At 43.7% G+C, this 54,216-nt stretch overlaps 1 protein-coding gene across 3 annotated transcripts; it reads left to right on the forward strand.

The window, feature by feature from the left end:
- Positions 1–699: 699 nt before the first annotated feature.
- On the forward strand, positions 700–39,453 carry LOC124152088 (toll-like receptor Tollo). Of its 3 annotated transcripts, XM_046524840.2 has the most exons (3): positions 700–933; positions 25,453–25,857; positions 34,862–39,453. In XM_046524840.2, exon 3 carries the CDS (start codon positions 34,863–34,865, stop codon positions 38,667–38,669), a length of 3,807 nt encoding a protein of 1,268 aa, XP_046380796.2. In that variant the 5' UTR covers positions 700–933; positions 25,453–25,857; position 34,862; the 3' UTR covers positions 38,670–39,453. The 3 variants fall into 3 exon arrangements, with proteins under 3 accessions (XP_046380796.2, XP_046380795.2, XP_046380797.2); XM_046524839.2 differs by lacking the exon at positions 700–933 and having other exon boundaries at positions 25,393–25,857; XM_046524841.2 differs by lacking the exons at positions 700–933; positions 25,453–25,857 and adding an exon at positions 26,618–26,770.
- The last annotated feature ends 14,763 nt before the right edge of the window (positions 39,454–54,216 follow it).

The following is a 54,216-nucleotide window of genomic DNA, read 5'->3' on the forward strand; positions in this document are numbered from 1 at the left end:
TCCACCATCCACCACCCTGCGTCCCATTCTAATGCACATCCAGACATTCAAACCTATCACGCGCCCCAATCCCCACCCCTCCCTCTATACGTTCGACCGCCTCCGTGGTCTAGTGGTAGAGCGTCCGCCCGGTTCAATCCCCGTCGCGTCATACCAAAAGACGTTAAAAACATAGTTCTTGTTGTTACCCTGTCTGGCGCTCGGCATTAAGGGGGTAAAAATAGGACTGGTCGGCTTGGAGTCAGTATACTGTGTCTGAGTGGGGTATTCATGTTTAACTGCGGCATGGTATCTTAGTGAGCTAGCACTATAAATCGGCATCAGTCCGGACAAGCACAAGCAGCCACACACACACACACACGTGCATACACGTCACTATAAGGTCCAATATTCTTGGACGCGACGTTAAACCCCTTTCACCTCACCCTCCATACAGTCACATCCATCCCATAAGTACACCCTTCACCATTTCCGGGACAACTATCTCCCGATAATGTCCAAGCAACCTTCATGAGTTGAATGTTTCCCAGTCAGCTAAGTTAACATTGATCACATTGACTAATTGTTGAGATTTGCGGGCTATCAAACGATGGTCATTTAATTCCATTACAGCAACCACATCGACTGCGGCCAATCAATAAGCCCTTGCACGCGCGCGTCTCCGGTTCAAGCAAGAACTTTGGAAGTCTGTGAATTACTGCTGACTTGGAGCTGATGCACTGGGAAAACACTGATTCAATTATATGTATTGAATTAGCTGATAGGCACAATATCGACAGTTCGTGTATAGATCGATATACAGAGGGCATGCGGAAGTGAGAGGTCACGTGGGGTCAGGCAGCGCCGGGAGGACTCGGCGGAGGACAGCGCCTGGGAGACAAGGGGCAAGTCGAGACAGAGGTGGTTGTTCTTCGGCAGCAATATCAGCTTTAGGTAAGTCATTATTTCATTTCTGTGTTTATCACATTTTCAGAGAATTTTACCCTTTACATATATCGCTTTAAGCTTATGATAGACTTGTTATAATGTAAACACCGAATGTTGACACTCTCGATCATACGGGACTTCGTCACATCCTAAATGTCAAAAATAATTGATGCGCATTGTGACGACTGTCAACGTACATTTTTGAATGAAAGTAGTTGTATGTATTGTATTGTATTGTATTGTATTGTATTGGGTTGGACCATCTGTCTAGTGAGACTTGACCAATATCTCCATGCCTTCACGTATGCAGAGACAGTGTATGTTTGAGAAAATATATTAGCCATGTTTAATTTTGTATGGCTAAAACTGCCATAACGAATTCAAGTTCATCACAGGCTGCACGTTCGCTGAGCCAGCTGTAGATATGAAGCTGGCCCGCACGGCAGGGAAATTAAACGCAACCATTCTTTATTAGCTTCTGTAATTTCAATAACAAATATCCTGTTAGATATCACACACACTGCAAATATCATCCACGACGTTGGGCTCGCTGGATTTTAGTTGGACTCAAACTTGTTAAGGATGAATTTCGTTACAAACGTTGCGAGATATTTTCATTATTTTCCAAGACATGACATTGATCGATTGTGTCAGCGTGCAATTATCTGTCAATTATGTAGAATAATTGACAAAACACGTTTGGTCTTTTCATTGTTGTAGCACTCTGAAATGTATCGGAATACTAAACATATTGCAGTGTGGCGCCATGTGTTTTTATTCAAAACCGATGTGATGGCTGTTTCTAGGGTTTCTTAACTCGTAACTGTAACATCCGTCAATACTATTTCCAAATTGTTATTTTAATATGATACTATCCGTTATCTAGTCTTATGCGTCAGCGTATTTTCCTTCGCAGTGTGTCGTTGCTATTACATCCGAATGTATCTTAAACCTGGACAATCCCTTTACGAGGGAGGTTGGGTAGCCTAGTAGTTAAAGCGATCGCTCGTCAGGCCTAAGACCGGGTTCGATTCCTCACGTGTGACGCCCATTTCTGGTGTCCACATGATATTGCTGGAATATTGCTAAAAGCGGCGTAAAATCATACCCACTCACTATCAGTTTACATCTACTGAACCTGGTGTGTCTGTTTACATCCAATCTGCCTCGGTCTCTCTTCTACCCACATGTACTTCGCCATATAAGGGCAATAATGATGAACGCGACGTTAAACACCATTCAAACCACTTACCACTTCTAACGTCTATCGAAACTGTCAGTGAGTGAGGTGTTCCACCACTGTAGGGGACACAAGAAAATGTTTCCCAGAGTGTACCCATTTGGGGAATCGAACCATGGTGTTCAACGGCACGGACCAACGCTTTATCCACAAGGCTACCTTACCGCATCTCGAAAATACAAAAGTTTGAGAAATGCAACTACCGATCTATAACTATACTTAAATTATTTATCAGCTCATCCATAGTGTTCGATAATAGTTTGAGACAAGTGATTATGAAAGATAGACCCACAATACCGCGTGATAGGTAATACTTTTCACATCTTCATTATTAAAGGAAGCGGTGGGGTAGCCTAGTGGTTAAAGCGTTCGCTCGTCACTCCGAAGGCCCGGGTTCGTTTCCCACATGGGTACAATGTTTGAAGCCCATTTCTTGTGATTATTGCTGGAATATGTCCCAAACCGGCTGAAAAACATACTCACCCATTTAATCATTATGAAATACTCTTGACGTCGTCTGCTAAATATCTGTAAAGGACTATCAAGGACACAAACATTTTTAGGATAAGTAAATATGATTACTGAGTCCCGACAGGTTCAATTTAGCCAATGGTTTCCAAGATACATAGGTTGTGTGATAATTAGCAAGTAATTATTATATAATATACAGACCCGAGCTATGATTCATAGGTCATAATTTACAACTGCCAAATGTCACCAGCGAATCCAGTAGTACAACACTGCTTAATGAAATACAGTACAAAAATATATTTGACCGTTGTTTTCTCTGTGAAATATCTTAAAACTAAACAACATCCTCAAGACAGTAAACATGGCCTGTTGGTATGACACTAAGCTGGCCGCACAAATAATCAGCAACCTGAGCACAATCCTTTCACCCCCCGTCTAACGCCAAGATTGGATACTCGCCGATAAGCCAGACACGATTGATCGACCTTTTCAGCATCAGAAAAACAGTTGTCAAGGAACCAGGGGGGCTGCTCAATAGAATCTCCCCGTCTGTCATATAATTTCAAATGTCGTGCACATGACCAGCCATTTGATTCAGCGTGCGGGTGAAACTGGTTGGTCCGCGATACGACAAGGCATTTATGAATCATCAGTTAATTGTGAGAAATAGTAAAGAAAGGAGTAATAGTTACTCTATCTCGTCCAGACCCGCCCTCCGATGCCCCCTTACCCATCCAACTATCTCCGCCTGGCTGCACGTGAAGCAAGCCCATTTCGGGTATCGAATCATCTCCGGGCAACGGGAGTTTGCGTCACGTGGGATTAATTTTTCCGAGTATTGTTTCAAATAGGAATTTAGAGACATCACGTGACTGATCATATCATGAGTATTCTCTTTGTGTCAGTGAGTTTCAAACCAAGTGGAAGACACACAAGGGATGTTTGTTTGTATTGGGACGAGGTTCTTCAATTATTTGCTAAGCTAAAGTGATCACAGGCTGTAGATTCCCCCGTCATCCTTTTAATGTATAGTGTACAGATATAATCTAATATTTTCTACATCGCTTTTACGTTTCAAGTAATAGCCGTATGTCATTAGGCTTCGGTGTAGCGTTACAATGCAATCTTTTCCCGGCTAAAAAGAATTAAATTTCCAAGTGATCAATAATCATTTCTACCAAAGAGAATAGATTTGTTTTAATTTTTCTGGTACGTTAACTTGGTTAAACATGTGGAAGCGCTGGCGGAGAATTATATTTGCGGAGCAGGCTTCAGCAAGGTCTCACCGGAAGTCCAGTCGTGGCATGTCCGCCATCTTGGTCTCATCGCGTGCATGGGTTGTAAACACGTATACATGTTTATGATGTATGGCCAGTACATATTGGTCGCATCCACAGCAGGGTAAACAAAGGTAGATCACATGAAATCATTAACCTGTGTTTTCACCAACAATATAAACACCTCGCGCCATATTGCTCAAATAAAAAAACAGACTGATGTGATTCATCCCTTTGACAAGTCATGCCACCTGGCGGCCGTTGTATAAACTAGGTGTATAGATACAACCTGTTAAAGGCGGACAAGACTACCCGGACTGTATCCATAATATGCCATGCAAATGTTGGTACATGTTATACAAGCAACACGAGAAGCTCGCTGTATAAACCTGGTTATGACGTCACACCTAGGCAGCAAAATCAGGATGGGCAGATTATCATATTGTCTTACTTAGAGTGAGTGAGTTGGGTTTTACGCCGCTTTGAACAGTATTCCAGTTATACCGCGGCCTGCCAGCTTAATGTGGGAGGAAAGCCCGAAGTGATGCAGGTCTCAGACGTTTACCACTTTGGCGAAACCCACGAGCAAGGGGTTGTGTTGACAGACCTAGAAACAAACTCTTGGCGAAACGGGATTCCAAGCCACAATAATAGGTTTCTGGTGTGCCCAAGGGAAGCAACTCTGCACCGCGTATTGCGGTGCCTTAGACGACTGGGCCACCCTCTTAAGAAATATGAATAAACAAATATATTTGTATCAAGGGAAGTTCCATATAATTGAATAATTATTTATAACTGTCTGTCCCTAAACTGAGACCGTAATTGAATATTGTGTACGCAACGTTAAACCCAATTTCACCTCACCTAATTGTAAGTCCTAATGGACTATGTTTAAACACGAGATCTGTATCTGGCTTCAACTCTACATATATAAGTTACAAAGTTGCCATTGTGATAACGTTGACCAGAATTAAATCAAACCGCTATAGGCTTGAAACACTAATTAGTTGGATGCTAGCGTTGTTTCTTGGGAGCAGCGGTAAAAATTGACTCATTTTGACTAACAAGGTCTTATAACAAACCTAAATGGAAACGCCGTTTTCATCCTTACCGCCGTCGTTGTCGTCATTGTCGTCGTTCTCACCATTTTCACAACTATTGTAATTGACAACAGATGGTACCTAGACATATTATCTCTGTGTGTCAGTCTGTCTCTCTCTCTGTGAGTGTGTGTGTGTGTCTGTGTGTGTGTCTGTGTGCGTGTCTTTATCCTGTGACAGTCTTTCTTATATTGAAGCTTTAGCTTTAACTCTAAGCTCAAGCGGCGTCTGGCCATGATATTAGTCTTACAATATCTACACATATCAAAATAACACAACTGAGTATGCAAACAAAAACAATCTGTCAAAACAACATATTTTCCTAAATTTGAATTGGGGGCACGGGTGGCCCAGTCGTCGAAGGCGTTGCGATTCGCTGTGCAGAGTTGCCTCCCTTGGGCACGCCAGACACCTGTGATTGTGGGTTCGAATCCCGATTCGCCCCGATTATGTTTCTAGGTTTGTCAGCACCTTACCCGTGCTTGTTGGTTTCACCAAAGTGGTAAACGTCTGAGACCTGCATCACTGCGGGCTTTCCTCCCACATTAAGCTGACACGCCGTGATATAACTGGAATAATGTTAAAAGCGGCGTTAAACCCAACTCACTCACTTAATTTGAATTTATTTTTCTACTTCCCCTGGCATGTTCTGTAATAGTATTCTATCATATGTATTACCAACGTGGCATGTAAACCAGATGTGTGTCGCATAACGGATCGTGCGTGACGTATAATGAAAATTATCTTTCCATATGTCATATAACGAAACTCTTCAAACATCACTAAATAATCCCAACCTCTGTGACTCAGGTCACGTACAACCGAGTCTTATCATCAACACTGGAATGTGGAGGTATTCATCAGTGTATATCCTGTGTAGATAGATCTTACATCGTCGTCACAGCGTGGATAAGCACATGCGGATATTCTTCTCATATTACCCAGATGACTTTGCGACAATCTCATTTCCGCTTTTGCCAATTGCAATCGTTTTAGAATGGACGTAAACAGGCACCGTGTAGATTGCAGTGCTGAAGTATTCCCTTGATGACATTCTTCCCGTGTCCTGGTTGGGAATCATATTCTGTATTGTTAAAGGAGATGGGAATTTTCTATCCCCGACTGGTTGATGAGGTGTATTTATGTCATTGCACTTTACTCGGCGAAATAGGGCATTTGGCCGCAATATACGAGTCAGGTCACGGGTACCTGTCATAGTCATGGTCACACTACTTCCGGTCTAGTTCTGTTAACCGACACATTATGTAATACTTGGGCACTAGGGTAGCCTAGTGGTTAAAGCGTTTGCTCATCACGCCTTGGGTCCGGGTTCGATTACCCATATGGATACAATATTTTGTGTTTTTTTGGTTGGTTTGTTTGTTTTTGTTTGTTTGTTTGGTTGGTTGGTTTTTGTTTTGTTTGTTTTTTTGTTTGTTGATGTTATTGTTTGTTTTGTTTTTGTTGTTTTTTAATTTTTAATTTTATTTATTTATTTATTTACTTTTTGTTTGGGGGTGGGGTGTGTGTGTGTTTAACGCCGCACTCAGCAATATCCCAGCTATATGACGGTGGTCTGAAATAATCGAGTCTGGACCAGACAATCCATTTGGGATACGATGACATGCATCAACCAAGTCAGCGAGCCTGACCACCCTATCCCGTTAGGCGCCTCTTACGACAAGCATAGTCGCCTTTTAAGGTAAAAATAAGCATTATTTACATGTTTACAATTTTTAACAAATTTTCAAATTCAACCTGTATCAGGGGCCTATGATAAAATTAAATGCATTCCACAGTCGTGGTAGAGGACATGGACCCCAGCTGTGCTGCACATGTGGCTATAGACTCGCCGACCTCCTTGCTTGATGATTCATATTACATGAACAGAGTAACTATACTGACGGGCAAAAGAAAGTAAGCACTGAAAATTGTATTTGAGCAAAACATGACAAAACGTTTTCAAAACGTTAGAAGTCTGAAAACAGTCGCCGAAACACCGCAAACGTAAGGTCCAAACCACAATAATGATACCTGTATCAAATACACCACCATCGAAAATCCATTTCTTGTTTGTTTCATTTTTAGTCACCATCAAACATGGGTGTGAACTTTCTTTTGTATTTCGTTTGTACAAAAAGGCCCTTGGCCTACAGGTACTGAATAAAATGTGTGCGTGCGTGTCCCTGAACGCACCCCTGCCCCCTCGCCGACACACACCCCAAACTGTCTCCACACCGACACACACCCCTCCCCCCTAGCCAACACACACCCCAAGCTGTCCCCACACCGACACACACCACTGTCCCCACACAGACGCACAGCACTGTCCCCTCACCGACACACACCCCAAGCTGTCCCCACATCCACACACAGCACTGTCCCCACACAGACACACACCGACACACACCACTGTCCCCACACCGACACACAGCACTGTCCCCACACAGACACACACCCCTGTCCCCACACCGACACACACCCCAAGCTATCCCCACATCCACACACACCACTGTCCCCACACAGACACACACCCCTGTCCCCACACCGACACACAGCACTGTCCCGACACAGACACACACCCCAAGCTGTCCCCACATCCACACACACCACTGTCCCCACACCCCTGTTCCCACACCGACACACACCCCTGCCCCCACACCGACACACAGCACTGTCCCCACACAGACACACACCCCTGTCCCCACACCCACACACAGCACTGTCCCCACACCGACACACAGCACTGTCCCCACACAGATCACAGCACTGTCCCCACACCGACACACACCCCTGTCCCCACACCGACACACACCACTGTCCCCACACAGACACCCAGCACTGTCCCCACACACAGCACTGTCCCCACACCGACACACAGCACTGTCCCCACACAGATCACACCACTGTCCCCACACCGACACACACCCCTGTCCCCACACCCACACACACCACTGTCCCCACACCGACACACAGCACTGTCCCCACACAGATCACACCACTGTCCCCACACAGACACCAAGCACTGTCCCCACACCCACACACACCACTGTCCCCACACCCACACACACCACTGTCCCCACACCGACACACAGCACTGTCCCCACACAGATCACACCACTGTCCCCACACCGACACACTCCTGTCCCCACACCCACACACAGCACTGTCCCCACACCGACACACAGCACTGTCCCCACACAGATCACAGCACTGTCCCCACACCGACACACACCCCTGTCCCCACACCGACACACACCACTGTCCCCACACAGACACCCAGCACTGTCCCCACACACAGCACTGTCCCCACACCGACACACAGCACTGTCCCCACACAGATCACACCACTGTCCCCACACCGACACACACCCCTGTCCCCACACCCACACACACCACTGTCCCCACACCGACACACAGCACTGTCCCCACACAGATCACACCACTGTCCCCACACAGACACCAAGCACTGTCCCCACACCCACACACACCACTGTCCCCACACCCACACACACCACTGTCCCCACACCGACACACAGCACTGTCCCCACACAGATCACACCACTGTCCCCACACCGACACACACCCCTGTCCCCACACCGACACACACCACTGTCCCCACACAGACACCCAGCACTGTCCCCACACACAGCACTGTCCCCACACAGACACACACCACTGTCCCCACACCGACACACACCACTGTACCCACACAGACGCACACCACTGACCCCACACCCACACACACCACTGTCCCCACACCCACACACACCACTGTCCCCACACCGACACACAGCACTGTCCCCACACACCACTGTCCCCACACCCACACACAGCACTGTCCCCACACAGACACCCAGCACTGTCCCCACACCGACACACACCACTTTCCCCACACAGACACCAAGCACTGTCCCCACACCCACACACACCACTGTCCCCACACAGACACACACAACTGTCCCCACAACCACACAAACCCCTGCCCCCTCACCGACACACACCCCAAGCTGTCCCCACACCGACACACACCACTGTCCCCACATCCACACACAGCACTGTCCCCACACAGACGCACAGCACTGTCCCCACACAGACGCACACCACTGTCCCCACACAGACGCACACCACTGTCCCCACACAGACGCACAGCCCTCCCAAATACCTCCTTTCTGTCCTTTTGGGTATTCTCAGCTGTTAATAACTTCATTAAATCCACCGAAAGGGTCAGGGATGACCTTTGTCCTTGCAACTGTCCAGCCGCCGGCGACGTTACAGGATCTATTCCGGGGATTCCCCTCGGGAGGGCGTGGCTTGTGACTGGACGACCGATCATCCTCATGAGACGGGGGATTATGTCATACCCGCCCCGACTATTCACCCCGGGCGTATGGTCACGTCAGTTTTAGTTACATCAGGTTGTCTTTTGTTTCAAAGCGCTTCTGCTCAAGCAAGACGATATCATATTTCAAGACATCTCTTGATTATTCAAGCGATATCATCTTAATTGTGTAGCGTCCTTTGCTTTTTACAGATGTTTAAGTTAACAGACAGAAAGCTTAATTGTCCTCCTTGGACTCGGCAGCATTGTTTCATCTGGAAGCCAAGTTGATGTAATTAGCCGTCGAGGGATTGCAGCAACCACGGCATACGTTTTACATTCAAACAAATACTCATCACCAACCCGTCGGCTGTGTGAGTCGTTGTGGCTGTGTGTTTTCATCTTATCAGGGGGTGGGCTGAGGGTCTTCTGGGGTTGGCGCACAAGTAGCACATACGACTTAGCGCCGTGTTTGTTAGTTTGTTGCTTGACGCCGCACTCAGCAATATTCCAGCTGTATGACGGCGGGATTTAAATAATCGAGTCTGGACCAGACAATCCAATCGGGATACGATACCATGCATCAACCAAGTCAGCAAGCCTGACCACCCGATCCCGTCAGTCGCCTCTTACGACAAGCATAGTCGCCGTTTGGTAAGCATGGGTTACTGAAGATCTATTCTAACCGGGATCTTCACGGGTCGATACAATGTGTAAAGCCTATTTCGCCGGGATATTCCTGGAATATGCCTAAAAGCGGCGTAAAACCATATGAAAGATTCTGATGGTCCTTAATTTCTTTTGAGTTGTATACATCAACAATGGCAGGATTGATAGCAGATTGTCTTGTCAAGGTGTGAAGTTACATTAGGATCAACTAGCACACAAAGACAGCTAGATATTACTAGTTAATATTTTGTTGTTGTTTTTTAACGCCGCACTCAGCAATATTCCAGCTATATGACGACTGTCTACAAATAATGAAGTCTGAAACGGACAACCCAGTGATTGACATCATGAGCACCGATCCACGCAATAGGGATACGATGACATGCATCAACCAAGTCAGCGAGCCTTACCACCGGATCCCGTTAGTCGCCTCCTACAAGAAGCATGGGTTGCTGAAGACGAATTCTAACCCGGATCTGACAATATTGAAATGATATTATACTGCTGTTCAAAAGAAGTTGTTTTTTTCCATATGTATAGTTAATCTAACAGGGCTGGTGGGTATTGCAACACACAGCCTTCAAACTGTGGGGTTTCTTTAACTTGTTTTGGGTAGTATATATCTGGTATAGTCCTGTTACATTTCCATGCTTTTCTAACCATGTAAAGGTCATACAAGGGTCAAGGACGCGAGCACTGACCACCATACCACTAATATGTGTTGGTATGGAAGGAAAATGCGACTAACAATACAGGAGTTAGTGATGGTCTGTGTGGGACAGTGTCAATAGCAATAGATTAGTGCAAGTAGCACAACCTCGCCAATATAATTATGCAAGTAATTTTCGTGTGAATATGGAACTGATTTTAAATGGCACTTCGAGATCGTTCGACGGTTTTGTTATGGCTCCACCCTGTTATCACCCATGGTGTTATTCCATCCTCCCTGTTATCATCAACGATGTTATTCCACCCTCCCTGTTTTTATCAACGGAGTTAGTCCATCCTCCCTGTTATCATCAACGATGTTATTCCACCCTCCCTGTTATCATCAACGATGTTATTCCACCCTCCCTGTTTTTATCAACGGAGTTAGTCCATCCTCCCTGTTATCATCAACGATGTTATTCCACCCTCCCTGTTTTTATCAACGGAGTTAGTCCATCCTCCCTGTTATCATCAACGATGTTATTCCACCCTCCCTGTTTTTATCAACGGAGTTAGTCCATCCTCCATGTTATCATCAACGATGTTATTCCACCCTCCATGTTTTTATCAACGGAGTTAGTCCATCCTCCCTGTTATCATCAACGATGTTATTCCACTCCAACCTTTTATCGTCAACGGAGTTAGTCCATCCTCCCTGTTATCATCAACGGAGTTAGTCCATCCTCTTTGTTATCATCAGTGGTGTTATTCCACCCTCCCTGTTATCATCAGTGGTGTTATTCCACCCTCCCTGTTATCATCAACGGAGTTAGTCCATTCCCCCTGTTATCATCAACGGATTTAGTCCATCCTCTTTGTTATCATCAACGGAGTTATTCAATCATTCATTTGTTATAATCAATGGTGTTATTCTACCCTCCATGTTATCATCAACGGCGTTATTCAATCATTAATTTGTTATCACCAATGGTGTTTATTCGACATCGATCCGATACCCAACCCCACCCCACCATCCATATTGTGTTAGTTCATTCTTCACATTGTCATCAACGGTGCTAATATCCTTCGTGGTTTGTTTTATATTCATCATAGTCTTTTTTTTCAATTCTGCTATTCCACCGAACATGTCTATCCCTAGTGATCTTATCCAATCTTTCATCTAAATCCTAACGGTGTTACCTCATCTTTCCTTAACTACCCATTGGTGTTATCTAGTCATCCTGGTGCGACTGCTTCATCATCCGACCTCTAAGGTCCGCCAATCAATGGTGTTCTCCGAGAGCCACGGCGATGGAGTGACACGGCCATTCTCATTGAAGTCCCGTAATTCGCGGCAAAGTTTCTCCTGGGCAAGTTACCAAAGATTGAGTTGAGTGTTCCTGGAATCGATGTGCATGGGAGAAACGCACTGTATTGATGGAATGGGTGTCGTGCAGTCATTGATTGCCCGGTGTCCGGGGAGAGCTTCCCCGTGTCAGATTACATAGCCAGGATACAGCACTGAGAAATATGTATTAAATATTTAGATTGGATCTCCTTGAACTCTTACCGTGTAGACCTGAAGTACATACAGGCGGTATTGGGTTTATGATTCATGGGAGCGAAATAATAATGTGGTCGTACACAGTTGCATAAACACAATGAATAATGACAGGCGTTGTGATTGTGTCAAGTTCTGTTCCTCCATCCTGATTCTACGTCAGTCCTTTATGGTATACATAACGTCGGTTCATGATTGTAGCCACACAGAAGGAGCATTCCCACGCAAATATTTTCGTTTCTCTTCTCTTTGAGTGAGTGTTTGTTGTTTAACGCCGTATATTGCAGCTATATGGCGGCGGTCTGTAAATGATCGAGTCTGGACGAGACGCTTCAGTGATTGACATCATGAGCACCGAGCTACGCAATTGGCATACGATGACATGCATCAACCAAGTACTCGAGCCTGACCACCCGATCCCGTTAGTCGCCTCTTCCGGAAAGCATTGGTTGCTGAAGACCTATTTCACCCCTGATCTTCAAGGGTATTCTTCGTTTGAATGGCTGAGTGAGTGAGTTGGTTTAACGCCGCTTTGAACGGTATTTCACTTATGTCACAGCGTGTCTGGTTAATGTGGGAGGAACGCCCGAAGTGATACAGGTTTCAGACTTTTAGCACTTTCGTGCAAGCCACGGGCACTGTTATGGTTCTAACAAACCGGGGAGAAACTGGATTCGAACCCACAACAATAGGATTCCCGCTTGCCTAATGGACACAACTCAGCACAGCGAACTGCGACGCCTCAGACGATCTCCATCTTAGGGGACTGATGAGACAACCACGGACAAGGGGACCTACCTTCCTCGGAATCCCTAAAATGAAATCTGAAATCCTAAAACTTGAACACAGAGGCAGTTGTCGAGATTATGTGCTTAGCGATCTTGAGACAGCATCACAAGAATTGTAGGAATCAGTTCCTTGTTTAATGGTGCCTTGTATAATGAACCCCTTCGTCCCGAAACCGTTATTCTGTAAACACCACTTTCTGGAAAATTATAGTTAGGAACCCAACATGTAATCACAATACAATAACATAACACGTTACTCAACAACAGTTATTCATTTATCCAGTTGTTTTAATCTTGGCAATTTCACTTGCAACGGTGCTGTCTGGTTTAACGTGGTTTCACCTACTCTGGTTACGTTTGTTATCCTTGTTTCGTTAACAGTAATAATTTCACAATCGTTGAATATCCATAATTACATATTCACTTTTCCATATTCATTAATCCTTAACCTCACAATAAATTAAATTATCTTACTGGCCGCTTTTCAAGATGCTCTACACCATGTAAGGGATCCCTGGTGTCGACACTGGGTCAGTCTCATAGCACAAAGTCGTCGCCGTCATCGCCGTTCCTGGAACGTTGGGGAATATGGTGTAGACCTGTGTTTGTCTACGCAGTCTGATACTTGTCTCGAGACCAACATTAAGTATTATGTTGCTGTCTGAATGGGATATGGGTGATGGAGAATTTGTTGACCCAGGGTCAGCCCAAAGGAGGAAGCTGGGGCGCTAGAGTGACGTTAACAGGGAGACTGACGTCCCGGGGGAGCTATTCAGGCTAAAAGGGCCGGACGCGTACGCTCATGATAGTATTGGGATTGCATCTATGCAAATGTATAAACGACAGACGTTCGTCGGCATTCTCCTGGGAGAATTTGGGTTTTGCTGCCTTGGTATAAAAGAGTGCTTATGGAGTAAAATATCCATGGTTAATGGTCGTTTTAATCGGTGCGCCTCACACGTTGCATAATCTATCTACGGCAACGACTGGAACGGCGAAGATTCTTCCACTTCTTCGGCAATGAAACATGACGCAGTCGCACGTTGGCCCTCGCAAGTTTAAATAATTGATTCTATTTGCGACAAAGAGCCATTACACGGGGATTATTGCTTGGCGAAAAAACAGCAAGTGCATCCTCGGTGTTGCTTAAAGGCACACTCTCGCCAGCCACGATGAAGGGGGTGGGTGAATGCAGGAAGCATATCATTGCCTTTACTAATTGATACAAGAAAAATTAATTTTAACGAGGGTTAATGAAGCTTTGAAAGCCAACTACTGGTAATTGAAGTGCGTATTGTCAGAAATGGCAATTAAAATGTGACTAATGCCATATCCGGTTGTTAAACCTGACTTACGAAGATAATTGTCCCCCTTTGTTGTGAGGTCATCCAAGGTCATCGTGCAGACAATGGCATATTTTGACCTGAAACTTTTTAAGATAAGACGAAACACGCTATGGCAGGGTTGTTCTTGTTTAATCCTTTGGCGAGGGTAAGCCTAAAGGTTATTGCATCACGCCGAAGACCCTGGTTCGATTCTTTACTGAAGCCTTTTTTCTGGGTGTCCACATCTGTGATTTGGCGGATTGTTCTGCCTTGTTCATTCGTTAGTATCTGAACTCATTTTAATTTTCTGAAGTGTTTCGCACGACTGCCGCGGACCCAACATGTAGTGTCATGGCGGGTTTCAATGTGGAGACTGGAACCCCGACATTATGTGTGCGAGGTGAGGTGAGGTGAAATGGGGTTTAACGTCGCGTCCAAGATTATTGCACTTTTATAGCGACGAGCATGTACGTGTGTGTGTGGCTGCTTGTACTAGTCCGGACTGATGCCGATTTATAATGCTCGCCCACTGAGATACGATGCCGCAGTTTAACATGAATACCCCACTCAGACACAGTATACTGACTCCGAGCCGACCAGTCCTTGTTTTAGCCCCTTAATGCCGAGCGCCAGACAGGGCAACAACAAGTACCATCGTTTAATGTCTTTAGGTATGACGTGGCCGGGGATCGAACCTCGGACCTTTCCCTCTCCGGGCGGACGCTCTACCACTAGACCACGGAGGCGGTCCTTATGTGTGCGAAAGGCCATTAGTCAGTGGGTTGTGCCACCAACATTAGATACTAACAACTGATCATACTCGTGGCTTCATTGACTTGACCCCCGTGGGTAAGAGGTGTGACATAGTGGACCGTTGCTCATAATATCAATCACTGGCTTGTCGGTCCAGACTCGATTACTTAAAGGCAGTTGTGATATAGATGGATTGTTCCCGAGTGCAGCGTTAAACAACAAACACACACACAAACACACACACACACGTTGACCTGATATTTGACATGAAATGCTGTCAGTGCTAGCATTCATAAGGGTAAATGTCATATTATGACATTTGTCATTTGAAGCCCTGATTATATTATTTTTTTTAAATTCCAGTATCATGCAATATTTATATATATAATGTACATTATGTACATCTACCTTTCATGTTGATAGTTATATTTATTCCATATGTAGATAGTTTGTACCCTGCCTTACAAGGGTGTTCTGTACAATAAAAATTCTTGATTCTTGACCTTTCTCTTGAGTATCAACAAAGTGGTAACCGTCTAAGACCTGCATTATTTCCAACTTAATTTTCTCCCACATCAAACTGACACGCTGTGATCTATAACTGCATAGTTCCAATCGGCGTTAAACCAATCGGCGTTAAACCAATGTCACTCCCTCACTCATTCGTTCGAAATTAATTAGACTCTGTCGCCGCTCTGGTTGGTCATTTCCCTCCATCTTATGACATTCTAGTTGATATTTTGCAGTGAGATTATGTCTAAATACAAATCGGATATACCACCGCGTGTGGCACGCGCTCGCCGCGTGCTGACCTCACGCGCTGACAATCCCCTGGAGAATTGGACGCTGGTAATCCACTAATCCACATGCACTAAGCCGGCTCGTGTAGCGCGCTTCAAAACAACTGTTTCCTCGTGCAAACCACGTAGTTTCGCCATCATGGGGACGGAAACAACGCCTTACGACGTCGCAGATGCCAACTTCACACCGGTACTTGAATACAGACTACATAACGACCATATGTTTAAACAATGAGCAACGGAAGTCATACATTTCGCAAGAACGTCCATAAACTGTGCACGTCTTTTCAATTGCATTAAAGAGTGATGAGATTTGAACATTACGCAATATGCTTGGCTTAAGGCAAGTTTGACATTCAGGGGTAACAGAGAGTTACATTATGATAAATAACTGCAAATGTGTTTATTTAATTGTCTCAGTTGACGGAGCAGGTTATGAGTCACTATCATGATTCAAGGGAAAAGTGTTTTGCTGCGAGGTCTGTGAGCGGAAATACAAGTAATTCATTACAGAAGTCGGTGGCATGGGTAATTACTTGACATGGGGGGGGGGGGGGGGGTTAGAGAATTACTGGACTACGATGGAAGGTCATCATGGGGACGATCTGTCAGGGGGGACTATTTTGGGTCGTGTGGCTGTCTGACAACACGGAGTGACCACGCAGATTGACCTTGGGTCGGGACAGTCATGCTCGGTGTTCAACCGTTTCACTCTGTCCCTGACGTGATCATTTTATCTGTGGAGATTGTTTGAGATGGTTTTGGATTTATTTGCACTTTCATTTCAGCTTATTATCACTCGTAATAATTCCAGAACTGAACAGGTCACTAGAGCCCATTATTGTCACCTGAACAGGTCACAATAGACTAACATTTAGTCTCTGTAATCTTATATTACACAATATCCTTCTTGACTCTTAAAATATAAAATAAACCCCTATGCTGATTTCAGATAGAGCTAGCTTGAGCTGGCTAGACTTGCTTTTGTATGCATTTCTAGATTATTATTTTTTAATAAAATAAATGTATTCCACGGTCATGGTGCAGGACTAAGGTCACAAGAGCCCATGATTGTTACCTGAACAGGTCACGAGAGTGAGTGAGTGAGTGAGTGAGTATGGTTTTACGCCGCTTTTAGCAATATTCCAGCAATATCACGGCGGGGGACACCAGAAATGGGCTTCACAAGGTCACTAGAGCCCATGATTGTTACCTGAACAGGTCACTAGAGCCCATGATTGTTACCTGAACAGGTCACAAGGGCCCATGATTGTTACCTGAACAGGTCACAAGAGCCCATAATTGTTACCTGAACAGGTCACTAGAGCCCATGATTGTTACCTGAACAGGTCACTAGAGCCCATAATTGTTACCTGAACAGGTCACAAGAGCCCATAATTGTTACCTGAACAGGTCACTAGAGCCCATGATTGTTACCTGAACAGGTCACAAGGGCCCATGATTGTTACCCGAACAGGTCACAAGAGCCCATGATTGTTACCTGAACAGGTCACAAGAGCCCATGATTGTTACCCGAACAGGTCACAAGAGCCCATGATTGTTACCTGAACAGGTCACAAGGGCCCATGATTGTTACCTGAACAGGTCACTAGAGTCCATGATTGTCATAAGGCCCTGGGACCCGTTCCACAAAGCGATCTTAGCGCTACGACTGTCGTAAGTGTGTGTTAAAGTATGGGAGTTACGATCGTCTTAGCGCTAAGATCGCTTTGTGGAACGGGGGCCTGAATAGAATGAGTATCGGATGGCCACAATGTGTGACCAGGGCCCAGTTCCACAAAGCGATCGTAGTTTATACGATAGTGACTCCCATACTTTAACAAAGACTCACGATGGTAGTAACACTACGGTCGCTTTGTGGAACGGCTGACTGTGTATCAATGTTGTTCGTGCTATCAACCACTGTTTTAATGTATTATTGTTTTATTTCAATGCGTTTTTGATATTGCTAATAGTTGTTTAAAACAACATTCACTCACGCATTCACTCGCTTGTTATAAATTTGTCTTGCACGCATCATTACGACACTGGTGTTTAATATCACACAATCAGCAGAATATGATTGCGAATTTCGTAGCAACAGCAAATACGTTTCGAATCAAGGCTGTTCAAATAAACAAAGTAATTGTGGACATATTAACAGAACAAATGATAAAGATCAAAGCACTTTATGTCGCTATTTCATTAAAACTCTTATAATTAGGGTTGTCTAGGTTTCAACGGTTTCGATGTAGCGTCAAGTTTCCAGTTATGTTAAAGTGAAATAACATTGAGTGAAAGTGAATTTAACCATGGGGCGGATGTAGATAAGTGTTGTACGGAAATGTGCGCTGTGGTATGTCTGCTATCAGACACGTGCTGCTTCTCATTCCCAACAGCACGGTGAGCGCGGAGATAACACGCTAATGCGTCAACACCAATGACCGAAGCGGTACGGTCAGCGTTATCATTGTAATATCACAGCACATGTCTCCGCGCTGCAACGTCATATTAACAACTGTATGTGCCTCGTTCATGCTATCAATCACTGGTTTGACGGAACCCAGATACATATCATTTACAGGCTGTCGTGAATATTGATCTTAAATATATTGATCGAATATTTCCGCGTGCGGCGTAGAACAACATTCGCAGTCGACAGCTACGTCCCCAGCAACACCATTTCTACCATCGTTGGATGATGTTGAAGATTAATTATCCCTCCAGAACAAGTGTCTTGTATAATTGAAAAGCTTGCAAATAGATTTTCTTACACAGTTTCAAACTAAACTTATCCCTCATGCAAATGTGTCATGAATGCAATATTGACGACGGCGTTCGTGAAAGAAATCGTAGGTTATTAATTACACTGATCAAACTCTTCATCTCAGTTATGATGAGTTATTAAATGACATCTTCGACGTCAGTTTTTTTCGCTCATTAAGGCTAAGGAGCCCTTAACTTCTCAATCAGTCCTTTGACTAATCCGTCTTTCGTTCACCACGTGGAGGAGGGGACGTCTAACGCTGACTTCGGCTGATTGGGTAATAGCGGAACTGTTACACGGCAAATACCAATCAACCCCGCTAACACTTCTTCTGTGTGCAAAAAATAACTGTAATTAAAAGATTGAGAACGATCAAGGACCAGGTCGGTCCTTTGGGTGTAAATGCATCTTCCTGCTCCATCCAGCCTCCGTACCGCCATCACCACTAATGAATCATATTCGCGCTGCAGAACAATAATTAGTCCCTGAGTCATACGCGCATGTGCGTACATTCTACCACTGGACCAAAACAATGTTGTGTTATTTCAAAACCAATCAAAGAAAATTCTTTAGAAGGACAAAGAAGGTGAATACAATTACAGGAATCTGTCACCATGGTGACCCGATCCCAGTGGACGCTGTGACGTGTGCGTTGTGTCCCCGAGCAGAACGCAGCGTTCATGTTATATGCACGTGCATGAAATATCAATTCCTTTGTTTGCTGAGCAGAAAACACATCTGTATAACGGCGGTGGGGACTTGGGGATGGGTGGGGGGTATCGCTAACTGATGTGATATGATACAGACGCGGTTCCACCACGGTGGAATTGAGATGTGGCTTTAAAAAATTAAAACAGCTTAAAAAAGGAAAATATGCTCCAGAGCAAATTATAAATTTGCATCAGCTTTCAAGCAATGTGTATGATATAAATATAAAAACATATACATGAAAATCGGTTTATGATTGTGTAGTATCGTTACCTCGACACCATGCATAAACAATATTTCTTTTTTTAAATATTTTCACTGTTTGTTTTCCGTGTTGTTGATATTTCAATAATGATTTCAAACATGTATTATTACTTGCCCGTGAAGAGATCACCCGTTTAATAAACATACAGCTGTATTACACATTGTGTAATACCAAAACGCGTGCTTATGTACTCTCGGAACACTTTTCACGAACAAATATTGAAAGCTCTCAACATCCCTTGGCTTATTCAAAGACATTGGGTGTGGAGTTGATAGATCACTGAGAGGAGCTTATGCACAGTCGATGACCCCAGCAACCTTGTTGCTAGGCTGACGTCACATGGCATTGTTTCGCCGATGGATCTTGCAACAAAATTCCACAAATTACGTCATCGGGTATTGTGACGTTATTGTAAACTTTGAGGTGCAAGGCCCGTTCCACAAGGCGAGGGCGGTCGGGTAGCCTAGTGGTTAAAGCGTTCGCTCGTCACGCCGAAGACCCGGGTTCGATTCCCGACGTGATATTGCTGGAATATTGCCAAAAGCGGCGTAAAACCATACTCACTCACTCACTCACCCCACAAGGCGATCGTATTGTAGCGCAACGACAGTCGTTAGGGATAAGTTAAAGTATGCGAGTTGCGATAGTCTTAGCCCTACGATAATTTTGTGGAACGGACACCTGAATTCTAAAGGTGGACCGTTGTATAGTATTAAATTCATACGTTTCAACTACGTGTTTGAAGTATTTTTCTGTTAAACTAAATTGGACTTTGCCGTGGATCGTGTAGGTGTCAGCCTGTTCATACTCAAAAGTAAAATTCTAAAAATGTTATAAATGGTAAGTAATAGATAAAATACTAAACTCGCTCCCGTGTAAAACCAATTTTATGAAACTTTCGCTCGTCAGATACCACAACTATTCACTCGTTTCATAAAATTAGTATTACACGGGAGCTCGTTTAGTATTCTATATTTATGATAAATCATCATGAAATATAAGCTTATATAGCCAATGTTTTAGGCACGATTACTATTTTCAGTGCTTCCCTGATTTTCACTTCAATCTTTATTTCTGCATTTAAGAGATCAGAGACCTATAGCACATAAACTGTCGGGCAAAAGAAAGGATTAACATGAAAATTGGATTTAACAAACATTACAAACAAGACCATAAAGTTAATGTCCAAAACACAACTATGATATTCGTATCAAATTCATCACCATTGAATAACTATTTCATGTTAGTTTCATTTTAGCCACCGTCAAACAAGGGTATATACTTTTACCCTGCAGTTTAGATATTTTTTTCTTTGTAGTAGTCAAGAATAGATCAGTCTTCCTATCCATCAACCTTACACAATCATTTTCTTACGTTTCCCAATTTCATTTACTATTTTCGTCCAAATTAACACCATGTTATATTATTGCTTGGGAAATCTATACCAATGGTTTGGCTTCACAAACTGCTGGGTAAGCGGAATCTAAACAAACTCTCTCCCTGACAAGCGAGGGCACCAACCAAGCCCCCATAGCTCTTAATCATGGCTGGATCTATCAGTGTGTATGAAATGAAAACAATATCGTGTAATATCTTCTATTAATTTCCCTTGATTGCCTTGTCTAACATAATTTTGTAAGGCATATCGTTGATTCTTCCGCTCATTTTCTCCAGGAATCTCATACATTGGCGATACCTTCCCAGCAACCCGCTTCCTTAGATTACCATTATTAAACAAAGAAAGTGAAAAGTGGCCATTTCATGTCAATAGTCCAAGATCGATAGCGAAGTGGTACGATTGATTTTCACGCCAATGATTCCGGCAAGCCCATCACACCACGGTAAATTGTTTCTTCGTTGAACATTTAGTAACGATTACTTCACAAGTTTAGATTTCTGACAATTTATTTGCAACCAGTTTTATTGCCTTGCCACTTGGAATGAGTATTTTAACGACATATTTCATTTCTATGGTGATTGAGACTATTATATTGTTTCATAAATTGGAGTATTTCGGTTCCATACAGATTGCCAAAACTTGAAATGACTATAATTGGTTCATATAATCGTATTGACAAATCATTTTTTATACGTTCACGTCCTATTTTAAAGGATAACGCGCTTAATCCAGACTCCGTTACTTCTATTTCAATGTGATAACTCATCGCTCTTAATACGGTGTGTGTTATACTGAGCGTATACATCCAACGCTGCCGACGTCATTATTACTAAGTTCTGAAAGGTGCTGAATTAGCCGTGCAAACTTGTGTCCCTTGTTATTGACAGGATCCGCAGATAATGGGTTCGAATTCTCATGTCACTCCGATTTCGATCCTAATTTTGTCAGCATGGTTACAATGTGTGAAGCCTATTTCTATTTTGCTCGTCGTGATATTGCAAACTGCGGCGTAAAACAATACCCACTCACTTAGTTTGTCGGCATTATACACGTTCACATACATTTCACCATACCCGTCAAGATCCGGGGTAGAATAGGTCTTCAGCAACCCATGTGAAAGGCGTCTATGGCGACTAGGCGACTAACGGGATTGGGTGGTCAGGCTCGCTGACTTGGTTGATACATGTCATCGTATCCAATTGCGTGGATCGATGCTCTTGACGTCAATCACTGGATTGTCTAGTCCAGGCTCGATTATTTACAGACCGCCGTCATATAGCTGGAATATTGCTGAGTACGGCGTTAAACAACAAACAAACAAACGAACGAAGGATCAAAAACACTTCACCACAGTGAAGCTGTACCACCTGGGGTTTTCATCCCAATTAGTTGTTAAGAGTTACCTGCAATTGACTAACCCGTGAAGATCCGGGGTAGAGTAGGTCTTCAGCAACCCATGCTTGTCGTAAAAGGCGAATATGCTTGTCGTAAGAGGCGACTAACGGGATTGGGTAGTCAGGCTCGCTGACTTTGTTGATGCATGTCATCGTATCCCAATTGAGTGGATGGATGCTTATAATGTCAGTCACGGGCTTGTATGGCCCAGTCTCGATTATTTACAAACCGCTGTCACATAGTGGAATATTGCTGAGTGCTGCGTTAAACAACATACAAACAAACAAAGCATTTGACAACAACTCTACACCGTCCCTTACTATTTTATTAACTACGTATAACCTGTATCATACAAAGAGGGTATGACATATGACATGATAATCACAACGAGTCATCTAACAAGTTGATATTTTTACAATGCTGACTTTATCAGGTCACGAGATGCGATAAAGTTGTTAAATGACACGAAAAGCCAAATTTATTTTACAAAATTTCTTAATCATGTTAGTTCTTAAGTCACTGTGCCACTGAATATGACTAAAAGTGGTTCCGACACAGTGAAATATCGACGTTATTTTTATCCCACGATACATAGTAAATTTCACTTTTTATAGGCATGTTAATCTCTTCATATTACAAAAAACGGATTCTCATAATATATCAAGTGTATATTTGAATAGAATGACATTTCTGATTGTCCCTATCAAAAGTTTAATATAATATCAATGTCATATACAGTGTTTATGACGTTAAGTAGCCGCCTAGCGGTACATTCCTAAGGCTGACAGTCAGGACGTGTTCTCGACAGAATAATCTCACAGCATTCAGCGTGTATCAGGACATAGGAAGCTGGTGCTGTGACCCTGCCCGCCCCACACACAGAGTGGCGTTGTTATGGTCACACAGATGGTGAGAACTCACGTGCAACGCGCTGCATGACGTAACGTTCACACACAATTACTAAAACCAACAATATTAGCGTGGCTGAAACCGACTTCCGTGGACAGTCTACCTCCATCAATATTAGTTTTTCATTTCCACGTCAACCAGTGAGTAATAACGCTTTACAAAATCTCAAACCCGATAGGAATTTCCATAGCAACTGGTGATTAAAACCAAAGAAATATGTTCCAATCAGAGAAGGAACACAACCAACAAAAGAACATGATCATGGAACATAAGCTTGACAATACCACGTCTGGAAAACGCCAGGTACGATTGAAACCTGAAAAAAAAAATTGACAACTCGTTCTTGCTGGGGGCGAGATTTTTAGCCGCGGATTCAGGTGGAGGGAAGCATCCTACTTTAGAATTTTAGATATGAGATACGCCATGATTGATTTATATTACGCTGGTGGGTCATCAGGAAGTTGTATCAGTGACTGTTTATCCTTTCGCCACCTTCTTGAGTATGAGATCTGCATCTTATCTTTGGTAATTAACCAAGTGATAGCCCACTCATGTTTCGCAAACATGCCGTCTTGTAATAATATGTAACTGTCCTGGTCAGTTTAATAAAGACATAAAACCGTGTTTTGTTGCGTTGATTATAGGTGCAATTCATCCATCAACTAACGCTGAAATAATCTGTAACGCATTAGGGTATCGGATACATTTATGTTATTGCGAAGGTGTTAAATGCACGGATTTGAAACCCGTGAGTCATAACCCGACCGCGTTGCTTCATGGCTGCCGTAACGGCTTCGGTTTATTGTAATTGGGGTTTTATTAACAAGTCTTAAACTGATATGACAAATTTGATATCCTAGTGAACGTCAACACGTCAAGTAACAAGAAATAAATACCACACGCTAACATCTCATGTTTCTTTCATTAAATCTTCTGCCATATTTTTTTTCAATTTACATAACTTTTTTATAATGTTAAGAAATATAAAACATATTGTTATAGAATAAATAATATTTCAAGTGAAAATAAAATACAGTTTCATAACGCGTCTATATCCTGTTATTGTGTATTTTGTGACGTGCCTGCAATCGTGAAAATATTAACTTTATTAGGTCACTCGAAAGATCCTTTACCTAGTCGATTACCGTTAAAAGAAAACATTTGACCCAGTGGCAATGCGTCCCAAGTGAACATGTCGACTAACACCTGGTCATAATTAGTAGATCAAGATAAACAATTAAGCTGTGAAGTTGAATACGCTAACATATCCTTGTTCACCAAAAACTCTGTTTACTACGGCTTTGTAACACGGAGATATTTACGCGAGGTCGCCAAATCTTACATCAACAGTATTACTTCAATAAAATGTCATGGCGTTATTCATTCTCATAAGTTGTCGTGACGGAGAAGCCGATGGAAGGACATTGCCTTCTGATACAGCTACCGTGACCTAGCGTTCTTCGACATGAGTCGTTTTTAAGATGGATTAAATTGATAACTGGAAAAATAGATCGCCGTCGTGTTAAAAATAAATCAAACTCGAGAAACTAATTATTGGATTGTTGTCGTTAAAATCAATATTACACTTGGGTGTTGTGTTCTTTGCGAAAAGCAATATGTTGCGTTAGGGCAGTGTTTGCGTTGCTGATGGAGAGTCAGTTTGAAGGGGGATTAGCGTTAATGCTGCCCCTGTGTGTCGAGGGGTTGCGGTACAAAGTGGTGCAATGGTGCAGGAAACAAATACATAAACACCCACAGGCTGCGACGCCGCCACCGTACACAAAGACTTCAGCAGACACGTTGGCCATTGTAAACACGACTGTGCCATTATGATATTGGGGGTGGGTCTTGGCTTATTGATATATGTAGTTACTTTTTGTATCATTACACAGGGACAACCTTCTGAAGCTGTTTCCAAAAGTCTATATACTGAACACCTGCATAATTCTGCCAAACAGTTCCATGGTGTTCGAGTCTGTTTAGATAGTGAGATAACCGTCGCCCCTGTGAGGAATCGACTCGTCCATCTGGATGCACGTAATGGGAAAGCCCCGGTAATCTGAGTCACAATAAAGTTATCACAAACATTCGTGTGGCGATCTGCTCTCACATGAGATTTACTTTTTCAGTTTCCTGGAAATAAACCACGACTTGAGATGAAACGTTTGTCGTCATCACTTGACTGCAGCCTGCCGCTGAGTGTTCACTAGCGAGAAAGCTCGGACCGGTCGGCTCGCTATACCGCACAGTCACTTCTACAGCCAAGGCTCGCCGCCCTGCCCATAGGTCCGCCCAGCGCATTATACCGAGGAACCCCCTCGCGGGATTCAGGAGCCGTCAAATGTCAGAAAGTGTCGGTGGGTTCTCTCGGGACGCAATTACTTGTGACTGTGCTACCTAAAGTCAGGACAGAGGACAACTAGCTATGAGAGTTATGCAGTGTTTGTGTGATGCGGCTCTCTACCAAGGAATACCTGACTCAAGCTAGGATGGACGTAACAGAGCGTTGACTGTAGGATTAACAATTATCACAGGTTTGTACGCCGATTACTTCACTGATAGCATATCGTCAATGTATTCTTATACACCAGGCCCGTGTGAGGTGAATGGGGGATGTGATATGAAGTCTCATAGCTAAAACGGTACAAAAACACTCGGAATCAAAACTAGAATATTTTAGATAGAATAAATTCAGGAGAGGGCAACGCCGGATCGGACTCCTCCCCACAAATTACTTTTTTTTATTTTTTATCGAGAACATGTAATCCCGACTTAACATATGTTATGTTTGACATATGTTGTATAAGACCACTTTCTAAAAGACCTTATTCAGGGCAATCGAAGTTGGAAGTTGTCACTTCTTGTGAATGAATATATTTTAACCAAAAACTTCGCATATTTAATATAATATTTACAGTTTAAGATAATATTTTACTGATGAAATGTAAAAAGGAAAGCTAAATATATTCTCCTATGTCGTTTTCTCATTTCCCGCTGGGGTATATTGTATACATATGGATAACCCGCCAGGCGGGCTTGTTTCCTGTTAACCGTACAGTGTTGTAGTACAATACACTCATTTGATGCTATCGGTGGTGCAAGTGTAAGATCGCGCTACACAAACACACTGACAGTATCTCCCTGTAATTACCCTCATCAATACACATGTCAAATCAGCTGGCACCTGCAGAAAGACGACCTGTATGTTTGTATATATGGCGGGCGCATGTGGCTGAAGCTGTCGGCATGCGCCAACACATGTACACAAGAGGGCGGCTACAGTCGCCCACAGCAAATTCTTATGTGCCGAGTAGTCCCGTTGGCCTAGACGGACGTTCGCACGTGTTGGTGGTCTAGGTAATTTAGTCTCGGGTAGACACTGATGAATGTACACTCTTGATAGACGTCTACAAATGAATGAAATATCTTTTTGGTTTCATCTGGCACGTAAGTACACTTTTCTTTAAGGATTCGAGAATACAATGTCGTCTTTTAACTTTGGTTTCAATGATGGGAAATATGCGTATATAACGTACTTTGGTTAACACATTATAATTTCTGAAGATTTTGTAATTGTGTGTCACTGGAATAAATTGAACAAGTATGTAAATAGATGTATCTATTCAAATGTATAAGATATATTGAAGGAGTATGCATGGTTTATGCACCAAGCTCATATTCTCAAATTACAGTGGCTGTAGTTTAATCGAGCTGAAATTTCAAAATGAATTATTTTCAGGTTCATGATGTTTGCTATGTAAAGTAGAAATATATTTAAACTTCCACCTTCTCACGTTTCAATGACCACCACTATGGCCAAATGATCTTAGTGGTACGACTCGGACATATGGACACTTAAATACAATATGTTTGTTGACATGACCCGTGAAGATCCGGGCAGGTCTTCAGCGACCCATGCTTGCCGTAAAAGTCGACTATGCTTGTCGTAAAAGGCGACTAACGGATCGGGTGGTCAGACTCGCTGACTTGGTTGATGCATGTCCTTGTATCCCAATTGCGTGGATTGATACTCATGATGTCAATCACCGGATTGTCTGGTCCACGCTCGATTATTTATATACAGTCCGCCGTCATATAGCCGGAATATTGCTGAGTGCGGCGTTAAACAACAAACAAAACGGAACTATATATTCAAGTTATCTGTGACAACAATCTATCTCTCGTATATTTATATATTTCTCTCTCATACACATACATATATGTTGGGCATATGTTGAAACTCAACAGAATATAACTGCCGATTGAGGTGGAGGGGTTAGGGCCGCCCCGGGACTGCTCTCAGAGTGACCACGGGTTGTTTTGTTGTTTGACCATGTCAGGTCCGATCTTGACCTTTGGTCACTGATATGGTGTTTGTTTATGGCCCAGCTGACTGGACACAAGTTAGTAAACAGATTTCCCCAGATCAAATATCGGCCCGGATACGTCGGCAAACAGCCAAAGTGGTTGGTGTTTATACTTCTCAAGTGTTATCAATTTACTGAACTTTCAATAATGGAGGGTAAATTAAAACCACGTAGCTTCTCAGATCGTTTGCATGCGCAAGATTTTTCCAGGTGATGGGTTCTAATTGCCCCCCATAATAGTAAACAGCGTGTCACCCCTTCCGGACGTAGACCGTTCTTACACCGTGTTGTACACTTGCGATTGTTTAACGAGACGCTTGTGTTCGATCCGCGAAACGAGGAAGACAGGAAGCAATTGATTATTGAAAAGATTACGTGGACGGTGCCGGTAGATCACCTTCGTCACGTGGTGCGGCTGCCGCAGTTGTCGCGAGGGATGACTGTAAAACCATCACACATCCATTTAGGAACCGTAAAGCTGCGCGGTAATCAATTGGTAACTGTAGTTATCTGTGTAGTATGTGTAGTTAACTGCTCCCAACTGGACCCCACGACGGGAATCAATTGAAGATTGCAAGCATAATGCCCCCCTCCTGTCTCCTTTACGACATCAATGACCACCTCTTCCCCCACCCCCACCCCCACCCATCCATGACCCCACCGGTCAACATCCACGCTCGTATTTCTTACATTGATGCCAAGTCGCATCGATAATATCCCGACCCCGATCGATAACGTTACACGGCTTACATGATACATGTTAAAAAAATATGCTTTTTTTTACCCCCACCCTCTAAATCGTCCTACCCCACCTTCTCTACAACTGCAGCCCCACCCCCCGTCTTTCTCACCACGATATAACCACCAACGGTCACAGACTATCATCCCTTTCATCCTCAACACGCGCATAATTGACTTATTATTCGGATGAATGCAACACCGTGACAAAACCTCATGCGGAACCACGGGGGATATACTAGTAGGTACAACCATGTCGACACTCCCCCGGGGCCACCCCGCTTCAAGATGACCGCAACCCATCACCCAGCTCCACTGCACATGGCCCGTCAAGCCTGTCGGATGTGATTAATTACCCTTATTAAGCCATAATGCTGATTGTACTTGCCGTGGCCATCCTATTGATGCAGCCAGTGATCTGATCTCCACACTCGCCAGTCTGGTTTTATTAGCCCTCTTGCCCTCCGTCGGTTACGACATCATCTTTGTCCGTCGCCGTCTCCGAAGTGGGGGCATGTCCAGACGTTGAGGTCATCTGTCAGGTCGTCGATCACGCGTATGCCCTGACGGAGCTGACGACGTTACCATCTGTCGTCTGCTCCGGTCGCCATGACACTCCAATATTAAACGGGGCTTTCTGACCGCTAGAAGGCAGCTCCAATGTTTCTTTGAAAATGGCAAATGAGTAAAAGCGTTTAATTTTACCACAAACGACGAAGGGGTGGCATAGTAGCGTTGCACGTCACACCGAATTCGCTGATTCGATTCCTCAAATGGATACGTCATGTCCTTCGATATTGCTGGAATGTTTCTTAAACAACGCTCACTTCCTTCATCCAATACTCTATACAGTGACACCACGCATAAATCAGGTCATCTTAGATTAAAATTACATAATCAACGAGCTCCTTCAAAATTAAATCCGTCCCTGTAGATATGCACTGGAAATAGATCGAAATAAGTAAACGTAACCAAATGTTTGAAGTATGTTTATCTGATATTATACGGTGAGTTATTTGTGTTTGACTTGACATAAAGTGTTCTACAAGGCTGGATGTGCTGGGGGCACCGGGATGGAGATTTTGTTAGTGACAGTCCTGATTCTGTGCAGAGTTAGCAGCTCTGACAGTAATAACACTCGTGTCCTGGCTTGCGAGGATTATTGTAGTGGCGCAAACTGACAGCTGTAGAATTAACTGGGCAGATTGAACTGCGTTATAAACAGTTTGTGACAAGCTCTCAAAATGATTAGAACTGCGATTGCGCTTCTCACCGAGCAGATATAATGATATTCGATGTTTTCCCTCCGCATACATATTATGATCTTTCAGAGCGCTTGTAGGCTGATCTGTAACGATACATAAGAGTCTGACACGCAGGCGATGTAATTAGAACTCGGGAAAGCATTACTGCCAAAAAGCTCTTCTTGGTTTGAGTGTCTTGCGCACATGATCAGGCCACGGTGGCACTAGACTAACGCTTAGTCTCTGAAGATAAATAATTTTGATTGAAACAAGAATTCCATTTAAATTGAAATGGAGCCCCGGTAAGATGGGAGATTCAGAACCTGTGCACACAATTAAGACTTGCTTTATTTAGGGGTATTGCGTTACAGGGCTGGGCGGATGGGAAAATAACATGGGTCAGGGTACAGTGAGACAGACTTACGTTTCTTATCCTTTGTTTGGACAGACAGACAGCTATTTGATATATGTCTCACTGAGTGTACAGCATTATTTAGTACATGGTTAATTAGCCAGATTGATCAGTTGATTGGTGTGAGTCGTGGGGCCGGTCCACAAAGCATTCTTAGCGCTCTGACGATCGTAACTCCCATTCTTTAACATAGACGGTCGTAGCACTAAGATCGCTTTGTGGAACGGAGCCATGGTGTTGATGCTATATGTTGGACCCCGTGACCTTGGCTGTCCGTACCTCCTACTGACCTGGCTATCAGGTAATACCTCGGTAAGATAGGTTTCCTCCCGAGGGTGATAGTGTCATCACAAAGCCTTACATGTTTACACCTTGGAGAACCTCCCAGCCGCTAGGGTGCTGGGTCTAAGGTCTCCCACCAGCTGGCGCCTACCACCCCTCCCAACATTCCGTTCCTTATCGCCGATATATCTCTGTCATAATACACCAAGCTGAGCCTCAACAGCAAGTCCTCTGCCAGACCCCCCCCCCCCCCCCCCCTTCTCTCTCTCGCTCACCCCCGCTTCCATCATTACCACTGTTTCAGATACACATATCTCTTACCCCATCCGACCCATTCTAAAACGGTGCTGCTGTTCACGAAATGTGATTCCTCTCGTCTCCCTACGCGCCCTTCCCCACAAGACACCGCATCCACGTCAGTAAACAACCCCACCCCACCCCACCCCACCCCACCCCACCCAACCTCTTCTCTTGCATGACCCTAACCCATCACACCCCCCCCCCCCCCCCCCCCCCCGGATAGGATACCCTAGTCTGTAATACAGAACCTGAAAAAAATATATCCAATACAGCCTTCGCAAGTCTATAATGTTTGGCAAGTCTAGATTACTGCGGTATCAGGAAATGAAGAGAGTCTCCTGGCTCTTTTTTTTTAATTATATTTCAAAACTTTAATTTAACCATTTTTATCAGTAAAATCTGTTCATTTCAGAGACTAGAAGTTAGTCTAAGGAAACCCACCGCAGACCCACTGTCAGGAAACACACTCACCCCTTTAACAGACATACTGTACATTAACCCTCCTCTTTAATCACCCGTGCCACCCCAAACCCTGCACCGGATAGACCACCCCCTCAGTACCACCGTACATAACACCCTTCATCAGCCGCTGAACAAAACTCTTTCCCCCCCCCCCCCCCCCCCCCCCCCCCCCCCCCCCCCCTGTAAATGTACACCCTCCCTCCCGTCCGTTCCTTATCTGTGTGTCAGCACCGACCCAACTGTAGGATACCACATCATGTAAACACCTCGAATCCGGAATAATTACCCCTGGGCTGTTGGCTGCATTCAAGATGGAGGGGGGTGGCGGGGAGGGGCAGGGGGATGAGGGCCGAGTGAAAGTGACGCAGACCAGAACTCGCCGTGTAGATAAGTTGTAGACAGGCAAGTTACACCACGTGGTCACTTCTGGCGCAATCACTGTGAACTGCCTTTCGCCTGGCGAACACCGTCTTCTGCACCAGACGCTCAGCTTAAAATAATATTTTCTACGCTAGCAGACTGTTTTCCTTATCAGACTACAATAATACAGTGCCCCTCCATTGATTTTGCATGTGGAAAATTAGATCCGGCAATGAAAGTTTTATGTTCGCAGCTCCGACTAAATCAAACTATTTCAGACGCAAACTGAGCCGTGCCTTTCTTCAGTCTCTGGTTTCTATGTGGTCACGATCGCATAAACTGTAGATCGTCGTGCTTCTGTATATAGAACACGGGAATAAAAAGTCTTAATTTGCTAAAAGGACGGAAAAACTTCAAAACACAATTGCTATCCTTTTTCTCATTCATGTCACGAAATCGGCTGGAGTATATACCAATAGAGGTTTACTGTCTCACCGCAGCTCTAGACGACCGCTTACCAGCCACGTAACAAAACAGGAATCAAATGATGTAATGCTGTTGGACTTTTCTCGTTTTATGTAAGCTCATGTTATTCATCGACCTCGATAGGAAGATAACATGTCGGTAAACCGTGAGTGATTAGGAATGTTTTGTGCTTAGATAGCCAACTCCAGAGCGGCAGGAAGCTGGTGGTTGATGACAGCGATGCGTGTCAAGGGAGCATGGCTCTCCCCACAACGTATTCCGCTCTGTGCGGGCATGTCCCAGTGCCACGAATGTTCAGTGTTTGGTGCAGGGTAGTTGACATATACCAACGTTGGAGTGAAAGAAGGATGTGTGTGTAGGGTAGGTGGGGTGGTGGGGGTGACCTCGTAAAGTGATTATGTCGTTCATAGATATAGTTGGTGTATGGTATTAACATATATTAATGCGGTTCAAGTCTTAAGACCGCGTGATGGCGTTTTGGCAGTTTGGCTTCCATGGATAGATGGATGGATGGATGGATGGATGATGGATAGATAGATAGATAGATAGATAGCACAAAACATTTCTTAACTTTCACGGTTTACCATCCTACCACTCACGGATCCACTGTCATGAAAAAAACACACTCGATCTCCCGACCCCTCTAACAGACATACCGTACATTAAGCCTCTTACATGACCACACCCCAAACCCTACCCTGGATAGACCACCCCTCCTCTCACTGACTTCATGAGCTGGAGTTAAACTAATCGACCTACAACCAAGACGGATGTGTAACACAGTTATAAGTGGCACTTCATCTGGCCATGTATGAAATATGTATGTAGTTGTCTTGCCGGACTTCCAAATGAAGGCACAGCTGCTATTTGAATGTCATCGGCTGCCTGATGGATAGACCACCAGTGTATATATTGCGTTAGCGCACAGACACGACAAACGTTTTTTTAAATAGTTAATACACTTGCTCAATTTCATCCGTATACTGTTTCTGGAGTAAGTGATTGGATGTGGCGGCGGTGGGGAAGCGGGGTGCTGTGACAACAGAGGCAGTTTTTTAAAGGCTCGTGGAGACCCGCTATCGCATTGACTGGAACAAATATTTGTTTAATTATTATTTACTATAAAGCCTAAAGCTTAGGCAAGTCTAGACAACCTAAAGCAAGTCTAGTTTCAATGATTAAAAAGCAGAGGAGGAAAAGTTCTATTGAAAAAAATAACTTACAATTATTTTAAAGCAATGTTTTCACATACTAAGAGACCTGCTACAATAGAGTGTGTGGGATCTTGGTTTAACGCCGCTTTGAACAGTATATAAGTTATATCACGGCGTGTCAGCTGAATGTGGAAGGAATTAGCTACGCAAGTCTAAACGTTTTCCACATTGGTGAAACCCACGAGCAAGGGCATGGTGCCGACAGTGCTGAAACCACATGAGGGAGAAACTGGGATTCGAACTCAGGACAACCTTAATAGAGACAGTTACATTGATAAAACTCTTGAATGTCACTATTAGCGATGGTTGTTAGTTGGTAGCCACTTCTAGCAAGTTTCTTTCACAGTTATTTTACACACAATAAATAGACATTGACTAAGATATATGGCTTAAGATATTTGTCAGGTTCTGTGAATAGACGTGTTTGCTATCTCTGAACAAGTAGGTGAGAGACAAACTCAAAAAGGATTTTTTTTTCTGTTTTTGCGCAATCATCTATGAGCTCATGGCATTACGGAAACATGACCAATAATGTTGTATGCACTTGCGCATGCCAAGCGTCTGATGTGCGCTGAAGTAGCCGCTTTGCACCAAATAAAGATGTTTGAGCATCAAGAAATAAACAGAGCTTCCAATATTAGCAGCGCAGTCGCAGCGAAATGGGATTAAACACATTGGCGTTAGCTCGTGACGGGCTCTGGTCCATGTATAACACAGAAGGGTGCGGGGGAGCGACGGAACGCCATTTGTGTAAAATACTGGGATGTTTAACCTGCTTGTGAGGCGATTAAAGTAAAACGGTCGTTTCCGGACAGGACATATGGCTGTCAACGATGTAAGAATGAAGTGTGTTTGAGTGATGTATATTTAAGTGTGTCTGACTTCGGGAGGAGTAGAATTCCGGTTGCAAGTCAATCTCTCAAAGTCGCAATTTGGGTTTTATTTTCAGAAAGGTCACTGAACATTATTTTTGATTTGAAAAGTGACAATAATGTTTATTGGTTGGTCACAATGGCGTATGTGTATGGATGTTTTTCGAACGCGAACCTTCACCAGTGGCCCAGCTGGTTGTGTGTCATCGTGCCTTTCTCGGATTAATGGCCACATGGTATAATATTGGTTTCCTTGGTAACGGTGGGGATTCCGGAATAGATTCCCCATTAAACCCATGTTTGTCGTAATAGGCGTCCGGTGGATCGGATGGTCAGTGACTTGGTTGATTTCGTGTCATCGTACCCCGTCAGCGTGGGAGGTGACAAATAATATCAGTCTGCCTCGATTATTCATTTACAGGCCGCCGTAATGTATTTCAAATATTGCTGAGGTGTCAAAGAATAATCAATACAAAACAAAGACTTTGTGAAGGTTGGGTAGCAATATGTCATAGCTCTTGACTCATGAGCCAATGTTTCAATGTTAATACTCTCTCTCTCTCTCTCTCTCTCTCTCTCTCTCTCTCACTCTCTCTCTCTCTCTCTCTCACACACACACACACACACACACTCTCTCTCTCTCTCTCTCTCTCTCTCTCTATTTGAAAGTACAGAGGTAACACCGATACCGTCAGTATGACTGACATCACTAACATCACTAACAGTGTCTTGACTATAGTATTATATATGTAATACCTAATCATGTAATACCTAATTACCGTATTCTCTTCTCTGTTGCAGGATGCCTCTTCCACCGCTGTTCCTGACGCTGCAGGGTGTGATGCTGTTTGCGGGGGTAGGAGCATCCCCCACGGTGCCAAGCCCCACCCCCGGGGAATACAGCTGCCCTGGTCGCCCTTGTGACTGTATTTGGCTGAAGGAGACAGGGGAGGTGTTCCTGGACTGTTCGTGGTCTTCTCTGCCCAACAAGGAATACTTTGCAACCATCCCGAAGAAGAAGACCGTGTATTTGACTCTAACCTGTGCAGTGCCCGGTCGTAGTCCCCTATGGAACTATATGTTTAGCCAACTGACCGAACTCAAACAACTAATCATTAAAAACTGCGGCTTCACCGACATCCCTCCCTACGTGTTCTCAGGCTTGACCTCTCTCCAGGAGCTGCACATAGAGGGCGCTACGCTCACCAACATCCACCCACGCTTCCTGGATTCTGTGGTCAGTCTCCGAGGTCTTCACATCATCGACAGCAACCTGAGCCACATGCCCTCCATCTGCCATCTCAACCACATCCACAAGGTCAACATCTCCAACAATGCTGTTTCAACTCTGGACCACGCTGGTATCCTCTGTGGGGGCAATGAACTGCAGTCGCTGGAGATCCTAGATGTCAGTCACAACATGATCACAACCATCCCGCTCATGCTAGGATACTCACTTCCCAACCTAAAGCGACTCACAGCATCAGACAACTTCATCAAGAAGATCGAGACAGATTCCTTGAACCGTCTCTCAGATCTCATCTGGCTTGATCTGACCAACAACTCTTTGACAGAGGTTGCTCCTGATTTTGTCAAGAACTGTACGGAGCTGTTAGTGTTTGGCTTGTCTTTCAACCCACTGCATGGGGTTCCTAAAGGCCTCCTTTCTGGTATGTCCAACATCATACAGGTCAATATGGACTACGTCAATGTTAATGATAGTGTATGGGAAGAGATAGCACGCCTACCTTCTCTCGACACTCTCTCCCTGGCTGGGAACAGACTGACGCGCGTTGACCCAGACACATTGGCTGAATTGCCAGTGTTATCGTACCTAAACGTGTCCCACAACGGCATAGACAAGCTGTTCAGGAACACATTCAAGAAGCAACAGAGACTGTTCATATTGGACGTGTCGTATAATAACCTCACCACTATTCCCCGTCAGGCCTTCCGGAACCTGTTCAGTCTGAAGTCTCTGGACATATCACACAACAAGCTTCAGTCGGTGGGGAGGGAGGCTTTCCCTGGTCTGTTGAACCTGAAGCAGCTCGATCTGAGCTACAACCGCCTGGACGGACTTCCCCGGGGTCTTCTGTCGGATATGCAGGCCCTCCTAAAACTCAATCTCTCCCACAACAGCCTCAGCAAGCTGCCCAACCTAGAACACGCGGACTCGCTGGAATACCTGGATCTCAGTTTCAATGAGCTCACTGTTCTTAACGCCACCACCTTCAAGACACTGACCTACCTACGAGGGCTGAGCCTCAAGGCTAATCAGCTTCACACTCTGCCTGCATATGTCTTCGAGGACGCGGTGAACCTTGAACTGCTGAACATGGCCAACAACCAACTGAGCAACCTGACCGAGGACATGTTCCGGGGTCTGTCCTCTCTGTATTATCTCAACCTCAACAAAAACAAGCTGTCGGGGACGACGGGAGCGTTCCGGGAACTTCAGGATCTCCAACACCTCCATCTCCGAGGCAACCAGCTAGAGGAGATCTACAGGGGTCAGTTTCCGGACTCTCTAGAAATCTTGGATCTCAGTCAGAACCGTTTGAACTATATCTCCCACTCCACGTTCAGGACGATGTTATATCTCAAGGAGGTGAAGCTAACCGAGAACAACCTAACATCCCTCCCCTCCATCTCAGTGGAACTGCCCAGAGACATGAAACCCACGGCTAAGATGTACATCAGTAACAACCCATTCCAGTGTGACTGTGAACTTGGATGGTTGAAGGACCTCAATGAGGGCTTACTCACAAGTTATGGAGCGTCACTGCCAATGTTCCCAGACTATTACAATACAAGGTGCATGAGCGTGTATGACAGAATCCCTAGGACCATACCATCAGTCCCGAGGTCCCATTTCTTGTGTGAATATGCTGTCAAGTGTGCCAAAAAGTGTCAGTGTTGTGGGTTCGACGCTTGTTACTGTAAGTACGTGTGTCCCAACAAGTGTAAATGTGTTATCGGAGACTCGCACTTCCCAGTCCACCGTATGCACTGTGAAGCCCAGAACTTGACCACCATCCCACCACACCTCCCAACTGGAACTACGGAGCTCCTGCTGGACCAAAACAACATCCGGACGGTGCAACAACACATCTTCCTGGGCCTGTCCAATGTCCTGGTGCTGCATCTCAACCACAGCAACATCCATCACATCGAGTCCAGAGCTTTCATCGGTCTTAAGTCTCTGCAGATTCTGTATCTTAATGATAACTATCTGACAGTTATTGGTTCAGATGTATTCACCGGCTTAACAAACCTGACGTATTTGCATATGGAGAACAACAGACTATCATGGGTAGAAAGCGGCTCCCTCAGCTTAGTGCCTAATCTGCTCTATCTAAACCTACAGTACAATGACTTCGAGAATATTAGCATCAGCGAAATCTCGCCACTCATGAACCATTCCAGAGTAGCTTTAGCCTTCAACCCGTGGTCATGCCAACAAGACTTCATCTGTGCGTTCAGAAAGATGCTCATAGGTCACGGTCGATCTGTGCTGGACGCTGTACACATCCGATGTATGCTGGAGGGGGACCCGCTCGCCCCGGGGGAGAGTGCTACGGTGGCGTTCCTGGAATACTCTGAACAGTCGCTGTGTGAGGCTAACAGTACGTTCTTCATCAACGTGTCCTTTGACAGTGTCGTGAAAGTAGGGGACACTACCCAGCTGACACTGTTGGTAGCAGTCAGTGCAGCAGTGGCCGTAGTGGCGATTCTAGTGCTCCTGCTCATTGCCAAGAAGGACCTGCTGCAGGTTTGGTGTTACTCTAGGTTCGGGTGGAGGCTGTTTTCTAAGGACCCAACGGCAAATGACACCACCAGGTACTACGACGCCTTTGTGTCTTGTAGTGATAAAGACGAACATTTCATCATTCATGAACTAACTCCCAAATTAGAAAATGGGGATAAAAAATTTAAACTGTGTTTACATTTCCGGGATTTCCCAGTTGGGGCTTCAATAGCCGAGACAATTGTTCGAAGTGTGCAGAGTAGTAAAAGGACTATTGTTGTGCTGTCTGACAGCTTCCTGGACGACGAATGGTGCCGCTTTAGTTTCACTACGGCTCATCAGCAGGTGCTGTCCGAGATGAAGAACAGACTCATCGTCATCGTCATGCACGACATCGACGAGCGGAGACTCGACCCGCAGATAAAACTTTATATGAAAACTCGGACATATTTAGAATATAAAGATCCATGGTTCTGGGAAAAATTGACGTATGCTTTGCCTGATGTGCAGGACCGATACGTGGATATGAAGGGGGCGTACGCTGTGCAGAATGTCATCAGGCATCCTGGAGACGCCTTGCCCGGCGTCTACAACAACGGTCGCATCAGCGTCATTTCTGAGAACGTAGTCAACGACCTGTACGAGGTCCCTGTGTCGTCGGTGGTGTACCAGAGTGTAGGGAGCGCTAACCACACAGACTCATCGAACTATAATGGCTCCTACTATAACTCATCCGGGCACTACGAGGAGGTGGAGCCCCTCCCTTATAGACCACGTGACGCACAGGTGGCGCCACCCTTGCCCAAACCAAGAAACCAACAAGAATTCTATGGAGCCTGTTACTACGACAGGGCGTAGAATTCCCGAATGTAACCGATGTAGACAACTACGTATTGTGTCCAGTGCACGACGCTTTTGTGGCTGTCAATGAAATGTGTGAATTCAAAACGCTTCCAAGATCCATTTTTTACTTAGTATTATGAGTTTCCATGGTTACGTGATAAACATGTGTGCCAAAACTATGACCACTAACCACCACTGCAGACAATACTCCTTGTATTATTTCATTGTGATCAGTTTGCTTTTCTTCAGTTCCAAATGCAATATGTCCAGTATTAAAACTAAATCAGTGACCCAATGCTGCCCTCGACACCCCCGGACTGGGATTACCTTGAGGAACATATACTCCCATTGAAGGTCAGGACAGGATGGAATGACGCTTTGATAGGAAAATGAACGTTGTTTTTTTTTACGAATTGGCTTCATCTGATTTTGTGATTTGTATTATAGAAGTAAATATATTAATATTTATTTCGGGGAGAGTTGTTAGTCAATGCGAAATCTTGCCTTGTCGGAGAACAATTATGGGAAGGATCCTTAATACTGTAACCAATTGAAAACAGTGTCTATGAAAACAGTGTCCTTTGACTTTGACCTCAGTAATCTAACGTTCTCGTTTTCTGACAACACGTTGCGTTTCTTTTGCAGTACAGTATAATGACTTGACTGTCACCATCGGGGTACGAGTTATGTAACTTTCTGCAATATTTTTTATTATATATAACTTGGGTTTGAAGCTGCGCCAGATCCATATATCTTGTTGTTATTATTATTGTTATTTAAATAAAGTAATGTCAGTGTTGATTTGTGATTGGTTGTGTGTTTCGGAACAAAATCGATGCTAATCAGCGATGTGATTTTTAGCTTTCGGGGAATAATTGCTTTAAAAAGCCACAATCACGCAGATTCATGTGCATTTCCATACCGGATCAATCGTTGACAACAATTTCGCATGCCTTCAGCTTACTCACGTGACAAATCGCGGAGGTGAAACGCTGGGGCAAGATGGCAGCCAGCGTTATGGCGGTACTGATTACAGACCCACACTCTGGGATTCCGTACCCATTCATTATAAAGGGGCTGTGCAATATCGGAGACTAAAAATACATGGAACAAATTCTATGTAAATTTCTAATTGGATTTTTGCGTGAATGCGTGAAAATGAGGATGTATGATTCAATTGAAACGTATTCTACAAATTATTATGGATTTTATGGATGGGTTGAAAGCCTCGGCTGTGTGATTTACCGTTTACATTTGATAAAAACGCTGTCGCTGGAAAATGGGAATCGTGTGTGGGTAATGCTTGCTGTCATGTTTGGGAAAATCCAAAAGAACATGAAACAGACTAAAAAATATATTTTTATTTTCTGGTCTCTGATGAAAGACAACTGTGGGAAATTAACTGATGCGATTCTTCTATAGACACTGACCGACGGTGACCGATAGTGGCCTCTTGGTGACCTGCCCACACCCTCTGTTTACATACATACATAGAGATTATTATACGAGCATGTGTGATACTGCTTTTACGAAAGTGTCTGAATTCTTGTATTTCGCGAGCGGGACCGAGGATACTACATGAATACTTACGCGTTGGTTTCAGAACGTGGGCCGGGTTGTAATACAGGGTTGTAACACAGGGTTATAACACAGGGTTGTAATGCAGGGTTGTAACACATGGTTGTAATGCAGGGTTATAACACAGGGTTGTAATACAGGGTTGTAACACAGGGTTGTTATGCAGGGTTGTAACACAGGGTTGTAATGCAGGGTTGTAACACAGGGTTGTAACACAGGGTTGTAACACAGGGTTGTAACACAGGGTTGTAATACAGGATTGTAATGCAGAGTTGTAACACAGAGTTGTAATACAGGGTTGTAACACAGGGTTGTAACACAGGGTTGTAATACAGGGTTGTAACACAGGGTTGTAATACAGGGTTGTAACACAGGGTTGTATGCAGGGTTGTAACACAGGGTTGTAACACAGGGTTGTAATACAGGGTTGTAACACAGGGTTGTAACACAGGGTTGTAACACAGTGTTGTAACACAGGGTTGTAATACAGGGTTGTAACACAGGGTTGTAACACAGGGTTGTAACACAGGGTTGTAACACATAGTTATAACACAGAGTTGTAACACAGAGTTGTAACACAGGGTTGTAACACAGGGTTGTAACACAGGGTTGTAACACAGAGTTGTAACACAGGGTTGTAACACAGAGTTGTAACACAGGGTTGTAACACAGGGTTGTAACAGAGTTGTAACACAGGGTTGTAACACAGGGTTGTAACACAGAGTTGTAACACAGGGTTGTAAGACAGGGTTGTAACACAGGGTTGTAACACAGGGTTGTAAGACAGGGTTGTTACACAAGGTTGTAAGACAAGGTTGTAGAACTTGGGGTGCGATCGCGTTGCGATGCTTGATTTTAAAGCAAGCCTAGGTAGTGTTCCATATTTACCATTAATAATAGGTACATAGAGCGACAAACCCGTTCCATGATCATAAGAAACCTCTCTAAAGGGTGACTCCATGGTACTATTTCGACTATATTATGAGGATGTTGGATGAGGCATCACAATCAAATAGTGATGATACCAGGTGCCCCCTCCCTCCCGTGACACCCTTTTTGCAACACATGCAAAGGCAAAGCAATGACCTGAAAATTCAAAGGAACATGTTGGGAATAGGTAATTGGAGCTGACATCATTTGTGTCACCGATGCGTCATATTTGGAAATGCCTTTCCACTGTCTACCATAAAACGTTTTTAAACGTTTCAAAACGTTTGGTAGCTTTGCTAAGGCCTTGCATGCCGTAACCCTGATCAAACCACTCTTGAGCAAGAGTACACGAATTTTTTTTAAATCTAAGTAAAAAGTGCAATGTTCGATTGTACCTCAAACGTTGTGAAATGTAGACACCAAAGGCTGTCCAAAGATATTCTGTGGATACCGTTTTGTCTCTCTGAACCTTTACGTACAGATCTAAAAAACATGAAACGGATGAGGTCGTGTTAGTTTCACTGTCTTGTTCTATTATCAGCTCCGGTGTGTAAGTCTGTGGAAGGACATTGGCTATTGGTCTATAAGTGAAAAGGCTTTTACAGAATGAACTTTAAAAGTGAAGAAATAAGACAGGACTCACAGATAATAAGTGTGTAGTTTAAGGCTGCTTTTAAACAGTACGCGGCGTGTCATCTTGATCATGATGTGAGTGAGTATGGTTTTACGCCGCTTTTAGCAACATCACGGCGGGGCGAACCAGAAATGGGTGCTGGATAATGGAGGAAGCCCGAATTGATGCAAATCTAGGGCGACTCGGTGAAATCCAACAACGGTTCGTGGTTCGGATAAATATATCAGAGAATAAAGTGAGTGAATATGGTTTTACGCCGCTTTTAGCAATATTCCAGCAATATCACGGCGAGGGACATTAGAAATGGGCTTCACACATTGTTTCCATGTCGGGAATCAAACCCGGGTATTCAGCGTGACGAGCGAACGCTTTAACCACAAGGCTACCCGACCGCCCCCAGAGAATAAAGCATTCATGAACGTATGTTAGTCTGAACAAATATAGACATATAGAAACATGTACTTCAAATCCAAAATGTTAAACTGAACTATTGAAACTAATCTAATCAACAACGCTACGACGACACTACGAACATTACAATGAGGCATTAGACCTTTATTCCTTGATTCAAGCGTTCGATGACAGCGAGAAAAGGCAACGGTGCCTATTATTCCAAACTGGGCTATTACCATTTTGAATTAGATTAGTATTCCTGTCCTTTCGACTTCTTTACTAAACAGCTGGACAAAAAGCAACCATGAACCGTTTGTTCCCCCAAACATCCACCCCTATCCCGGCAAGGCGACGGCTCCCCCGAGCTTTATCTGTGTTGACATGGAAAACTGCCATTTATCATTGCTTGGAGACATTGGTGGCACAATATGGCGGCATAGCATCATCTCAGCCAATTAAAACGTGGCACCGAGGGCGAGAACAAATGCCTCCCGCTCACGCAAAATATCGCCTTGGTGATTCAACGTTAAAGACACAGTTGACGGCCGTTTGCCGTCCCGCTTTGCTCCATGCGTTAAACTGCTTGCATGGAATCTGCATAATTAGGAGACGGTGATACATCAGGGATGGCGCTCCCCGATTGCAGACAAATGCTTTAATGGTTTAATATCGATGTTTTGATCGCGTGTTTTGCATCTTCAAGGAACAATAGGGCAACTACCGTCATTTCCTAATCGAGTACTTTCCTTAAATACCCTCCATGTTTAAAATATTTCTATTTCAAGATGGCTCAGGGTGAACGTTTTTCTAAGCCTGCTAAATGAGGTTATATAACATCCGAGTCTCTCTTACAGACCACAGAGCATATATTTAATAAAACATTCACCGCTATTCCTCTCTCATCCCGACCGCGGCTCCAGCAGCCTATACTTATCCGCTTTTCATCTGTCATATTAGGTATTTCATGGTTCCTTAATATTCGAATTATTAAGCATTCTTCCATAGACATATTTATATTTAACCTTATATATAATTTTATCTCGGGGCCTATAACAATAATATCGTTGCAATTTGTAATACGATTACAGTAACTAATATCGCTTCTATATATGAGTGGGTGGGTGAGAATGGTTTTACGCTGCTTTTAGCAATATTCAAGCAATATCACGGCCGGGGACACCAGAAATGGTACCCATGTCGGGAATCGAACCCGGGTCTTCGGCGTGACGAGCACTAGGCTACCCGACCGCCCCTTCTATATATCAAGGGGGCGCTTGTTCAAATACACCCGATGTATGCCGATCAGAGGCGGTGGAGGTTTAACGTCGCATTTAAGATTATTGCACTTAACTTTGTGTGTGTGTGTGTGTGTGTGTGTGTGTGTGTGTGTGTGTGTGTGTGTGTGTGTGTGTGTGTGTGTGTGTGTGTGTGTGTGTGTGTGTGCGCGCGTGTGCGTGCGTGCGTGTGTGTGTGTTCCCGGACTTATGCCGCTTTTCTAGTGCTAGCTCACTGAGATACCATGCCGCAGTTTAACATGAATACCCCACTCAGACACAGTATACTGACTCCCGAGCCGACCAGACCTTGTTTTATTCCCTTAATGCCGACCACCAGGCAGGGTAAAAAGTACCATGTTTTAACGTTTATTGGTATGACGCTGCTAGAGGATCCGTTCGTCGTCACTCCGTTGTGTACACTGTACAACTAACGTCCCCCCTGTACGACAATGCCGTCTGTACTAGCCCCTATGCACAAACGTTGTCTCTCCGTGAGGGTCCCGGGTTAGAGTTGGTTCCCACCGACCTGTGTTGGTCGTAATGGATTTTGTGGTCAGGCTCGGTGACCTGGTTGTCATACCCGGCATTGGTCGTTGCTCTCACAATATCAATCAATGGATAGTCTGGTCGATGCGGCGTCAAACAAGCACACAAACACACACACACTTACTCTAATTGACATATGAGAGAGAGAGAGAGAGAGAGAGAGAGAGAGAGAGAGAGAGAGAGAGACACACACACACACACACACACACACACACACACGCACACACACACACACACACACACACACACACACAGAGCGCAAACGGGCGGGGCTAAAACGCCATGATAGTGTGCCGTGAGTGGCATGAGTCTACTTATTAGGATCTGGTGATCATGCTCTATGACCCTGGCTGACTGTACCTCGACGGTGTCAAAACTTGATTATTTACAGGCTGACGTAACCTAGCTGGAATGGGGTGAAACAACAAACATGTGTTTGCCAGGGCCTGAAGCAAGCAATCTTTATTCATCATAAAATGTCATGCTGTATTATAATCTTTAAATAGGCGATTAAAAAGGCGTTCTAACTATTGCACTAGTAAGTAGTACACCTGTGTTACAATAGTACTAAGAGACCGACTATTTGATATATATTTGTTTTGGGGGTGGGGAAGGAGGGGCTGGGATTTTAAGAGTATGAAACACACTCACTCACTCACTCACTCACTCACTCACTCACTCACTCACCCAAATGACAACATATTTCGGAATGGTATAATCGTAATATTATAAAGTAGAGATCCTAACGTAAAAATTTGAATGCATTAGACAAGGGGTTAACAGGATACGTTAACAACTATTTCAGTATACAAAACACCTGTAATTATTGTTCCAGTTAGCCTCATCTTATTTTTACCTTATCCCTTAAGCTTTTGATTTTCACTGTCGCCATGTCGAGTTGAAAATCACGTGACATGCCTGTAAAACAGCAGTTGTTGTTGTACAGGAGAAAAAGGAGGAGATTAGATCGAAGAATGCTGAACACACTGTTTCTTTAATTTTTCTATTTACCGAACGGACGAGAGAGCCCGTGTGTCAGACAGCCTTCCCTCGCCGTGCTAAAACCTTCACACATACTTCAAAGGCCCTGTTAACATATTTATAATGTACGTAACAGAGTTTCAGGCGAAGTCACGTAATTGACTTTCCTAAATGCAAAGATTTTGTAAAAGGATCTTTAATTTTTTAAAAATTAAATCAAGAAAAGGTTACTTTCTTTTTTAACACATTTGTTTTAGTATCTCCCCGATGAGTTCAGTGATTGACGTACGTGTTAACGCCCTCCAACTTGTCACTGATTACAATTACACCTGATGTCGTAATTACATTATGAACTAGTCCACGTGTGATTCTCGTGGCAGTTGCCCCCTCGGGGGTGGGGGATGGGTGGGTGAGGGGGTGGGGGTAGCCTCATCAGGTTCTCTCACTGCGCAGTGGCGGGTTGACCTCTACCTCCAGCAGCTCGGCATGGCTTATTATGGAGATTTCTCATTCCTGGTCGTGATTTGTATAGGATTCATCGTGACGAGTTCCACGAAACACAATTAAAGTTAAAGGATTGGCTAGATCGACCTGGACTTGGTTCAAGGTCGTTGTGGTGTCACGTGACATAACCAGGACGCAATAGTTGGATTTTGTGGACGGGATTGACTTGTGGGAGGGTGAGGAGGCGGAGACCTAGGGTGGTGAGGGTGATGTTTGTGTGTATAGGGGTGGTTGGAGGGGGGGGGGGGGGGGGGGCATCGTTGAATTGAGCAGGGTCACGGTGACACGGGAGTAAACTATATTAGCATTAAGAACAATAGGTTTCTGACCTCCATCTAAATATACCGTATTCGACGTAATAAGCCCCCAGGGCGCTCTCAAAATTTGAAATAGAAGGCTTATTATTTTGGTGGAAAAAAAACAGAGTTGAAAGATCGTAAATGTCGTGGCTTATGCTGACAGCCTGAAATGTTTATATACCACAGGTATATTTTTCCAGAATTTAATTGCCCATAATTAAGTGTGCATATAACACATGATTGCGTATTAGAGACGATTAAATAAGTCTGGTGTACATTGATCAATCGGAAGGGGTACTAATTAGGATTGTTCACTACCCAATATATTAGCAAATGTCGCCGTGGGCGCTTATTACGTCAAATACGGTATATGCCCCGACAGGCTGCAAACGTAGCAGTCAACATATTGACAGCAATTGATGACCCCTTCCTTTCTCATTAAGCCGTATCTACATCCCGTTTTTTACCTTATAACCTCGACTGGCGGTAGGCGTGTGTATTGAGTCATCTCACGCAATGTCCTGCTGCTGTATCTACAGTGATGGATGACACACAAGGGCTGCCAGCCAGTGTTTATACCCGCCAGTAGTTAGCCTTGCTCCAAGGCTGTACTGAAAGAAAAGTCCATGGATGTGTAGTACTTCTATCCTCCCAATGGGCAAGTCTAGAGATATGGACATTCCAGTCTCTTATAGGGACAACGTGTTCTTATTATTTACATAATCTAGAAATTATTATTTAAACTAATCATTTTTGTCTTTGAGACTTTTGCAAGTCTAGCCAGTAGTGTACATGTGTAATATACACCAGCTGAGAATATACAAGAGCCTAGCTCGCCATACCACGTGACCTACTTCCCACAACAGAAAAGTCCTGGCACTTCGGGCTTATTTCCGACCTCCAAATCGCTTGACATGGAATGAAAATAATTTACAAAGGACCATTGTTGCTTTGAAAGTAGAGACAGTTAGAGACTGGCTTGTACACAATTATTGTTACAGCTTCTATTGTCCAGGCTATGCTTCCCATCAATCTGACAAGCAGTCCCTCAGAAACACTGTCAAGCAGTCAGTTCGTCTCACAGCCATTGAATCACGTTATTTTCCCTTCCGCCCAGCACTTAAGGTAATGTTACAGCCTATATCCTTAATGAAGCGAGTCAAGATTGTCCACAGGTCCAGATTCTTACCTTTTCAATTTAAATGTTGTTTCTTTCTCTCTTTCAAACAATTTTTTTTCAGAGACAAAGCGTAGTCCAAGTCAGAGTCACTTTGATGAAACGACCACGGGTAGAAGATACAAGATATTTTGTTGCGCAAAAGTACCATGAAGAAAAATAAAGTGACAATATTCTATGAACTATAATACGTCAGGATAACAATACAACGTACAAATACCAAATATTTTTGTTATGAACAGGATTATCTATAAGTATTTCAGATTTATATTGACAACACGATCGCGAGAATCATAACCTAGGCGAATCTGAGATATGAACACGCGATCCTATATATATATATGTTCAGTGTTACAGGACTGATGGCCCTTGCAATAATTTAAGTTCCTCTGGAAATGCCTTCCGAAATTTTTGATTGATAGTTAAAGATCTGGGTAAATTCTATTCCTTGGGGTGAACCCTGCTACGAACTAAGATCGTCCTGAGACGAACATTACCGACGGACGGAATACGTGCTGTTAGCCCCTGCCATTCGTCTGTCTAACGCGTGAAGACACGGGTTAGAACTAGTCTTCAGCAACCCATGCTTGTCATAAGTGGCGACTAACGGGATCGGGTGGTCTGGCTCGGTGACGTGGTTGATGCATGTCATCGTATCCCAACTGCGTTGATCGATGCTCATGATATCAATCACTGGATTGTCTGGTCCAAACTCGATTATAACAGACCGCCGTCATATAGGTGGAATATTTGCTGAGTGAGGCATAGTCGCCTTATACGGCAAGTATTGGTTGCTGAAGACCCATTCTAACCCGGATCTACACGAGTGTGGTGAGTGGGGGGTGGGTGGTCAGGTGTGTGTGTGTGTGTGCGTGAGTGCGTGCGCGCGCGCGTATGTGTGTGTGTTGACACTTAAGGAGGGAGAAGATTCCTATTCCTTACTCTTCTGCATCCTGCATAATCAATTCTAGGAGAAGCCGCGGCAATATACGTACGACAGCACTAACTAAAATTAATTTCTAAGTGTGCAAGTTGCATGACTGTTTCCCAGTACTCCTGATACAGTCGTAGCAGGCCAGGATACATGAGACTGATTAACACGGACCTTGGCCCAAACCTTCAAACCCCAAGAAATCATTTCCAAAGTAATTTCAAAAGCGTATATCTGCTCAGCTATTCCTAAGCTGACAATTCCACGCATTCTGTTATTCCCAGGGAGTTCTGTGAAGGGGACACGGATGACATGACCAGAGACCATACCGATATGGATTCCAGCAGGAGTCATGTCAAACACGAATCCTCAGACTATGTCGTCTAGGATGAAGATGAGAAATTATGCACGGATGATACGGGGAGGGTTATCGCGATACGCAGCAGATTAACCCATCACGCTCCATACGCGGCTGACGCGTTATCTGGAATTTGCAGAGGGCATTGTCAGAATAATACTGTCATGGTATTTGGTACACGCAGTTCTTCAACGTCTCTTTGATGTGGAAACAGGATGAAAGAGAGATTTAGGTTCAGGCCCAATGTGTTACCGTTTAGTTCGGGGAAACCCACAAGCTCGGGATTTGGTGCTTACAAATCCTATTTAAGGCGAATCTTGGATTCGAACCACGATCGGCGGATCCACACATGATTATAGGATGCATTTCAGCATAGCGAAACACGACTCCTTAATAAAATATTATCAACAACAATAACAATAATGATATTAATAATAATTTAATTGCGCCGTGTGCTGGTCTATGGATGTATGTATATGGCCTAACACAATAACTATACAGTCAAGTCCCGTTAATCCGACATTATTGGTTGCATATGATTATGTCGGGTAAACGAAATTAGGTAGTATCAACGTTCGTGATAACAAATTGGACAACTACACGATAAATAACGCTTCAAACATGTCGTAATAAAGAAAGGAAAAAGGAAATATTAATATTGTTGTGTTACATTTAAGCGGAATATGTTTTCTAATCTGTTTTCTGTTTCTGTATATATATGGATAGAAATCATTTGAATAAATCTTTATGTAGAAATCTATACGTAGAAATCTATACGTAGAAATCTATTTGTAGAAATCATATGTAGAAATTGCATGTAGTCATCTTTATGTAGAAATCATCTCTATAAATCTGTATGTGGAAGTCCTATGTACCAATCTGTACGCAGAAATCATATGTTTAAATCTTATGAAGAAACAATGTGTATAAATCTTTATGTATAAGTCATATGTATACATTTTAATGTATAGATCATATGTAGAAATCGCATGTAGTCATCTTTATGAAGAAATCATCTGTAGAAATTTTATGTAGAAATCATGTGTATAAATCTTTATGTATAAGTCATATGTATACATTTTAATGTATAAATCATATGTAGAAATCGCATGTAGTCATCTTTATGAAGAAATCATCTGTAAAAAATCTTCGTGTATAAATCTTTATGTATAAGTTGGTATTTATGAAGTAGAAAGCATATGTAGACTTGTTTATGTAGAAATCATATGTATAAACCTATATTTGAACAGCTAAATACAGCACCGACTGATGTATAACGACTTCAGAGGGATTTCATCACCCCCTTATGTACTGACTATGACTCTCCATGTGTAAACACGGGGCACAGTTCGGGGTAAGTGTTCTTTACATCCAGGTATTTCCTTAAAAATACACATAGTGTTCCAATTACATTTCAAAAAGAGAAGTAGTGACAACGAATCAGTAAATCTAAAAGATGTCACATACGAGGTCCCAATCCCTCCTGCTGGCGCTCCGCATTCGTGACCAACTCTTGTTATTCCGGGACAAGCCGAATAGCGACTTCTTGCAGGTTACGAAAAGGGGCGAGTGGTGACGAATGAGGCGCCCCGGTGTCAGGCACGAAAGCTACATCCGGGGGTGAGTGGGGGTGCGCCGCTAGTCATGCAGGCTCCCTCACGTTCCTTTTCACAATGACAATGCTTCCTGGTCTAGGTTTTTACGTGTTTTCAAATACCAAACAACATGGATATTCATGGATATTGTCTCATTAAATACATTAAAGCTAGCACTGACTGTTTTTGTGTCGTAGCACAGAGACCACATACAGGTTTAGTAAACTACGGTTATAACGAACACGTTTATAACGAACTGACGGATATAACGAACTAACTTTTTTGGTCCCGACTGTTTGCTGTAGTTATGCTGTATATACGCTTATAACGAACTACGGTTATAACGAACTAAAATTAGTAGTCCCTTTGAGTTCGTAATAACCGTACTTTACTGTATATGGTCTCCGCATAGTCTTAAGATGAGAAACGAACACGGAGACTGTTATTGTAATACAATATACAAAAAACTACACCGTAGAAAACGTGCTTCGTGAAACACATTGGAATAATGTCTAGTGAACCAGTACACTGAAATTACAGAGCATTAGAAAAAAAACGTAACATGTCGGACTTAAAAAGGATATTTATTGACATAACACGACTATGAAATCATCAGATATGAAACGCAGGTTATAACATATTGTTGTTTATCAAAAAATATGTTTGTATGACATAATCTCACGCTTTAAACATATAGAGTATCTGTACACACAGGTCCGTGCTACTGTGGGTGTCCCTTCGCTCGTTGGTTGTGTGAAATACATTATTTTCGCAAATAAATCACGTTGATATCACACATAGAAATGTTTGCATTTATAGATCATGTTTCTACCACATGAAGGGGTATGAAATATAAGAGAAGATCATGTTTATACTGTTTGAAATATCTGGCAAAAGTTTTGTCACGTCCATAACAAAACTTCCCTTGGATTCGAACTTAGAACTGTTGATCCGAGGTCAGACGTCTTGGTCACGTGACCAAAGAGGTAAACACTATCAACTGACAAGGTTAGGATGTGATCTGTGGGATGACTCCACGTAATGCTATACACTCACGAATCAACAGGAGACAAGGCCGGGACTCTATAGAGTACAACAGCTAATGTGCTCATGTTTAATCTCGAACTACATTACAGTACTCGAGTGAGTGTGTGAGTGAGTAAGTGAGTGAGTGAGTGAGTGAGTGAGTTAAAATGTAACGGCGAATCGGTATTACTTCAGACATTTAGCGACAAGAACACGTTGATTTATATGCAAGTGCATCGCGGATACCAAGTTATATTTAAAAACAAATTTATCGAACATATTTTAGCATAATATTATTTGAAAGGTGTTTAAAACACGGGCTATAACCCTCCAGTAACCAAAGCGCGGCCACCTCCCTGGGTATCATGGGGCGGTGCTTCAGCTTCCTGCACGACACCCCGGCAGGGTTCACGTCATCACTTTAGAACCTGGTGGTTGTGCACAATGTTAGACAATGTTTGAAAATGTTCATCAATGAGCTGGCTTAACACACTGGCTGATGTTACATTTTCATCGATTATGATAGGAATTTCGTGTCACACACGGGACAATCAATCTACGGCATTTTAACCTCCTGGGTAGAGCCTTCAATCGTTGTTGATAAAAGCATCACACCAAATTGAATTCAACAATTAGTTATTCACAAACACATTTAAAAATTATGATACAGACCGATTTCTAACAAGTAGCTTAGAATCAGATGCTCGCTCACACGGAATAAAAGATCTGTCAGATTTACAGTCAAGCAAAATATGCTTGACGGTGAACCTTTCATCACAAGGAATACACTTAGGAGGTTCGTCCTCATCTCTTTTAAGCAGTGCGTAAACCGGCTGTGACCGATACGACATCGTCGCAAAACGATCTCATCATGTCTTGACTGACAAGTAGGATATATGACCGATTGTTGATTTCAATTTATGAAGTTTATTGATTCCTACCTGGGTGTCTCACCTTTTTTGCATGAGATCTTGATTTTATATCCAGATGATTTATTGTACCCGAAGGGAATATATATGTCATAACACAGTGGCAATATAACATCTAATAATTTATTACCATTGTGAAAACACGGTGTCAGTTTGAGTTCCTCTCCTAAAGTACTTGGGCTGTGAGTTATGGGGCCTTTACACAGGATGGCGACTTTTGTGCCTCCCGTGTGCGACCATAAAATTTGCCAGATCGTCGTTGGAGGCTCAACGGGGGCAGAATGATTGCCTAGGTCGTTCCAAGGTGGTACACAGGAGGTTCAGACATCGCGATGGACGCCATGGTCGCCGTGAATGTTTGAACATGTTCAAAACAGTCGCACAAAGGTCGCCGAGGAGGTTGGTTGCTCAAAGGTGGCTCAAAAGAGGCAGAAGGGAGGAACAAGCATTGCCCTTGTTGCAGAATGAAGGCACAGTGGTCGCCCAATGGTCGCCAGGTACGGTGCGTTCTGCTGCAAATTTATTCCGTCAATCAGGGCGATGCTTCTGCCTCCCTTGTGCCTCCTTTGGGCGACCAACAGCGTGCATTGAACGATGACTGTGGCGAACGCTGTGCATCCATTCGGCGACCACGGCAACCATTGAGACATCATGGCAATGTTTCTGCCTCTTTTCTGCCTCCTTTGAGCTACATGTAGTGCCTCCTCATCCTGTCTGTAAATAGAGGACTTGTACCTGCAGTGTTTCATTGTGGTTGCAAACGCTGAACAACTCGACTCAAGACTCAGTAGACACAAGACATCATGCCTGGAGCAGTCACATAGAACCATGACTTTCTGGTTTTAGGCGACCATTGAGCGTCCTGGACAGTTTTTGATCGCTCAAAGGTGGCACAAAGGTCGTAGCCCTGTGTAAAGGGGGCTTTAGCCTTGTATTTCAAGCGATCGCTTTCCCCACATGGGCACAATGTGTGAAGCCCTTTCCTTTGTTATTCCTGGAGTTTTGCTGAAAGCGGCGTAAAACTATACTCACTCACTACTAAGGTACTTATTCCTCAAACACCCGACAATGTCATCCCGTTGTCGTGACGACATTAGTGAGTGTATACTGTTCAACGTCAAATTTAACGGTAACGAAGTTTACTCATGGCGATGTATAAATAATCGAGTTTGGGTCAGACAACCAGTGATTGACAGCATGAGCATCGCATTCGTGACACGATGACAAACATACAACGTTGTCACCGAGCCTGACTACCAGAACACAGTTCAGTCGACTCTTGCGACAAGCATGGGACACAGGGGACCCGAAATCCCCACCGGTGTATATCGACATTAACAAATCATTCTTTGATCTCCGGGAGCGGAAGGGTAGCCTTGTGGTTAAAGCGCTCGCTCGTCACGATTCGATTCCCCAGAATGTAAAGCCCATTTCTGTGTCCCCTGTGGTATTGCTAAAAGCAACGTAAAATCTAGTCTGTCTCACAGTCCCTTAACCAATATTTTCCCTTCTTCCTTACCCTTCTGTAATGCGAAAGTAAATGAAGCAAGTCTAGATTTTCCTCAGGTTCTGAGTCCCCCATCTCACTGAGGCTCTTTTTCAATTTAAATGTAGTTGTTTGTTTCTGTCAAAATTATATATTTTCAAAGGCTAAGCGTTAGTCTACGTAAAATCGTACTCACTCACTCGTACTCAATCCGTGTCACAAGATGCAAACGTATTGCTTAAACCATGTCGCAATTGCCCGTCTTTCTTTCCACGTAAGGGATATAGCATGGCACGTGGCAGGATGCAGTACATGTATGTCGCTCCTCCAATAACTTCGATGTGTGATCTGTGACTGTCACAGAGCCTATCCTGTTGTTGAGCATTGCGTAATTTTCATACAGTCACCTAGCTTTTAACATCCTTTCCTGATAGTATATCAGCCCCTACATAGGAGCACATTATCTTGAACGGACGTTAAACACAATTTCACCATCACCCAATAGTAATCATAGGCCCGCAAAAAAATCGACGTTGTAAGACGATTGAGCACGGTTTTACGCCGCTTGTAATACAGTAAACTACGGTTATAACGAACTCAAACTTTAGTTCGTAATAACCGTAGTTCGTTATAATTCGTTATATATGCAACAAATGGCCGGGACTAAAAAACAAGTTCGTTATATCGGTAAGTTCGTTATAAGTGTGTTCGTTATAAACGTAGTTTACAGTAATATAATAGTGTAGAACGTGTTGGGATACTGCTTTATACTAAAAGGGTGAGTCGTTCTGGTTTTACGTCGCGTTTAGTAATACTCCAGCAATATCACAGCGGGGGCCACCAGCATTTGGCTTTGCACATTGTACCCACGTGGGGAATTGAACCCGGGCCTTCGGCGTGAAGAGCTGGGCTAGCCCA

Source organism: Haliotis rufescens, unplaced genomic scaffold, assembly GCF_023055435.1.
Source record: "Haliotis rufescens isolate VD_foot unplaced genomic scaffold, xgHalRufe1.0.p SCAF_32, whole genome shotgun sequence".
Classification (NCBI taxonomy): Eukaryota; Metazoa; Mollusca; class Gastropoda; order Lepetellida; family Haliotidae; genus Haliotis; species Haliotis rufescens.

Bases quoted from the DNA above. Each gene is read 5' to 3' on its own strand.
- LOC124152088 (XM_046524840.2), top strand. From the start codon at position 34,863: ATGCCTCTTCCACCGCTGTTCCTGACGCTGCAGGGTGTGATGCTGTTT.